Source organism: Pinus tabuliformis, chromosome Q (assembly GCF_031772625.1).
Source record: "Pinus tabuliformis cultivar Carrire ecotype Pingquan chromosome Q, CPIR1, whole genome shotgun sequence".
NCBI classification, from domain to species: Eukaryota; Viridiplantae; Streptophyta; class Pinopsida; order Pinales; family Pinaceae; genus Pinus; species Pinus tabuliformis.
The window spans coordinates 1265630666-1265702754 of NC_142296.1; the positions used below are offsets into that span (position 1 = coordinate 1265630666).

The 72089-nt window shown below is 38.4% G+C and overlaps 2 protein-coding genes across 5 annotated transcripts; one reads left to right on the forward strand and one right to left on the reverse strand.

The window, feature by feature from the left end:
- The first annotated feature begins 27769 nt into the window (after positions 1 to 27769).
- Positions 27770 to 31820, forward strand: LOC149224430 (receptor-like cytosolic serine/threonine-protein kinase RBK1). Its single transcript, XM_089383558.1, has 6 exons — positions 27770 to 27935; positions 28077 to 28330; positions 30105 to 30262; positions 30564 to 30636; positions 30750 to 30841; positions 31393 to 31820. The coding sequence occupies exons 3-6, from the start codon at positions 30127 to 30129 to the stop codon at positions 31458 to 31460; spliced, it is 369 nt and encodes a 122-aa protein (XP_089239684.1). The 5' UTR covers positions 27770 to 27935; positions 28077 to 28330; positions 30105 to 30126; the 3' UTR covers positions 31461 to 31820.
- A 12733-nt stretch (positions 31821 to 44553) lies between these two features.
- LOC149224431 (eukaryotic translation initiation factor 6-2-like) lies at positions 44554 to 51379 on the reverse strand. Of its 4 annotated transcripts, none has more exons than XM_089386114.1 (10): positions 51194 to 51378; positions 49887 to 49991; positions 47403 to 47474; positions 47160 to 47256; positions 46927 to 47012; positions 46777 to 46821; positions 46439 to 46569; positions 45191 to 45301; positions 45001 to 45070; positions 44554 to 44956 (listed from the first exon to the last, which is right to left on the reverse strand). In XM_089386114.1, the coding sequence occupies exons 3-10, from the start codon at positions 47410 to 47412 to the stop codon at positions 44769 to 44771; spliced, it is 738 nt and encodes a 245-aa protein (XP_089242240.1). In that variant the 5' UTR covers positions 47413 to 47474; positions 49887 to 49991; positions 51194 to 51378; the 3' UTR covers positions 44554 to 44768. The 4 variants fall into 4 exon arrangements, with proteins under 4 accessions (XP_089242240.1, XP_089242241.1, XP_089242242.1 ...); XM_089386115.1 differs by having other exon boundaries at positions 49863 to 49991; XM_089386116.1 differs by lacking the exon at positions 49887 to 49991 and having other exon boundaries at positions 47403 to 47440; positions 51194 to 51379.
- Between the last annotated feature and the right edge of the window lie 20710 nt (positions 51380 to 72089).

Genomic DNA, 72089 nt, shown 5'->3' on the forward strand with positions numbered 1-72089 from the left:
AATCATCACTACCATAACTCAATCACCAAATCACTAGCATAACACTAACACCAACACTCTCTTTTGCACTAGCTTGTCTAATGCATAACGACAAGCTTATATAGATGGAGAAGGGAGGAGGATGCGATGAACCGGGACACCTTTCGTGGAATTAGCAAAAGCCATAAAGATGGATAAAGCTCGACAAAAAACTGATTTTCTATCCTCAGAAAAGCTCCATGTAATGAAGGAAACAACAGTCGGACGTGCATTAAGGCAAAAAGCATGACTAAATTTGGTTGGCGCGATTGTTGCTCTAAGATAGAGCGCCAATGGTCGCGCCCTCTTTTGAGGATCTCCATCATTGGTGCGGGTAGGATACTGTGGACTTGCGCCAATGGAAAAAGAGCACTTTTTAGGGATGATCTGCAGAAGGTGTCTTCAGGGAACATGGAGTACATACTCAGGGGAACATAATGCAAGTGTTTTTAGCCCTTGTCACTTCTTATAACTTCCGGAATGAGTCCTCCAAGGTATGACAAGAGGAGTAACAGGGATGGTGACAAATTACTGTGTAACACCATCAGTTGGAGGGAGAATAAATTCATATTCATATCTTGCCATGTTCATATCATATTCAGAAGCCCATGTACTTCCAAAATATATTAACTATTACATTATTATTATAAGCATACAATGGCTTTTCAAAAGTGCTTAAAGGATAATTGGATACAAATACAAACATGGTTGTCACACAAGAACCAACCATGATGCAATCCAATAAAGATATACTTTGCAACAATAATCAAATTATCATTATGAAAAGTTCAAAGATCAAAATTGAATGCAACAACAAAATATGGTTGTAACACAAGAACCAACCATGTTGCAATTCAAGTAAAACACTTTGCAAAAGTATGAAGTTATCAAATGATATCATGCAAAGTTAAGCCAAAGCTCAAGGATCAAAAGAATTAATGTAATATATATTGCATGAGGACATGCAATAGCTTCAGTTGGGGGGTATGTTGGGTCTTGAAATTGTCATTCACTTCCATTACACTTTCACTATCATGTCCATTATATCACCTTCATTTCACTACCATGTCACTACATTCATCTCACTTTCATTATCATTGGGTCACATTTATGTTTTTCCAAACTTTATTAATTCTTAGCATTTTTAAGTGAATTTGTGGTTAAAAATTAGAAAATAATGTGCATATGCTTATACCTAACAAGTGGGATGAGATTGTTGACATGTGTAGGTCAAAAGGAAGCTTCTAGAAGACCTTTATGTGGCATCTTTAGGCAAAATTCGAATTTGAGTGGAGAGGATCATGAAATCATGCTAATATGTGTCACATTTCTTATTTGTATTGAAACTTTAAGAAGACATGTGTCTTATCATTTCCTATTTTGATTATAACTCTAGAGGTATAGGGAGAGATTCATGGAATCTCATCAATGAGATGACTTCTCATCTTTTTGTATAAATAGGAGATCTCTCTCCTTTATTTAGAAGCTTTGTAAACTTTTGTTAGCTCAACTTGTTGTACTTTGTAAATTTGAAGAATTTGAATAAAGATTTGAAGTTCCCAACATGGAAGGAGATTTGAAGTAGAAGATGTCATGAGCATACTATAATGTAAGGTAGAGTAGATTTTATTTTGTAGTTTTGTTTTGATTTCATTCAAGTATGTTATTTTATTTTTATGATTATTTTCAAGTTTAATAGTTTAGATTTTCCATTCTTGCAAGTGTGTTTAACCGGTTGATTGTAGATTTATCTAACTGTGTATTTTATGCTTAGCAAAATATTCCAAGAAAGTATTTTCCAATTGGTGCTTGGAGAATTAGAGCATACAATAGATTAGTTTTCCTTTACATGTTTTGTATTTAATTTTGTTGCAATTTTATTTTCAGTTTTAGAACAATAAAGTATTGAATCCCTCCAAACGCTATCACAAGGAGGTAGTTCTCCCAATTTGTATAGCGGAGTAATAAAACACTTCATTTAGTTGTTATAGTAGATTAGTTGCAATTTCACTTACAGTCTTAGTCTTTCATTTAAATTTCATTTTCAGTTTTAGAACAATGAAGTATGGAGTCCCTCAAAATGCTATCACAAGGAGGTAGTTCTCCCAAAATTATATAGAAAAGTGATAAAACACTTCATTTAGTTGTTATCATTTTTGCAACATTTTGCCGGCTTAGATTAATCTAACTATTCAAAGTTTTGATTTGTTCATTTCTTTTTTTTCCTTCTTTAGAAATTAGATTTTAACATTAAAAGTCATTAGATTTAGTTGTCCATCGACATTTAGAGATTTTCATCTACAAACATAACTTTTCTTTCTTAGATTAATTTCCTTAAGCATAAGAAACAAAACCCCCAAAAACAACATAAACTATAAAACAACGAGTAAGAGAAAGGTTAACTAAACACATATAGTGCACCACACTTCATCAGTTTACGACACTTAGTTTGATAATTTATGTAGAGAAATTTAGGACACTAAATTGACTAGACATTTTGGCACCGTTGCCGGGGAAGTGTATTAGGAGACCTTATTTCTTATATCTAAAAAAAATTAATAATTTCTCGAGTATGCTCTTACACTTTGTGTGATCTGGAGGATCAGAAAAAATAATTTTTATGTTAACAAAAAAAAATCATCATTTCATTTGATTCAATGAAAAAAACAATAAAAAATCCAACTGCTTTGATAGGTTCATTTGTCCAAATTTACAGGTTATGGTTTGTAGTTAACCTCAAAACGTTGTGTCCTGTTTAATAAGATTTTGAAAATTAGCTACGGAACACAGTCATGTTCCGCAGCTAACTGTGTGTTCCATAACTACTTCCAAGGTTTAGCAGGTTACGAACGTCAAATGAAGAAATTGATCACATGGGCATCTCTGGAATCATCTCGACATGGATTCTATCCTAGTCACCCAGCCCAGATCGATAAAAAAACCAGCTTAAGACCATAGTCAAAGTCCTATTTTTAGGGTCTAGAACATTCTTTTTGAAGCCTTATTTCCGTGAAATTGAGAACCATTAATCATTTCTATAAAAATTCACAATTTCAAAAGAAAAAATAAATAAATAAAAATAAGGCTATCTCCAATCCTAGTTTCCACTACGGCCTCAATAGAAAACCTGCATTCCTTTTTGCACTTTGGCCTTGAAACAAACTTGCAAGAACATTTAAAAAAAATCAAATGTGCAAATTCAACAGATTGAGTTCAGAACCGAAGGGTTCTATGCATTTCTATATGAGGATTATAATTGTTCAGTGGAATTTGTGAGGGCTCATTTTCTGAATGGGAGGTTACTCGTGCAATTTGTGTAATGAACCACTCCATCCCAAACACAAATGACTCCCAATTAATACAAGTAATTCTGCCTTAGAAGCAACTTGGACACAAGTCTGACATGTATGTATTTTGTTGTTCTTATTCACATAATGTTGCCCCCAAAGGGAAGTACATTGCTTTTGTTTCGGCTGAGGCAGAAACAAATCAACCAGAGGTAAAATTGCAACCGAGAATAGCTCTTCTTGGACCTGTTGATGAGATGTTCTTTGAAACATATGATGAAATAATACACCAGGGAGGCTATACCACTGAGAACACACCACTGGCTGGTTCATCTGTTGGTGCTATTGTCTGTGCTATGATTGCATCTGAAAAAATTTGAAATTGATTTTACAGAAGATGTAATTGACAAAAAACCGCAAAACTGTAAAAAAACGTTAAACTTTAAATGCACATTCTAGCCAAATGAAAACGAATTAGGAACAAAAAAACATGGGGTTTTTCGGGGATGGTATCAATTAGACAAGCCAGAAACGGTTTGGAGAATTTCGCAACGGTTTTGGAGAATTTTTTGGTTCTCTAAAGCCCCATTTGGCATGCTGTGTGAGGAAAAATAAATTTTATTAAATGTACAGAACATTGTTTGAACATGGCACGCCTGATGAAGGGAAATTCGATTTGAAAACAAATTCATGATGTGGCATTCAATCCATATGGCGTCTAAGAATCCAACTCGGTTCATGTAATCTCTGTTTTAAATTCAATGACTCGTACTTAACTGGACTTCTCCAACACACCTGTTAAACGACATAACCCAATTAAATACAACTCTTCCAAACCCTGATCTTTCATTTATTGCACCTAGTTCTTCTCTTATACTTCCGCAGCCTTCTTGTGTATACAAACACTTTGATACATTAAGCACACAATCATTCATTCTGTTTTCAATTCTTTGTGTATAGCGGTCACTTTGTTTTCCACACAGTTTACGTATGCAGCCACTCCATTTCATATATTTTCTACACACTTTGTTTTCATGTATTTCATGCATATAGCTTCTTTGTTTTCATATATGTACAAATGTTTTATTTTATGCTCATAGTCTCTGTCATTTCATCCCTATATCCATAGCTATCGTTGCTTCCATATACCAGTTGTTCCACCATCATATACATAGTTTTCTTCACGCAGTCACTTCATTTCTTAAACAGTGAAGGGAAATTTGAAGAATAGCACAGAACATAGGCTCATGAATGATTGGTCTTGTGCACCATCTGCGGTCTTGGACTTTCTTCCTGGTACTTGGCTGCATAAAATTTCTTTTCCAATAACTTAAATCAGAAAACTGATGTCTTGGTTGTCTTTTAGCTATGGAACGCAGCCACATTCCGCAGCTAATCGGTTGTTCCGCAGCTACATCCACACTTTTTCAAGTTCCATATGTCAAGAGAGGAAAAGGACTACATGGGTAGCTTGGAAAACATCAGGGCATGGATCGTATCTTATTCATCTAGCCTAAATTGACGAAGAAGACCCTGGTCAAAGGAAAGTCAAACAAAGAAACCTATGGCAAACAGGACTCTATTCTACACACGTTTCTCAGAGATAGGGATCCGAAGCGGTTTCTTGAGGCCATGGACTTCATCTGCCACTTGCACAAACAGAATCCAACAGCCACTACTATAAGATTTATGTTTCCAAGCAATCGAGGAGAATGAAATAAGTAGATTATTTGCTCATTTTTCTAAAAGGCATTGATTAATTTTGAACTGACGCTGAAAAATGAATAGCGAACTTTATGTTCAAGATTTTTAGCTACAGAAATTGTGCACGTTCTACAGCTAGAAAGCCATTCCGCAGCTAAACATCAATTATGCAACTTAAAAACCTCATTATTCAAATCGGCCTAACTTTCTCATACGAAATCAGATTTCGATGATTCAAGTGTCGTTGGAAATATATCAGCAAGATCTACACAATGAAAAATCCATCATCAGGGTTTGAAACAATCAAGAATGAAGAAATTGCTGAAAAGAAACAATAATTAATTTAAGGCACTAATTCCGAAGTAGGTATAAATTCTTTTGGTTTTCCTTCGTGAAATTTTTTCATTAGTATGAATTCTTAGTTTTGTGTGTAAATATCATAACTAGAGAGATTGATCACCTCTCTCTTTTGATAGTCTTACATTCCATTGCAGAAGAAATATTAGTTTTTTTGCAAGTTCTAGGAGGAAGGACATATGACTACAAGTGAATAGTGTCTCTTTTAAGAGACCAATTTGTTTCATAAGAGGATGATCAGAAACAAAGAAGAAACATCAATGCATGAGCACATCCTAATGCAAAATCAGATCCAAGCACTTGCAAAATTTTCAGATACTATTGTCTTTATTACATCCATACTTTATAATAAACCATTCACCTCATTTCCCTTCATATTTTCCATCCACATTCACATACACTTTTCATTACTTTTTGTCCACTCCTAACCCAAAAATAAAAGCAAGAGCCTTAGTTACATGCTTATTGCCCATTTTCATTACTACTTTCCATTGCCATGTACTATTTTCATTTTCCCTTTCCTATCATTTTCATTTCACAAATAAACCCTGTTTCAATGCAAATTATTGAGTCCATAGTCCTTTGAGTCTAAATTCCTTGCAAAAACACCTTGAGGCTTGCATGCCTTAATGGCAAGTCCTGATGTCGATGAACAATTGGAATACATTAATTTCCCTTGTTCATCATATCTTCTCGGTGACTCGACATCGGCAAATTTATTCGTACCTAGCAAGATGTGTTTGGGCATCTTGACTCTCATTGTCATCAATGGTTATAGTTCTCGTGTTGACTAGTGGCATCCATTAATGGCCACTAAGTCAACAATTTCCTGCTATGTTCGACATCAGAGTATCTATTCACATAGTAGGAATTGTGCCAATGAGTTTTGAAGACATGAAGACTATTATTTTCAGCATTTTGGAGCAGATTCAGCAAGGCTTAATAGAAGCAATAAAAAGTTATCTTGACTCTTTTATCCATGACCATTTTTGTCCAGCCACTTGAAGAAGATTATAATCAAAATTTTGTAGCCACCACACATATAAATCATCCATTTCCAAAGGGTAAGTTAAGGTACGTCATTTTCTAACTTTTTACCATAGAATTCCATAAAAATCTAGAATGATAATGGTTGAAAAAAATTTATCTTCCTCATTTCATAAAATTGCCAATACCATCAATTAGGGGGGGAATACATTCATATTCATATCTTGCCATGTTCATATCATATTCATAAGCCCACATACTTCCAAAATATATTAACTATTACATTATTATTATGAGCATAAAATGGCTTTTCAAAAGTGCTTAAAGGATAATTGGATACAAACACAAACATAATTGTCACACAAAAACCACCCATGATACAATCCAATAAAGATATACTTTGCAACAATAATCAAATTATCATTATGAAAAGTTCAAAGATCAAAATTGAATGCAACAACACAATATGGTTGTAACACAAGAACCAACCATGTTGCAATTCAAGTAAAACACTTTGTAGAAGTATGAAGTTATCAAATGATATCATGCAAAGTTAAGCCAAAGCTCAAGGATCAAAAGAATTAATGTAATATATATTGCATGAGGACATGCAATAGTTCTAGTTGGGGGTATGTTGGGTCTTTAAATTGCCATTCACTTCCATTACACTTTCACTATCATGTCCATTATATCACCTTCATTTCACTACCATGTCACTACATTCATCTCGCTTTCATTATCATTGAGTCACATTTATGTTTTTCCAAACTTTATTAATTCTTAGCATTTTTAAGTGAATTTGTGGCTAAAAATTAGAAAATAATGTGCATTTGCTTATACCTAACAAATGGGATGAGATTGTTGACATGTTTAGGTCAAAAGGAAGCTTCTAGAAGACCTTTATGCGACATCCTAAGGTCAAATTCGAATTTGAGTGGAGAGGATCATGGGATCATGAGGATATGTGTCACATTTCCTATTTGTATTGAAACTCTAAGAAGACATGTGTCTTATCATTTCCTATTTTTATTATAACTCCGGAGGTATAGGGAGAGATTCATCAACTCTCATCAAAAATATGACTTCTCATCTTTTTGTATAAATTGGAGATCTCTCTCCTTTATTTAGAAGCTTTGTAAACTTTTGTTAGCTCAACTTGTTGTACTTTGTAATTTTGAAGAATTTGAATAAAGCTTTGAAGTTCCCAACATGGAAGGAGATGTGAAGTAGGAAATGTCATGAGCATATTAGAATGTAATGTAGAGTATATTTTATTTTGTAGTTTTGCTTTGATTTCATTCAAGTATGTCATTTTATTTTTATGATTGTTTTCAATTTTAATAGTTTAGATTTTCCTTTCATGCAAGTTTAATTCATGCAAGTGTGTTCAATCGGTTGATTGTAGATTTATCTAACTGTGTAATCTAAGCTTAGCAAAATAGTCCAAGAAAGTATTTTCCAATTGGTGCTTGGAGAATTAAAGCACGCAGTAGATTTGTTTTCTTTTACATGTTTTATATTTAATTTTGTTGCAATTTCATTTTCAGTTTTAGAACAATGAAGTATTGAATCCCTCCAAATGTTATCACAAGGAGATAGTTCTTCCAAAATTGTATAGCGAAGTGATAAAACACCTCATTTAGCTGTTATAGTAGATTATTTGCAATTTCACTTACAGTCTTAGTCTTTCATTTAAATTTCATTTTCAATTTTAGAACAATAAAGTATGGAGTCCCTCAAAATGTTATCACAAAGAGGTAGTTCTCCCAAAATTGTATAGCGAAGTGATAAAACACTTCATTTAGCTGTTATCATTTTTGCTTTCATTTCATAGACATTTTGTCGGCTTAGATTAATCTAACTATTCAAAGTTTTGATTTATTCATTTATTTTTTTTCCTTCTTTAGAAATTAGATTTTAACATTAAAAGTCATTAGATTTAGTTGTCTATTAACATTTAATGATTTTTATCTACAATCATAACTTTTCTTTCTTAGATTAATTTCCTTAAGCATAAGAAACAAAACCCCCAAAAACAACATAAACTATAAAACAACAAAGTAAGAGAAAGGTTAACTAAGCACATATAGTGCACCACACTTCATCAGTTTACGATACCCAGATTGATAATTTATGTAGAGCAATTTAGGACACTAAATTGACTAGACAGCGATTAACGCAAAGAAAAAAGGGAAAACTTCCCATTCCAAATCAGATTCATATCATGGAGGTAAGAATAAAGACATGACGATAGTTAAGTGCTTTCATTGTCATGAGTTGGGCCATTTTGCTACAAATTTTCCACTCAAGAAGTCCAAGAAGAAATCCTTAATAGGAGGGGCAGGTGAGGCTTCGGCCTCTCAATTCGAATTGGACTTTTCCCTCATTTCACGCATGGTGTCATCAATGATGGGAAGTATACGGTACTTAGACAGTCAAGCTTCATTCCACATGACTAACGACAAAGAGTTATTTAGTGACCTAGAGGAGAAAGATATCCAGATGCATATCAAGATGGGTGACAACGGGAAGTATAGTGTTACTAGTTTGGGCATGATTACTTTTCAAAGGGAGCATGGGGCTCCACTCACCTTGAAGAATGCTATGTATGTGCCCAGGATGAAAAATAATTTGGTATGAGTTGCCATGCTTAAGGATAGAGGCTATGATGTGATCTTCTCGAAAGGAAAGGTGTTCTTTCGACACATAGCCACTGATAAAGTAAAGAATATTGGGATTTAGGTGAAGAATCTCTATAAGTTGGAGGTAGAGGAGTGTGTTTCTTTGAGAACAAAAACATAAAGGGTGCAGAGCCGAGACATTGGCAAGTTGTGGCATAGGCGATTGGGCCACTTGCATCATGGGGCTTTGAAGATATTGTAGCAGATCTCTGTCAGTCTTCCCAAAGGTACTTTTGAGCAAGTTGATGCATGCAAGTGGTGTACTTTGGGAAAATACACCAAGTCTTCCTTTCATAATAGAGACAGTCTAGTAGAGGCTATTCTAGAGCGAGTCCATTCAGATGTGTGTGGACCATTCTCAACGGCATCCAAGGCCAAACATAGGTATTATGTTATATTTTCTAATGACTTTTCTTGAAAATGCTAGATATTTTTCATGTAGAAAAAGGATCAAACCTTCACAAAGTTTTGTAAGTTTAAAGCATTGGTCGAGAAAGAGTCAAGCAAGAAGGTTAAGTCTCTACGGAGTGATAACGGTGGTGAGTATGTCTCAAACGATTTTAAGAACTTCTATGCAATGGAAGGGATTAAACGGGAGTTGACGGCACCCCATAACCCTCAACATAATGGGGTGGCCTAGAGGAAGAACAAAATCATAGTAGGGAAGCGAGTGCGATGTTGCATGATCAGGTCCAACCACAACACTTGTGGTTTGAGGCATGAAACATAGTAGTTTATGTTCAAAACCATAGCCCACATCAGATACTTGAGATGAAGACACCAGAGGAGGCTTATTCCGGTAAGAGGCCAGATGTTGGTCACTTCAGGATTTTTGGGTCATCGGTATATTTCCATGTGACCAAAGATGAACGAAAGAATCTTGAGCCGACAGCGGAGTTGGGGATATTTGTGGGGTACACTGATACACCTCACAACTATCGGGTGTACTTGTCAACCAGCAGGATGAGAGTGGTTCCCAGGGATGTTAGATTCGATGAGGCGAAGGCCATGCGAGCTTCCCTTAAGATGGAGATTGAGATACATGCAGATGAGGAGCTTTTAGCTCTTAAGTTTGAGGAGCATCAGATTGATGTGGAGCAATCACATGCAGAGGATCCGGGAGTGGAGACATCCACTCCGGTAGAGTCTTCCAAAGATGGAAGAAAGTGCACCAGAGAGGCTGACATATTGTTGGATGATGCATGGGAGAATGTGGGAGAACCCATTTCTCAGTGCAGGAATGGGAGATCACCTGAGAGGTACACTGGGTACATGCCTCTTATGGGTGATTGTGTTGTGAAAGAGCCATATTCCTTTAAGGAAGTAGTGTAGAAGCCGTTTTGGGTTGATGCCATGGTGGAGGAGTATGGCTCCATACTTCATAACAGTTTTTGGGATGTGGTCCTGAGACTGGAGGACAAGTCAATGGTGAGCTCCTGTTGGCTTGAAAAGGTAAAAAAAGCTACAGATGGTAGTGTGGAGAAGCATAAGGCTAGATTTTTTTCCCGTTACTTTTCACAGGTAGAGGAGATTGACTTTGATGAGACCTTTGCTCCTATTGCAAGGTACTCGTCGATCATATCTATATTGGCACTATCAGCACATATGGGTTGGAAGATGTATCAGATGGATGTGAATACAACCTTCCTTAATGGCATATTTGAGGAAGAGGTGTACATGGAGCAGCATGAAGGTTTTGAAACCTTTGACCGTGATTCTAATGTGTGTCGCCTTAAGAGAGTGTTGTATGGGCTAAAGAAAGAACCATGTGCTTGGCACACCGGGATAGATAATTACTTCACCGGGTTGGGATTCACAAAGAGTGAAGCAGGTGTGAACCTATACCACATAGTGGTGGAAGGTAAACTATTGATCATTGTACTTTATGTTGATGATCTCATACTCACAAGTGATGATCAGTTGATCAAATCTTGTAAGAATGATCTTGCAAGAGAGTTTGAGATGAAGGACATGGGGCTCATGCATTAATTTCTTGGCATGGAGGTATGGTGGGGAGATGGGGAGTTCTTTATGTCTCAGGTAAAGTATGCTAATGAGATACTCAAGAGATTTTGCATGGAGAGTAGAAAACCCATGGAGACTCTAACAGGTAACTAGAGGAAGGAGGATGCTCCCTCGGGAGAAGTAGTGGAAGCTACTATTTATAGGAATATTGTGGGTTCATTCATGTACTTAGTGAACACATGACCGAATATGTGATATGCAGTTAACCAGCTGATTCAAGCGATGGTTAGGCCTAGAAAGTTGTATTGGAAGGTGGCAAAGCTTGTGTCAAGATACCTCAACAGCACTTCTCAATATGGATTATGGTACAGAAGGACAGAGGGAGTGAAGATTCAAGGATTCACTGATGCAGATTGGGAAGGGAGTCCATCCGACAAGAAGAGCACATCAGGAGGGATCATCAGTATTGGGTCAGCAACAGTTTCTTGGTATAGCAGGAAACAAATATCAGTTGCACTCAGTTTGACAAAGGCATAGTACATGGTTGTGGGTCAGGTAGCATGTGAGGCCATCTGGATTAGGAAAATCCTGGTTGGTTTGTTTGGTCAGTAGATGGATCCAACTGTGATTTACTGCGATAATCAAATTTGTATCAAACTCTCTAAAAATCCAGTTTTTCCTGATCGGTCCAAGCATATTGATATCTGGTATTATCATCTCAGAGATTTTGTATTGAGGTGGAATATGTTGTTAGAGTACATTCCTATGGAATAGCAAGATGCTAACATTTTGACATAGGCATTGTCAAGATATAAATTCAAGTTTCATAGAGACAGGATCGGGTTAGTTATTAATCCCTTTCTTATTGAGAGGGAGTGTTGAGAAATGGCAACAAGAAATTCCAGTTTAATTTGTCCTTGAATTAAACTGAGAAATAAAATCGAATTTTTTTCTCATAACAACTTGTAAATAGTTAATTAAGTTTAATTAAATTAATTATCTTTGGAATTTCGATTTAAAAGTATTTCTATAGTCATGTATATGCTCTCCCTAAGTTTTAGGGGTCCAGTATGAGTTTAAATTGAGTTGGAAATTAGATCACTCAGTTTGTTGAGTTAAGTTCAGTTAAATTAGTTCAAATTGTTTGAGGAACTAATAGAGGACTAATAGTCAATTGGTGCACTAGTGCATCCACTAGTGCTACTCCAGTTAACTAAAGATTCCCTCATGAGAAACTAATGCATGTTAGTTCAGACAAAGACCCAATTGAGACTAGAGTGTATGGTCGGTGTACTATCAGTGGTATTATTTACTGGAGTGTAAATATCATGCATGCATTAGAGATTGATCCTATATTTGGATTGTGTAGCTTTAGAAGCATGGATTCCCTTTAAATAAGGTTATTCATCCTAGGAATTACGCAAGAGATTAGGGGCTTGGAGAGATGCTGAATAGGCTAAGGATTTGGCTTGAGCTAGCTTGTGAGCTTAGAGAGTTGAGCATACTTGTGCGGAATTGTTCTAGTGAGAACAAGATTTGTATCTTCACTCATATTTTTGATATATGCAATACATATAGCGAGGTTTTGAGCAGTGGCTTTCCCCAAATACATATGGTGTTATGTGTCATTTATTTGTCTTCTTCTTGTTCATATTGTTTTCATCGATCTATTGGCTTCCGCTGGTTAAAAGTAGAAGTAGATTCTTGTCTTTTGCTTTAGTACATTGCATGAGCTTGTAAATCTATAGGAAATTCTACATTTTTTAGGCTTTTTCTTATGATTTTCCCTCACTTACTCTATTGATCCCACACTTAGCCATTTTGGAGCTCTTATTGGTCCTACTACCAGTGCAAGTTATGAAAGTTATAATCCTTCACTAGGTGATGAGAATTGACTATTAATGATCCTTATTGATGAGACCTCTCCCTCCCGTACTTGTGCACTAAGTCCCCTTCAAAGTTAGAAGCTTCAATGTATAGTCACCTCACCCTTGTTGCATACACTAACTCACTGCGCTGAGTTTTGAGCAATTATGCATTGTATAGTGCATGGAGAATTTCTAGTGACCCTCTACAAAAGAAAATTGTGCCAAACAAGGTTTCTCCCCTCTCAAATGGAATTAAGATTCTCCTTAGGAAAAGTAACTTGACTTTTTTTTCTTTCCTTAGCCAAATGCGCAATTTCCTCTTCCAATGAGCCTTCTGAGCGCAGGGCGCACTTCTAATGAATATTCATCCATTGTTGAAGAAAATTGCGCTAGCATAGGGGGTAGGCCACATTTTTAGTGAACAGATAGTCATTGTTGAAGAAAATTGTCCCTTCCCTTGGGCCTTCATGTCTCCCTAGTGCATGGCACAGTTTTAGTTGATAGTGTTACCCTCCTTAGATCACTGTTGAAGAAAATCATGCTTTCCATTGAGCCTGCCTCTCAGTCATAGTGTATGGCGCAGTTTTAGTCCTAAAAACCTCAACCCTTGTCCACTAAACTTCCTTACTGTACCAAGACTTGTCTTTCCTTTCCTCCTCATTGCATGGCACAGTTTTAGTGAGCGGTGGGGTCATCCATTTCTCACTATCAAGTACAATTACATTATCATTGTCTCCTACTCCCCTGAGCCTAGCATGTGGCGTGATATTAGTCAATAAGCTCATCACAATGTCTCTTTCACTTGCCCACTATGCTGGACCATGACGATCCCCTCCTCATAGCACATGGCGTAGTTCTAGTGAGCAGTGGTGCTCTCCTCAACGATTGTTGAGCATAACCATGTCATCCTCATCAAGCCCTTCCTTTCCAGTCCTTTCATAGGTCTATCACAAGAAGCTTCTTCCATGAGCAATGTAAGGATAGAATAGATGGTTTTTTAGATTGATATTTCCTTTTCATGAATGAACTTCATTGGCAGGTGTACGAGCTCAACATGGAAAGGTGATGCTCAAGGATGATGTTAAGAAAAATACACAAAGAAACACTTGAAGACAAGGAGCATAAAGAAGAACCATCATGAAGACATGGAGAGATCCTAAACTAAGACAGATTTAAGACATTTCATGATGACTCAGAAAGTCTTGATGTTGATCCATGGCCCTTTGGAGGGTGAAGCTGAAGAACAAATCAGATATTTAATGAAGATTGAAGAAAAAGTAGCAAGAGAGAAGCTTGGCATTATCACATTATCATGAAGTTCCATATCATCATTGTCAAGTTGTGGTTTGTACAAGTTTCATCACAATTTCATATGTGTTCATGCGTCTTGCCACATGGTGTGGAATGTAATTATGTATTTTCAAGGAAAATGACAAAATGTAAATGTGTGGAAGTCCAAAAGTCATATGTGGAATATGTAAAGTCACATGTGGAAAAAAGAGTCTTATATGAGTTAAAAGGCCATTTATGAGTCCAAGAGTCATAATGGGGGATGAAAGGTCATTCCTCTTGTTATAAAAGGAACCTCATAACTCAAGAAAAGGGATTTTGGAGACTTAGGCTTTGTAGAGCTAGCTTTGGATTCTCTAACTTGGCATAGGAGAGAAGATCATTCCTTGGAGAAGCAAGAAGTGATTTAATGTTCCACTGTTGGAGCTTGTGGCTCACCATTGTAACCATGTACTTGGATATTTCACTTAATAATAAGAATCCCATTGAGCCAGCACACTTTCATGTGTGTATCGTGAATGTTGTAATATTATTGTTTAAATTTTTGTGGTATATTTTATGTTCATATGTACCAAAAAAACTAAACTACTTCATTTGCTTTGGTGCTTCTATTGTTGAATGTCTGTTGTATTTTCTTTAATAATCGATGTGTATATGTGAACTACTTCTCTAGATAACTAACTAATATTTTCCTTCTCTTGTGTGCCTCTATCAGGATAGTAGTATTACTTTCCTTCCAAATATTCACTTTTGTCTCCTCTCTTGTGAATGTGTCCTTTTACACATTGCAATTGGTGTTTAACAATGTCAACTTACTTGTTTGTTCAAAGGTTATGTGTATAGTCTCTTATGTTAACCATTGAAACCAAGGAAAACCTGAGTTATGGTGGTCAGGCCGATACTTTGGAAGGGGCTCTTACTCTAAACAGTGTGAGGTTTAATTGGTTCTTCACATCGAAGAGACCCCATATATGTTGGCGGTATCCAACACTATCAACAAGAAGGTACAATGTTTCTCCCTTTAGCTCCTACGACCTTATTGAGTGATGAATATAAAGAGGGACAGAATTTTGAGAATAGAAATTTGAGTTTGTGAATCTGCAGGATTTTCTACATGGTCTTGAAGCTGAGAACAATATACTAAAGGATATTTTGAAGTTTTGAGTTTTGGGTTACAAGTGAAATTCGAATTTGCAATACATACTTCAGGATAGGCAGATGGTGTTCTACAGTTTGTGGCTCGAGTATGCCTTAGAAGGTAGCTCGAATTTTATAGCCTAGAGGGACAGAATGGAGGTTGTGATAGAGGATAATGGCTTGAAGGAATTCGTTGATCAAGAAATTCCTAAGCCGGTAGCATCAGATGCAAAGAATTTGGCCTAATGGAAGAAGTGTGTTGTGAAGGCGAGGCGCATAATCCTTGAGAGATTTTGAGACCGCATTGTCTTGAGTCTCCATGGCAAGGAAACTTTGTATGCTATGTGGAAAAAATTGATGGACTTGTATCAGAATAGCAGTGACCAAAGGAAATTGGCACTGAAGGACAAACTTCAAAAAATCAAAATGGAGAAAGGTGAGATGATTCCAAAATACTTGACCAAGTTCACTCAGTGTCGTGATAAACTTGGAAGTGTTGGAATCACGGTTGTCGAGGATGATATGGTAAGTCTTGCTCTCCTAGGACTTCTAAAGAGTTGGCATAGTTATGAGGACTCTGCCAATGGTCGAGAGAAGTTTTTAGATTAGGAATGACTATGCTCATATTTGATGCAAGAGTAGATCAGGAGGAACACCACATCAAAGATTGATTATGAAGAGAATTATGCCTTAGCGACTAAGGCAAAGAAAGAAAGGGAAAGATTCCCGTTCCAAATTGGATTCATATCATGGAGGTAAGAATAAAGACATGACGAAAGTTAAGTGCTTTCATTATCATGAGTTGGGCCATGTTTCTACAAATTTTCCACTCAAGAAGTTCAAGAAGAAGTCCTTAAGAGGAGGGGAAGGTGCGGCTTTGGCCTCTCAATTCGAATTGGACTTTTCCCTCATTGCATGCATGGTGTCATCAATGATGGGAAGTATATGGTACTTAGACAATCAAGCTTCATTCCACATGACTTACGACAAAGAGTTATTCAGTGACCTGGAGGAGAAAGATATCCAGATGCATATCGAGATGGGTGACAATGGGAAGTATGGTGTTACTAGTTTGGGCATGATTACTTTTCAGAGGGAGCATGGGGCTCCACTCGCCTTGAAAAAATTTATGTATGTGCCCAGGATGAAAAATAATTTGGTATATGTTGCCATGCTTGAGGATAGAGGCTATGATGTGATCTTCTCGAAGGGAAAGACGTTCCTTCGACACATAGCCACTAATAAAGTAAAGAAGATTAGGATTCGGGTGAAGAATCTCTATAAGTTGGAGGTAGAGGAGTGGCTGAGCACAAAAACATAAAGGGTGCAGAGCTGAGACATTGACGAGTTGTGGCATAGACGATTGGGCCACTTGCATCGTGGGGCTTTGAAGATATTGCAGTAGAACTCTGTCGGTCTTCCCAAAGGTACGCTTGAGCAAGTTGATGCATGCAAGGGATGTACTTTGGGAAAATACACCAAGTCTTCCTTGCATAATAGAGATAGTCTAGTCAAGGTTATTCTAGAGCGATTCCATTCATATGTGTGTGGACCATTCTCAACAGCATCCACGGCCAAACACAGGTATTATGTTATATTTGTTGATGACTTTTCTTTTAAATGCTAGATATTTTCATGTAGAAAAAGGATCAAACCTTCACAATTTTTTGTGATTTTAAAGCATTGGTGGAGAAAGAGTCAGGCAAGAAGGTTAAAGCTCTATGGAGTGATAATGGTGGTGAGTATGTCTCAAACGATTTTAAGAACTTCTGTGCAGTGGAAGGGATTAAACGGGAGTTGACAGCACCCCATAACCCTCAACAGAATGGGGTGGCCGAGAGGAAGAACAAAATCATAGTAGGGAAGCGAGTGCGATGTTGCATGATCAGGGCCTACCACTACACTTGTGTTTTGAGGCATGCAACATAGTATTTTATGTTCAGAACCGTAGCCCACATCAAATACTTGAGATGAAGACACCAGAGAAGGCTTATTCCGATAAGAGGCCAGATGTTGGTCACTTCAGAATTTTTGGGTCATCGATATATTTCCATGTGACCAAAGATGTACGGAAGAAGCTTGAGCCAACAGTAGAGTTGGGGATATTTGTGGGGTACATTGATACACCTCACAACTATCGGGTGTACTTGTTGACCAACAGGATGAGAGTGGTTCGCAGGGATGTCAGCTTCAATGAGGAGAAGGCCATGCAAGTTTCCCTTGAGAGGGAGATTGAGCTACATGCAGATGAGGAGATTTCAGCTCCTAAGTTTGAGGAGCATCAGATTGATGTGGAGTAGTCACATGTAGAGGATCCAGGAGTGGAGACATCCACTGAAGTAGAGTCTTCTAGAGGGAATAAAGTGCACCAGGGAGGCTGACAAATTGTTGGATGATTCATGGGAGAATGTGGGAGCACCCACTTCTCAGCGCAGACAGAGGAGGTCACCTAAGATATACATTACATACATGGCTCTTATGAGTGAATGTGTTGTGACAGAGCCATCTTCCTTTAAGGAAGCATTGTAGTAACCGGTTTGGGTTGATTCCATGGTGGAAGAGTATGACTCCATACTTTGTAACAGTGTTTGGGATGTGGTCCCGAGACCGAAGGACAAATCAGTGTTGAACTCCCGTTGGATTTACAAGGTAAAGCAAGCTTCATATGGAAATGTGGAGAAGCATAAGGCTAGATTTGTGTCCTGTGTCTTTTCACAGGTAGAGGGGATTGACTATGATGAGACCTTTCCTCATGTTGCAAGGTACTCTTCAATCAGATCTATATTGGCACTATCAACACAAATGGGTTGGAAGATACATCAGATGGATGTAAAGATAGCCTTCCTTAATGGCATGATTGAGGAATACGTGTACATAGAGTAGCTTGAAGTTTTTGAGACCTTCGACCATGAGTCGCATGTGTGCCGGCTCAAGAGAGCGTTGTATGGGTTGAAGCAAGCACCCCGTGCTTGGTACACCAAGATAGATAGCTACTTCACCGAGTTGGGGTTCACGACAAGTGAAGCGGATGCGAACCTGTACCACATAGTGGTGGAAGGTAATTTGTTGATCATTGTACTTTATGTTGATGATCTCATAATGATAGTTGATGATCAGCTAATCAAGTCTTGCAAGGAGGACCTCGCAAGAGATTTTGAGATGAAGGACATGGGTCTCATGCATTACTTTCTTTGCATGGAGGTATGGCAGGGATATGGGGAGTTGTTTGTGTCTCAGGGAAAGTATGCCAATGAGATACTTAGGAGATTTCACATTGAGAGCACCAAACCCATGGAGACTCCTCTAGCAGGTAACTAGAGGAAGGAGGATGTTACTTCAGCGGAAGTAGTGGAAGCTACTATTTATAAACATCTTTTGGATTCACTCATGTACTTAGTGAACACACAACCGGATATGTGCTATGCAGTTAACCAACTTAGTCAAGTGATGATTAGGCCTACCAAGCTGTATTGGAAGGCGGAAAATCATGTGTTGAGATACCTTAGGGGAACTTCTTAGTATGGATTATGGTATAGGAAGACAAAGGGAGTGAAGCTTCAAGGATTCACCGATGCAGATTGGGCAAGCAGTCCATCTAACCAGAAGAGCATATCAGGAGGGATCTTCAGTATTGGGTCAACGATAGTTTCTTGGTATAGTAGGAAACAGAGATCGATTGCACTTAATTCGATAGAGGCATAGTACATGGCTGCGAGTCAGGCAACATGTGAGGCCATCTAGATGAGGAAGATCCTGGTTGGTTTCTTTGTTCAGCAGATGGATCCAACTATGATTAACTGTCATCATCAAATTTGTATCAAACTCTCTGAAAATACCTTTTTTCATGATCGGTCCAAGCATATTGATATCTGATATCATCATCTCATAGATTGTGTATTGAGGTGGATTATGTTGTTAAAGTACATTCCCATGGAGGAGAAAGATGTTGACATTTTGACAAAGGCATTGTCAAGATGTATATTCGAGTTTCACAGAGACGAGATCAGGGTAGATGATAATCCATTTCTTGTTGAGAGGGAGTGTTGAGAAATGGAAACAAGAAATTCAAGTTTAAATTTGTCCTTGAATTTAAATTGTGAATTAAAATCGAATTCTATTCTCATAGCAACTTGTAAATAGTTAATTAAGTTTAATCAATGTTGTCATTGATGTCAATATGGCATTAGCCGAGACGGAAAATCTTCTTGATATGCCTAATGAATATCATGAAACCCTAGAATGAGATGATAAGGTTGAAGACAATAGATGCTTGGTTCCCTATGATGATGTAGTAACTCTTGTTTGATAAGAATGTCATCAATTAATATGTCAAGTCACTAATGAACAAGTCTTAAGAAGTGCCAAGTGCCAAGTATTTAGAAGCCCTTGATGACATATGGAGGACTACATTTGATGATGTCATATTCTTGATGAATGACCACAATTGATGATGGCACTTGATGAGGTCTTGATAACATGGTTGGAGATCATTTGATGGTTGGAAGATTATTTTGGAGTTCTCCTAATGATGTTGCACTATGACTGCACTAGTATATGATGGCATTGTTCATGCGTCATGCTACATGGATGTTTCACTCCTACATAATGACTCTATGATCCTATGACTACATTGATAACAATGAAGAAGCCAAAAAATGAAGAATCCACGTTGTCCCAACCATTCCTCATGTTGTCCCAAACTTTTTATGCATAAAATTTAAGGACAGTCACAAACAAAAATTATTTTGGACACTTTGGAGGCGTCCTTTCAAAATGGATCTTATACCATATTAAAGAGTATTTTTTCCTCTTTCTAACGAACCTTTATTTTCCCCGAAACTCCCAATAGTTTGTGAGATATTAAATTTTTAAGGAAATTATTCCTAGCAGTGAGCTGACCTACACTCAGTCATATAAGTCGACCTCACTTCAAATAGATGTGTCCCTTTATTTATAAAAAAAACTCTATAAATAGACGTCTAAACACTTCATTTTGATCACCGATTGAGGTAAGAATTTAGAGATACGAAGTACAGAAGAAGACATAAGGCCGAGGAAAACAAGGAGACTATTGTTTAAGATGAAAAAAAAAAGGATAATTTTGTTTAGGCATAAAATCTTTGGTCGAAGTTGCCGTAGTTGCTGTGGTCGAAGTTGTCGTAGTTGTTGTGGTCGAAGTTGCCGTAGTTGTTGTGGTCGAAGTTGACGTAGTTGTTTTGGTCGAAGCTTTCGTAGTTTCCATGGTCGAAGATGTCATCGTTTCCGTGGTTGAAGTTGTCCTAGTTGTTGTGGTTGAAGCTATCATAGTTGTCGTGGTCGAAGTTGTCATAGTTGTCGTAGTCGAAGCTGTCGTAGTTGTCGTGGTCGAAGTTGTCATAGTTGTCGTGGTCGAATTTGTCGCAGTTGTCGTGGTTGAAGTTGTCATGGTCAAAGTTGTCATAGTTGTCATGGTCGAAGTGTTGCTTTATTGGGATTGGACAAATAGAGCTTGTTGAAGCCTTCTCTTGAGAACAGAATAGGGCAGAGTTGGAGAACTTTGTGAAGCAGCATATTGAAGATTTTTGGAGATCATTGAATACCATGATGCATTGAAGCCATCATGAGGTGACCTTGAAGAAGTTTTGTTTGGGTAACATGAAGAGCAATGGTGACACCTTCATGCGAAGAAGAAGTTTGTCATTAATGATGTGACGTGGAGACTAAGTGAAGGCGTAGCTGAAGATTGATAGGGCTTGTTGAAGAAGACATTGGGAGTCGTGAAGTATAACCAAACATATCTTGATGACAAACTTCCTATTTATGCTCTTGTCACTCATCTTGTTGTTGATTTAGAAGCTCTAGAAGTTATATCTATTTTTCCTGTTTTTTATCTACCTCTAGAGTAATTTTGACATAATTCAGCAATTTCATCAAATGGTAAGTACAAAATATCTCTTTTACCCATTACATTGAGAATATCAAGATACTCATCTCTTATTCCTTTAAGAAAAAATGACTAATGGTATCGGGATTTAGAGAATGTTGTTTGGATTTTTGCAAATTGTAAAGAAAATGTTCAAAATATTCTTCCAAACTTTCATCTTTTTCTTGAGACATTCTAAAAATATCTTCTTTTGAATCTCTAGGCCTACAATAGGCTTGATATTTCTTAAGAAAAATTTTCTTCATTTCTTCCCAATAAGTAATAGAGTGTTCTCGTAATCCCATAAACCATTTTAAGGTAGCTTCTTTAAAAGTAGCAAGAAAAAGACGAAGCTTATGTGTATCATCAGTATAACGACAAGTTCTACATAAGATATCAAATTCAAACATGAATGAATCAGGATCTTCAAAAGACATTCCATAGAAATTTGGTAAAACTGAAGGTGGAATATTCTTCATTTTTACCTTTTCTCCTAGAATTGCTCTAGTATCTACAATTGGAAATCCAAAAGTAGTTTCTTCATCATTTTCTATTTTTACATCATGTCTTCTCTTATGATCATATTCTCTTTTGACATCTTCTTCTATTTTCCTTTCTGCTTCTCTCTTCTTGCCTCTTCTTCTTTGCCATTCCTTTTGTTGTTTTTCATATTGTAACATTTGTTATGGAGTAAGGATATTCTTCTGCCATATCTTTTTCAATAGTTTCAAATGTTTCAATAACAACTTGAGATGCAACTTGTTTTATTTGTTCAAAGATAGGTTGATCTATTTGTTCAAGAATAAGCTGATCGATTGGTTTTCTTGTCTCTCTTTGTTTTCCTATGGAAGATGTTCCTATATGTTTATTTTTTCTCTTCACTTCATAAGCTAACAAAGTGTGTCTTTCAACAAGAGTTAACCTTGGTCCTGAACATTGTTTTTTCTCTAACTCTTCCAAAGTTAGTTTTCCAGCAATTGGTGTAGTTAATTCAAATGGAGGTAGTTGTGTTGATGCTAGTGGCTTAATAATTGGGGGGTCTTGTTTTATGTATCTACCTTTTCCATCTCTTTGTCTAGGCATAAATGACCATAATGAAAAATCCTATTTACTTTTTATGTTTTTGTTTTATTTTTTTAATGTTTTTATTTAAAGCTTCCTATTTTAATTAACTTTGAATAAGCTTCCCCGGCAACGGCGCCAAAATTTTAAGGTCAATTTACTAAGTAAACTAACATATGTGTTTTACTTATCAATCCAGGTTTGTAGACTTGGAAACATGTCTAAAATATATTGATTTCAGGTGAAATCAAATTAGGAAGGCAAGACTATAAAATTAAAGGAAGTGCATATTACAAAAATAATCTATGATTTAAAAGACTAACAAGTTTCTTGTTCAATATGCAGGAAGAAAAAGAAGAGGTTCCTAACTTAGAAGATCCTGGTTGTTATTCCTCACAGATCTACTCCAATATCATTACCATTGCATCAAATAAAATTGAAATTCAAGAAATAATACAAGAAATGCAAAAATGATGATTTTAGCTATGATTCATAACTTGTTAGAAAGAGAATTTAACTTAAATTCTTGTTTGTCCTTTCATATGCAAATTTGATTTTAAACTATCACCATCCCAAAATCACACAAGAAACATCACACATCTAAATAACTGAAGCATAAATCTGAAACAAGAAATATTGAAATTAAAATTATACTAATGTAATCAAAGTGTACTTAGCTTGGTATGGGGGCTCTCCAACCTTACCTTGTACACCTAAGGAATTCTCATCTACAACTAAGTTATGAAAATATCCACAGCATGAACAACAACTTAGAACAGTAGAAAGTATTTTTCAAATTATCAAAAGTTCTCCAATAGTCTGAATACAAATTACATACATGAATGATTCATAAACTCAGTTTAAATAAGAAAATTATCAACAAACTTAACTACAATAGCTCTAACAGCGTTTATCTATCCTAATCAAACTTAACTACAATAGCTCTAACAGTCTTTATCTATCCTAATCCATCCATCCAGGTTGAACTCATTAAGTCTGGTTCACAAAATTAGGCAAAATCCCAAAAAATAATATTCTGCCCCTTTTTAATAGGGATTTCTGAATGACAGGTCAAGTTTGACCACGTTGGCGGGGCTTGTGTTTGCTCAATTTGACTGAACCAATAGGTGTTCATCCATTCGTGGTTCCCAAGATTTCCAAATATGCATTCATCTCTCGCTCAAGTGTCCTGCACATATGACTTTAACGGAGTTATTATAGGATTTTTTAGTGCAGTCCAAATTTACTCTTAAAACCCAATTTTTACAAAAATCTTTAAAAATTGAAAAACTTAATTTAATTACTTGAATATGCAAAATAAGAGTGAAATGAAGCATATGTAAGTGAAATATGATGGAATATGGTGGCAAATGGATGGGTTTAAGATAGGCAAAAATGACCAAAATTGAGGACCAACACTATGCGCTACTTTGTGTGGGCCTTGTTTGAGCCCTTCCTGGCTCTGCGTCACCCTCTCTAGCCTCTGCAATGTCTTCTCTATGTGTGTCTCTGCCTCTCTGCTGAGTATTCTTGGCTCCGGAGAAGATCCTCCAGCCAAAAATCTCTCTGCCCCTCTCCGTGTGATCACTATGAAATCATTGCATTGCCTCTAGCTTTAGTTATTTGATCTGACTGATCAACTCTCTGTGTGTTTTCCAAATGACCCTCAAGTCTCATTAAATAATCTTCTCGTTGACATTCAACGACCCAAATTAGAAGCTAATTAATGGCTAAGATCATTTATGCTTGAACCTCGTTTTTTTCTAGAAGTTACACCCACAGTTAGATTAATACCCATTAATTATTTTAATTTCTTAAGTTTAGACTTAGGGACCCATTTAAAATAATTAATTATTTAATAATGGGTTCTTTGGAATACATGTGCCCAAACCTCTCTGCAAAATTTGAGATTTAGAGCACCTCTGATGCTACCAGAAATCAACACTCCCTCTTAGCGAGTAATGTGCTCTAGTAATGCCTCCCACTGAAGCATCACCCTGACTTCATAACATCGTCCTATGTGCTACTGATGTCTAATACGTTTTCCACCAACTATTGCACTGTTGTTGCACCTGTACCGCTGACATTGCCACTGTCAACACTGCATCTGTACTACAACTCCTTCTGAATTTCTACATTCGTGCTGCTGCTGGCACTACCACTGTTAATTACCCCTGCACTGCAAATTGTCGCTGCTACTGCATCAACAAAAGAAAAACATCCCAAATTATTGAACAAGTGTTCAGCACAAATGCATCTCGATGTTGATGATCTGACTATTGCTAGTCCTACGTTATCCCTTTGAAGCCACTGCATTGCTGCTGCTACTGCACTGTTGCAACTCTGCACTGGACTGCTCAGACTTGGCATTCTAGCCATTGCATCTGTCGCTCCAACACTCCTCGGCACCATCTGACACTTATTTCATCTTGCTACTATTGATCTAGGCTCCTGTAGCAAAGAATTGATTTGAGAGGTGGGCTCCTCAAGGATCTTGCTCATCCGTAGCTCTTTCAAACTACAGCTCTAAATCAACTCACCTTCCTCCTGGAGGTATCTCGGCTTTCATGGCGAACTCCTTCTCCTCGATCTTCGTGGGTGCAGCCTTCGAATCATGTTTCTCATATTTGTCTTTCTTCCTTAGAGGACACTGTGTTATGTAGTGACCCAGCTCACCACACCTTAAGCATTCGATCTTCGAGACATCCTTATTTCGCCTCCGCTATTCTTGCTGCCCTTTGGATGCAAGAGTTGCATTCTCTTCTTCCTCCTTGGGCTTCGACCCACTATTGTTACTTTTGTCAAGCTTACACTTGACTAAATCTCTCCTCAACTCCTCTTGCTTAAGATTTTCCCATATCTCATCCCAATTTGGCAAAGCCTCCTTGCCCAAGATACTCTCGACAAAGACTTGTCACTCCTCTGAGACAAAATTGAGGGCTTGTCTAACCAATTTGAACCCTTGAAGTGTAGACACCATAGCTGCTAACTCATCACGAGTCTCCTAAAGCTTCGTGAGGAACGAATATATGTGCTTCTCCTTTTGCATTTGCGCAAATCTCGGTTTCTGCTCTAAGTACATTTTCCATTGCTTGGAAGATCCTTGATACAGCGTTGCCAAGGCATCTCACATCTCCTTAGCAGTCTCTCTACCAATGACATGACAAACCATGTAATCCTTTACTCCATCCAGGATCATCCTCTTGGACTTCGCCATTTCTATTTGGTACTTCTTCAACGGATTTGGATCTGCGGGTACAACCACCACACTGTCGACATAGGTCTTGAGAGAATTCTCAACTAGAAGGATTGTCATCCTTGTCTTCCAGATGACATAGTTGGATGCCCCATCCAACCTGTCCTGATCTCTCAACCCATTGGTTACCATTTCTGCCACGAAAATGTTGAACTGTTCCTCTTTGCTTCTTACTGTTGTTGCTCATCCAATAAGAAAATGGACTCCTTGACGGGAAGTCTACAGAGGAAAAATTCTCTCACTGTGCTTCTTCTCTCTTCTCTCTGACATCTTTTATGCCTAGTAACTGCCTGCAAAAAAACTGCGTCCCACCATCTTTTCCTCACATTGAGGCTCGGTGCTGCTCCTTCTGCCACGATAAGATTTCAATTTGGAAGCCCTTCCTCTCTGTCGATTCACTCAGAGAAACTTTCCTCAAAAATTCAGCCCTCCTAGCTTAGACTGCGCAAACCCTCTGAGGATTCGAACTGTTGCCTTCTGCAGCTTATTCGATCTCCTTCTCTACTCAGCATTGGGTTTTTTGGAACTTTTCTTCTTGCTTCACCTGCACTCCTCTAATACCATGTGAAAATTCCTTAAATTGGAATCCTTACTGCAGCAATTGGTGATATTTTTCCTACTTGTTAGATTTACATGAAAAGTTATTTGTAGTGTTCTACGGAAAACATAGAAATACATACACTGCAGCCTACACCATTTAAAATAATATGCCGAAACAAGAGACTGAACAATAGAGAAAAATACAACACAAAGGACAGTTGTTTTTGGACAAACGTCCCCGAAAAAACTTGCACCATTTAAAATAATATGCCGAAACAAGAAACTGAACAATAGAGAAAAATACAACACAAAGGACAGTGGTTTTTTGACAAACTTCCCCGAAAAAACCCAATGCGGAAAAGCCGATGCAACAGATCTGAGGGTTTTTATTATTAAGCAGAAGTTATTTTTGAATACAACCTCTGGATATCTTGATGGCAATCCAGTACAGAGAATATCACTCGGGAGAAGAAATTAGTGAGATTACCTCACTCTACACTACAAGTCTCGGCTAATTTGGCAGCTGAACCAATGAGTTCACGACTACTTCTGTGCTGCCCCTGCGTGAGCCTACATCAACCTCTAAGGCACTATGTCACCTCTATTGGGAATCGATTTTCTCTCGGGAGCTGATTCAAACCCTCCCGGCTCAGAAACGTCAACCTCCTCAACAAATTTGGACTTCTGTGTGAAGGCTCTATGCTGCTCTGCGTGGGCCTTCTTGGCTCTACATCACCCTCTTTTGCCTCCGTGTTACCTTCTTTGTGTGTCTCTCTGCCTCTCTATTGAGTATTCTTAGCTCCGGATAAGATCTTTCAATCAAAACTCTCTCTGCCCCTGTCGCATGATCATTATAAAATCATTGCGCTGCCTCTAGCTTCAGCAATTCAATCTAACTGATCAACTCTCTGTGTGTTTTCCAAATGACCCTCAAGTGTCCTTAAATAATCTTCTCGTTGACATTCAATGGCGCAGATTAGAAGTTAATCAATAACTAAGATCATTTCTACTTGATCCTCTTCTTCTTCAAGAAGTTACACCCACACTTAGATTAATACCCATTAATTATTGTAATTCCCTAAATTTAGACCTAGAGACCAATTAAAAATAATTAACTATTTTAATAACACTATCTCCGGATAGAATTTCCCAAAACACTTTTTGGGTTCTTTGGAATACATATGCCCAAACCTCACTACAGAATTTGAGACTTAGAGCACATCTGTTGCTACTAGAAATCAACAAAATCACCATCTCAACCACTCAACCCAAAAACCATTAACCCAGTGACTTTCCCCTTATTAATCTGAGTAACCAAGTATGCTCCAAAAACGTGTATTGAACGGAGGAGAAGTGAGTTACATGCCTCCTCAAATCTTTATTCAATTTTTTTATGTTTTTCATTAATTACTTATTTCCCCATATATTTATTGTTTTATTTTCAAAACAAATAATAGCCCATATGAATTCTCAATGTCTTTCTTGATATTGAATATGAATTCTGACGCTGCATATGAATTCTAAGATGTCTTTATTGATCTGTATGATGATTATCAATTTGTCAACGCTGATGCAGTTTTGTCATGCAATTGGGCACTTTTTCTTCTCTAACATTCTAATTGGAATACAGTGCTATTCTAAAGAATGAAAACACCATTTGAATTGTTATGGGGAACATCTGGAAAAATGTTAATTTGGTATTTCCACCGTAATTCTCTTCATCTTTGGACGGCTGATCAATACAACGCGAAGTATAACAAGGAAATCCGTGAGCCAGATATAACGACGACTGAAATTGCGCTTCACCTTCTCTATCGAAACCATCATGAAAATGCTTTACATATGAAGAGATTTCTAAATCCACCAACAAGTTTCATCCAGGTATAGGCTGACCTACCGAATTTGCTTCCATGATTAGAATCAAAACATTTTCAATAAATGTTTTTACATCAAGTAACATTACAGTATTAGACAAATGTTGCTTGTCTCAGATTCATTGTTCTGAATCTGTTTGCATGGCAGACAACATTGTTGGCAGAGTTGGTTTTGTAAAGGCCTGCAGAGGAGAGCTCCAAGATGGGAAAATAATAGCAGTGAAGAGATTGGCTGGTGGAAATACAGATTAGCAAAGGGAAAAAGAATTTCCCATGGAATTGGGTATAATTGGCCATGTCTGCCATTCAATACAGACTCATTAATTAGTTGCGGCATTGAGAATGGTCTACATCTCATCTTTGACTTCTCACCATATGGTAGCTTGGCTTCTGTTTTACACGGTAAGCTACAATTATTGTAAAATTATCCCATCTAAGGCTTGGTTTTGGGCCTTTTCAATTTGAAAAACTGTAAAATGGTATGAAATGAAATACCAAGCAAACAGAACACCAAAGAAAAATAGTACAGAGAAGTTCTGTATTTAGGTTGAAGACAATGGCTTAGAACAGTCCTGAAGCATTAACAAACTGGGATAAATTACGGAATAATATTTATCAACATGGTCAATAGGTGCTTAACGGGGTTGGTGAAAGAGGGGTGGTGTTACCACCCTACTAAGGTCCAAGTCGTCCAGTGACATGCTTGTGTTCATACTGGTCTGTCCAACTAGGTCCAATTACCTTCTCTCAATCTCCAATGGCTTTAAAATATTACTTTCATTCACCAATGGAAAAGAGACATCAGATCAATCTTCTTGCTGATTAGGCAAGAAAGTCATCCTTAAGCTGATTTAGGGCTCAGCCAATCCACTACTAAAGTTTGCCTCTTTGGGAAGAGGACTTAAAAGAATGTAGAAATTAATCTAAATGCAAACTTATTCTAAAATGCAAGTAAAAAAAACTATCTTAATTCTATCTCAATTAGGCAGATGTACTTGTAAAAATGGGTGGGGCCAAGTGCAAATTTTGAAAATGGAATAGATATCCCCCACTGATGGCTTCTTAGCCAAAAGGGACTTCCCTAGCATTGAAAAGCATTTCTGACCTAGTATTAAATCTATAATAGAGCAGTTGCTGCTTGCTTGTGTTGACCGGAAGCTTTTAATTTTTTTTTTTCAATGAATGTCAAGTAATGTTTTTTAGAAATTAAAGTGTGGTCTTTGCAAAAATCCATACTTGATGGTTTTGATCTGAGCTAGCAAGGTTCATTCTCAGGTGTAATTTCATTCTTATTAGGCATCCATGTTCTCACTGTGTCTTGGGAAGTTTGCAGCGACCTGTTGCAAGTTTCTAATAATCTTCATCTATTCGGTTGACAATTACTTGGGGGTACTCTTCAAAGTACCATCCCCAAGAGTATTTGAAAAATGGCAAACACATCGTAGGAGGATGGTGATACAAGGCTACAAGTCCACTGTTGCTTGGCCTAAGGACAGTGCAGGCCCTACCCATATGGGTGTCTGTTCATCTGTCATTAATGGAATACTAGGTGTTTCTGCATATATGACAGATATGTTTATCCAATCTTGTTGTGGTATGGCCCTATTAGGTCGTCTCTTTTTCTCTATAGAAACATTGCTTGAAATTACTCCAAACTACAGCCTTTCCAAAGAGCATAAACTTCAAATCTCACAGGTTGCATAGGAGGATATTCTTCCATTTTGTGGGGCAATTTCTTCCAAAATATCTATTATTGGATGTACTTTCCCTCTTTAGTGGCAGTTTGGACAATTGTTCCTCTTGATAACCTTTCTGAATTTGCTCCAGTTTCTAGCAAAGAGCAATTTCTTTAATGAGGCTGTCAATAGCTCAGATCTTATGTGCTACATACTAATTGAAGGAAGAGTGCAACAATAATATTGACAAGGCCATGGATAAGAATAATTTGGAAAAGAACAAATTAAAGCTTTTGACAATTGCGATGAGGGCTGAGACAGAGTAAGAGGTTCGACAAGATGCGACATTCTATTGAAAAAGAATGTTCTGCCTTGACTGGTATAGGCATCAAGCAACACAAGATGCCATTTGAAGAATGGGGCCTTCACTTTCTATCTAGCTGGAATATTAAATCAAATATATGTGAGAAGGAATAATTCTAACTCAAAGTTTTGATTAGGCACAAATACTCAGCTGCTGGAATGACCAATCAGATACAAGGTGGCAGTGGGAACAGCAAGAGGGCTGCATTATCTCCACAAATGCTGCAAACGGCAAATCATCCACAGGGATATCAAAGCCTTGAATGTTCTGCTTGGCCCAGACTTTCAGCCACAGGTAAGCAATTTAACCCTTTAAAATATTGATAATGTGCTACTCTCAGGAGCTCTAAAACATTAGCAAGGGTCTAGCTTTTCCCTCAGTTTTAAACTTCATTGCTAATGGGATTCAGGATATTCTATTTCTTATATTGTATCTTATATTTTATAGAGTGATTGCATTCATCTTTAATAAGCTAAACAGCAACATTCCTAAACACAGAACACACCGAGTGCTGCATTTCTGCCAAATCGTTTTGAATGGTGATATCTAGTTTCTAGTCTCATAAATATTCTGACTTGCCTATCACATATTTCAGACTTTGCATTGGCAAAGTGGCTTCCAAGGCAATGGAGTCATCACTCTATAGCAACCATTGAAGGAACTTTTGGGTAAACATTTTCATCATCTTCTTCATTGTATTCTCTTGGCATCTATAGTTATACCGAATAGGTAATATAGCTGATTATTTGCAAGCTCATCATTCTCGAAACATCTTGAGCAGGTATTTGGCACCTGAGTATTTTCTGCATGGAATTGTTGATGAGAAAACAGATGTTGATGCCTTTGGAGTGCTCTTGTTGGAGATCATTTCTGGTAGGATGCCTTCTGATGTCACTGAGCAGAACTTCCTACTCTGTGTGAGTAAACATAAACTATAACCAACAAAAACTGATGGTGCTAGGATAATGTAAACCAAAGTAAATCTGGATCCTAAAATGATCCAACCCAATCTAAGATGCAACATCATAACTGATTTGCCATGCCCATCTGGGAGACTTGTGTTCAAAATGACAAAAAACAGAATCAAAGTTTCTGAGGCCCACATTTTATATTTCTCGATCTAACCATTTCAAATATTCTGTGGTTCTTTTATGTCCAATACTTTCCACCTTGTTGAAATAACTGAAGAGTGGAGTGAAAGATTCCAATAGATAATAAAGGAATCATATCAGTTCTGTATGACATGTTGGCAAATTGCCTACATATTTATAATAGATTTTTTGCTGAGAATGCAGTCTCTGCTTTCATCTTTTGCTTTAATTAGTCCTTTCATCCATTGCAATATTGCATGTGCATATCTTGAAAATACAAAATAGGCATTAAAGACCTTACATAGCAAATGTGATCAGATATATTTTGTGCAGGCCAAACCGCTGTTGGAGTCTGGAACCATTACAGAATTAGCAGATCCTCGACTGGGTGGTCAATATGATGTTCACCAAATGTAGAGAATGGTTCTCACAGCTTCTCTATGCGTACAGCAGTCTGCAATCTGGCCATCCATGAATGAGGTGAGCTCGTTCTCTGATTCCTCTCTGAAACCTCCTATAGTTTATCAACTTTTCCACATACTCGAAGATAATACGAGGCCTTCAATAACCAGTACAGAGTGTTGACTATGTGTTCTGAATTTGCATTGAATAATTGTCACAGTTGGATACCTTGGAATGTTGTATTCCTTTGCTTTCAGGCTTGCATGTTGACAGATGGACTTAGCCCCAAAATAATGGAATCCTGTAGAATGCCATCATCTGAGACAGATGAAGTGGATGGCTACTTGAAATTTGATGAGTACAGCCAAAGATTCAAGTTTACTGGAGCTTCTCCCTAATACTAATTCACCCTTCCTTAAAACTAACCTGCAATAGAGACAGCCCTCAGCTGTATTGGCTATTTATTTTTGGCTTGACTGACCTCTTAATGGGAATGTGAACAGACTGATATATTTTGACAGAGACTAGCAAAATAACCATTGTTAGTATATGTTCATCATTTAACTTTTTTTCAGACCTACCTTCGTTTAAATTGGCTTATAGGAACGATTCTCCCCATCAAATTTGAATTTAATCAAACTTTGATTAAAATGTTTCAAGCCAATGCCCAAATTTATTCCATAAACCTGTTGTTTATGTGCAGCCTGGCAAAGCATAAGTTGATATTCAAGTGTAACCCATCAATTATTATAACCATCTCATAGCATGTATAGACTGTTAGGAATGTTTCACTGTATGTGTAATCTGAGCCAAAACACCAGGTCTATTATGCAAACAATTAAGATTCAAAATCTATTATTCACCAGCAAATCACACTGGAGAATATGGAAATTGCATTTGTTTTAGGACCATCACAATCATAGTGTAATATCCTTAAATCTTAGAACAAATTTTTAATGCTGTAACATCCAAAATCAGGGCTTGATTAAACTAATGGTGGTTACCAGAGATTAACATCATGAATAGTATTCTGAATAGCCGGTGTATCTATGCACAATGAGTGATGGGCCTTTGAAATCAATTAAGCTGTTGTCCCTGTGCCCAATAAGTGAATTAAATGACAGTACTGTAGTGGATAACCATTAACAGTTTAAAATTTGGGAGCAATATCATAAACCAAAAATTAAATATGGTTCATTAAACAGGAATTTAACTTTGGTATTATATGGAGGCATGTTATTTGTGGGTTCAATGACCTGGAGCATGTTATGCATCCTTTCTCAAGTCTCTTGCTTAGAATCCCTTCCTCTAGCTTGTTGGCTATCTTGGGTTACTTAATTGCAACCTTCATTTCCTTTATAATTAGTATTACAGATTCTTATTGTTTATTATGTCCTACTCAATTTTTTTGTTGTAATAGCTTGTTGGTTTGTTACATTACAGTTTTTCAAGTTATCATAACCTACTCATTCTTTTTGTTGTAATAGCTTGCTAGGTTGTTACAAGAAAGCCTTTATTTTCTTCATCATTCCCATTGCCAAGTCCCGTTTTGAATTATCTTGCTCAATTTTCAGTTGTAATAGTTGGCTCAAAATCTTGTTTGACCAAGGGTACCATTTCTTACCTCCTGCCTTCAATACAATGTCTTAGTTCACTTCTATATCTATGTTTATATCATTGAGAAATCTTGGTTGGCTGAAATCATAAAGGAATTTTCATACTCAACATACTCAATAAGATATATCCACATTTATTGTTCTTCCTTCAATTATGAATATCGATGTGCTCTTGGGCAGATTGACAGAGGGCTAACTAGAAGACCGACAAGCAGCAACTGAAGGTGCCAGCAAACTCTGACATCTATTGACAGACATCCTAAATTATAGGCACACACTACAGCAAAATTAATACCAGGCCTTTCAATTAGTTCTGATTTACCTTTTTCATCTGATTTGATTTTTGCAGAGAGAAAGCCCATGAAGGCTCTGGACTTCACTTTATACAGGGAGCAGCTTATTGTGCAATGTGCCCAACCTATTTTACATACTTAATACCATTGTTCTGTAGGAGAAATCATATTTAAAAAGCTAGTGTTTCCTGAGTTGCAAATATTTTAAATGGTTTATATTTTTAGTAAGATATTGCTTATGCATTCCTAATTTGGTTGCTTTTGTATTGTCAGTGAGAATAAATTACTCAATGAATATAGTCATTTATAGAGATATATTTATGGTTAAATTTTACCATGAGATGCTTTATAGAGTTATATTTATGGTATAATTGTTTCTATATTGATTACTGTATTTAGGTAAAGTTATGGTGTGATTGTCCATTCAGGCCTGATAATGGGATGTACCATCTCAAAGATTGTAGTGTCTGTAAGTGTCCAAAACATGAGTTCCCTGAGAATTTTAAAGGACCAAGAGGACAACTTCCTGTTGATGACTTCAAATTCCAAGAGGGAAACCCCAAGCTATGGTTGACCGAATGCTAGATAAAATGGCTTTCAGGCTAAGTTGCACGAAACGGGGAAACGGAAACGAGTTTCCGAAACGGGAAGCGAAACGAAACGCGACCTCCCCAAATTTTGGAAACGGGGAAACGCGAATATATATATATATATATATATATATATATATATATATATATTAAAAATATTTAAAAAATATTATTATATATATGTGCAATGCCAGAAAAGAGAAGAGAAATATGGTTGTAGCTGAGCCAAATCTGCTGCTACTGAAATCTCCTGCTGAAATCTCTTTCTCTTGCTGCTGAAATCTCTTTCTCCTGCTGCTGAAATCTACTTTGCTCACTGCTCAAAACACCCTCGCTGAAACAACTGCCAGTCTCCAAGAGAAACGACTTGCTGAATAGTGTGATGAGAGAATGAGACAAACTGCTCTTTTATAACTTTAGAATAGGTTTCTAGAACATCCTGGAAACCTAAAAAAAATTTAAAAACTAATTAAAAAAAAATAAAATTAAAAAACACAACATAAATTTGGGGAAACGTGGCTCGTACGGCCTGGAAACGCGTTTCCGGCCGTACGGCCACGTTTCCGTTTTGGGAAACGTGGCCGTACGGCCGGAAAAGCGTTTCCAGGCCGTACGGTACGCGGAAACGCGTTTCCAGGCCGTACGGTACGCGGAAACACGTTTCGTTTCGTTTCCCTGGGTGAAACGACCCCTAGGGCCACGTTTCCTGCAACTTAGCTTTCAGGGGCTGGATGGAAATAGACAATCCCTGGACATATGATGATGACACGGACAACTGTGAGTTTTCTTTTTTTTAGGAGTCTGGGGGTGATGATATATGTGTGAGTGCTGAATTTCTCCATGTGGTGATAGTGGTCACTGTTGCAAAACTTTCCCTACAATAAATCTCACCAGCTCACCTCAAATTGCCCTCATCTAATGCTACTCTTATGACAGTATCAAATGAGGCGTGTGCAACGAATATATGAGGCTTCAACAGCATATCTTTATTGAAACAACAGCAAAAGATTATGCATCTAGGAAGCTTATTTGGCTTTGAAAGCCAAGGATAACTTGTATGCCATACGTACAAGATGTGGCAGTGAAATATAGAATATACCTTTCCCTGTAATCTTTAAACTGTTCAAATATATTTTTCACTTCCATGTTATGGTGAAACTTGTATAGTTCACTTCCAACATAATTACAAAAAAATCATAATCCTTGGCAAGCACTCCGAGCAGTGAGACGAGTATACGTCATTGATGAACTGTTATAAATTTCTTACATAAAACAAAACCTGGAAAGAGAATGCCAATTGGAAATAAGTAGAATAGTTTACTTTCAAATATGGCCGAGATTTCCTAAACATAATATTATATTAGATGGAATCAGTAGGCTTACATTATTTCATGTTTTAATCACGGAGGTATATAAAATAGAATGTTGAACCTGGACTCTTGTCAAACATTGTTATCTAGTTATTTACAATACATTAGAATCTTGAACTATCATTGTTGCCAGTGTCAGTACCATTGCCACTGGTACTTAAACCCCACAGTAATCTTTGATATGATATTTGATTGGAATTTGACTTCTGGGTAGCTTCGTGGCATGAGTGTTGGAACTGGGCTGGAATTAGAACGTTGAACCCCCTACAGGAAGTTATCATGCCATGGAAAGAACCGAACTTATCGAATTCCATTCTCATTTTACTTATGGCAATATGTCATTATATGCAACAGATTAGATCTACAGTGACCAGTCCACTAAGTCCATAATAATGTATATAGATAGAAAGAATTATGTATGTAAAAAGAGAGTAGCCCATTGAACATAAATATTACCTATTATATTGGCAGAATTACTAACAAGAGGAATTACATCGCAGGGAAGAGCCCTATTTTAGTAGTAGAAGCCTTCTTCTTCATATCTTAACCGGTGGCAACCATAGATACATAGAAACTTGAATACGCTACAGAGAAGTATCAAACAAATAGCGATATAATCCAAACTACTTCTAGGTGGCAAACAATCGACAGAAATCACTAGATAGTAGACAATCGTCGGGTCGTCCTTGCCGGTGGGCTATTTTGATGGGGCTTCATCTAATGGGGAATGTGGATGTGGGGCATATGTTGTCCTGCAGCCTGCACAGGCCTATCAATTTTGTTGGTTCGGGGAAGAAGGCACTAACAGCATAGGTGTTAGTGCAGAACTAATAGCTCTATGTGGTGTGCTGCTGTGTGCTAGATGGTTTCCCATAGAGGAATTGGTTGTTGTTGGCAATTCAAAAACAATAATTGAGTGGGCTTAGGAACAATTATCATTTGGGCCGTCCTCTCTACATTACTGGATGCACTGTATTAGATCTCTGACCACGGCTTTCAAGAACATCTCTTTCTCCCACATATACAGAGAGCAGAACCAGGTGGCCAGCCTCCTTTCCAAACACAGAAGAAGGGTTTTGCTGGGTGAGATCAATTTCAAAACTTTTGTCAATGGATCCTTTCGTAGTTCTGGGAGCTTCAAAATATAAAGGGCAGCATCACATATCATGTTTTCCATTTGATGCTCTCTCTTTCGTATAACATTCGGCTTGAACATGGAAGGATGGTATTTTTTTTGTTGTTTTTTGCTGTTATGGACAATGTTAAATATAAAAAGCAGTACAATATGTACATAGACAATTAGCATATTACAGCAAGGAAAAAAGATAAGAGAAGAAAGCAAGAGTAGTCGTTTCTATTTAGCAAACATAAATACACAGCAAAGAAGTTCTCCACATCTGTAGAACCATAAGTTTCTCTTTAGAAAGCTTTTTGATGTACTCAGAACTTTGGGAGACAAAGAAGGATGAAACTGTAACTAACTTTCATTTTTTAATTAAAGATAGTAGTTTTTTTCTTGTGAAAACAAAAAATAACACAATGTAATTAGAGAAAGTATAGCTGTAAAGTGTTTCATTAAATTGCATGACTGCACAAAGAAAAGTTTCATGTACTAAGTGCTAGAGGCAATAGACTAAATTCCATATACTAGTGATTTAGGAATTTTTTTTCTTAACATCGAAGAAGAATTACAATTGCTATGAAACCAGGGGTAAATTACACACTCCATTGGTTTACGAGTATGATTCAGAATAAAACTAAGCCATATCATCATATTACATTCATATGTGACAATTAAATGCTTGATGCTCAATGGATACTTAAAACTGATTTCAAAAATTTTCTCAGGGTTAAGGTTCTAAGGAAGAGTTTTCTCTTTTGTTTTATTACATTATCCTCTCAAACTAGATAGGTTCAAGTGTCTTCCTATGGAGGCATGGAGCAAGAATGAACAGTGGGTGTCTGTGATCTGAAATGTAGCAGGAGAGTCAAAATCTACCAATGTCACTTACCATGTTTTCTGATATAATAGTTTTAACACTGTGTCATGTGTGTGCAAATTCTAGTGGAATAGGCTATGAAACCGGATTTGTTCAAAAGGGCCGACGTGTCGCGAATCCGTCGAATCCATCCAACATGATTCGTGTCAAGTCGTGTCCATAAATCGGGACACATCGTGTCCAATTGGGAATCTGGAAAAAGTCACCCGCGCGGCATTAAAAAGGTGATTTTGCTGTTGTTTTGTTTCACTTTCACTTCTCTATTTTGTTGTGGGTTTGTTGTGGATTTCTCTCAGAGTGTTTTGGAGCAAGGAGCAAAGGGTGTGGGAGTGTTTTCAAGGAGATTCAAGCAACAGATAAGTGCATTTCCTCTCTATTTTTTTTGCATTTTTATTACAGCAGTTTGCATGCGCATTTCTTTTACAAATTTGTGCATTTTTGGTTTATTTTTTTACAGTATTCATGGCTCAATCAAGGGAAGCAGGGAAGGGGCAAAGGAAGAGAAAGCATGTCCCCATTGGAGATGCCCCTCCTCTCCCAATTCATCAGAGTCTGCTGCAAGTATTCCCTCTATTGCAAGTAATGTTGAGGGAAGACTTCCTCCTCAATGTAACATTGAGAAATATCCCTTGTGGAAATATGTCACAAGAGAGCAAGGGCCAAGCAGCAAGGTGAAGGGAAGAGGCAATGTGAATTGGAGATGTAACTTTTGTCACAATACTTTCACGAGCACATATTTTTGTGTGAAAGGTCATTTGTTGGCTTTACCAGGTTGTGGAGTTGGAGCTTGTACAAAAGTGGCTTTACAAAAGAGAAAAGAAATGGAAAGAGAGTCCAATGTTAGTATGGCAAATGTCGCTGCAAAATTTTAAAAAAAAAACAAGAACGATGACCCCTTTCCATTTTTGAGGAAAGGCAGCAACAAATTCGCATTTGAGAGTTCTAGTGGGGGACAAGTAGCAAAAAGAAAGACAATTTCATTTGGTCCAATGGACAAGATTTTTCAAAAGGAGAAACGGGAAGAGTTTGATCTCACCATTGCCTTTTTTTCTATCAAAACTTCACATCCTTTAATGTTGCACGCTCACCTCTATTTATTGAAATGTGACGAGCTCTAACTCAAGGGGCTCCATCAGGGTATGTGCCTCCTAGTTCAGAGAAGCTTAGAACCACATTGTTGACGAAGGCAAAAAAAGAGGTGCAAAAATTGCTTGAGCCTATTAAAGCATCATGGCCAACATTTGGAGTTAGCATTATTTCTGATGGATGGACAGATATAGCATGGCACCCACTCATCAACTTCATGGAGTCTCCCTTGAATGGTCTAATTTTCTTGAAAGCAATGGATTCATTTGGAGAATACAAGGACGCACAATATATGGGTGAGTTGTTTATTAAAGTTATTAAAGATGTAGGTGTTGATTCTTGTGTGCAAAGCATTACAGATAATGCACTTGTTTGCAAGGTTGCTGACATGATTGTGGAAGTTAAATATCCACAAGTGTTTTGGACACCTTGCATTGCCCATTCATTGAACTTAGCACTGAAATCCATTGCTTCTGATGTGCTTTGGATTGGTAACATTATTGAGGATGCACGGCATATCCGTAATTTTGTGCAAAATCATACAAATGCCCTCACTATCTACAAAGTGTACAACAATCTATCATTCTTGAAAATTATGGATACACGGTTTGCCTCCTCATTCATCATGTTGAAAAGGTTGAGGGAGGTCAAGACCACTCTTGGGACCATGGTTATTTCAAAGTTTTGGTCTTTTTGGAGAAATATAGATCAAGTAGCCTCTAAAAGAGTGAAGGACACAATGCTATATGATGCTAGGTGGAAGAGGGTAGATCTACTTATTCAGATCACGAACGCTATCATTTCTTTGCTTTGATTTGCAGATACAGACCAACCCATCATAGGAGAGGTTTATGAGGGATGGGATTCCATGATTGAGTTTGTGAGGAGCATTATTTTACAGAGTGAGTGCCTCAAGTATGAGACATCTTCAGAGGCCTTCTTCACCACTATACAGGATATTCTTGTCAGTAGATGGGACAAGAATTGCACACCTTTACATTGTTTGACTCACTCATTGAGTGGTTGAATGGTGGACCTTCCTGTAGATTCCCTCCTCACATGGATGGTGAAATCTCACAGGGGAGGAAAGATGCATTCAGGCAGGTTTTTCAAGATAAAACATTGCTTGATGAGGTGGAGGATGCCTTTGCAGAGTTTTCCACTAGCACTGGTTGATTTGCAGTATATGATCTGAATAGAGACAAGGGGCTAAGAAGCCCTATTCTTGGTGGGCAAATCATGGGGCAACAAGCCCTCCTCTACATCAGTTAGCCATGAGGCTCCTCTCTCAGGTGACTCCATCCTCTTGTTGCGAGAGGAATTGGAGTACATATGGGAATTTGTAATGTTAAGAAGAGCAGGCTTGAGCAGCCCAAGGCAGAGACAATGGTGTATGTGCACACCAACTTTCGTCTTATTTAAACGCAGAGGGATGAGTAGTTGAAGGGAAAGACAAAGATGTGGGATGTCTTTCCTAATGATATGGGTTTGGACAACAACGTTGAGTTGGCATTGACCAACATGGACCTCAATGATCCAATCCTAGAGCCTGTCGCATTTGATGATGGCGATATTGTAGATGGGTCATCTTCCACACCAGCAGATGCAGAGATGACTTTGGATACAGGGGAGGAGGATGCAATAGAGGAGAGCAATGGTGACCATGATGATGAGAACAATGATGCTGATTTTGATGATGACTGAGGATTGATGACTCATGAGCTACCTACTGCTTTGAGGCTTGTATACTTGTAGTTGTTTTGTATTTTCTATTTCTACTTTCCATTGGCATTGCACTACCTATGTAACACATTTTGATTTTGATGACTTAATGAGAAAACTACAGCTGTCTTTATCTTTATCTTACTATCTTTGTCTTTCTCCTACTGGATCATTGATGAATTGAATATGTATTATGAATTCAGAATTTATGATTTATCATTTATGTGACATGTCACAAATTACAATTGTATTTGAATTTTGTATGTACTATGCATAATGTTACTTTGTAAACAGTAAAACTTACATCTAGATGAAGATCTATGTTTGAAATCAATGAATTTGTATCATGAATGAGAATTTGTGTGAGAAATATCTAATTTTTAACACACACACACAGATATATATAACGTATTTGAACGTGTCTTGTTTCGGTGGGTCAATGTGTCCGTATCCGACACTCGAATCCCCGTATCCGTCGAATCCCGAATCCACGTGTCAAGTGACTTAGGAAATAGGTGTTCAATATTGTCAAATACAGATATCATAAATCATAAAATCACACCATCACACTGCATGAAAGGAGGCAGGCTTGTACTAAAGAAATCCCAAAGGGAATAAAACTCCAGGCATGTATTAGAAAATCTGCAAATAAAAGATTAATGTTAAAATCTCCGAGCGTTACAGATCTCCTATGCTTAATCTTACTTACAGAGTCCTTGTTTGTGGTTGTTCTTCACTCCAATCTTTGCCTCTGCCTATGCTGGCTTATGAACAGCTTGCCTGGATTACAACTAATCCAATATTTACGTTCAACCAATAATGCTCACACTCCAATACCCAGTAGCTCTTATGATGATGCAAGAGATATTAGGTGAGATTCTTTTTATTTTTTTCTTGTTGAAATTATTGTACACAGTCCAACCATGTACGCATCAATGTTTTTTTGGAAACTGTGCATTTAAAATTTTCCCCTTTTCAGATTTATTTACTCAGTTTCGATTTATATAGCTTCTTCCTTTTATGATCCATGTAGGTATGTGCTAAGGTCTATCATGCCAGTATCGCAATGGGAGTTTTGCCAGTTTAAGCTACAACTAGGAATTATGTGTTGTTTGGCTGGTAGAATTTTATTCATGTGATTTATGGAATTCTTGCATAGCTTAAAGGATGTCTGTTGCTGCAGGGTTGGATAATCTGGTAGCTACCACCTATCAAAACTTTTAGAAATTCATGCCAATGATTTAAAATTTAAATTTGTTTTATATTTTACCTTTTGCCTCGAGAAAGGAAGAAAAAAACTTAGCTACATTTTATGATCAAGTATGGGGCATTAGCCACCAAAAAAACAGTGTTTACAAGAAAAATTTGACAAAAGCCTTTGGATTCTTTGCAGGATTCGAACACAAAGAAAAAGTAAAAAGAATATGCAATCATTCCATAGAATCTAGTAATTCTACTCCAGTTCAATGTGCACTGCCACTCCCAGGACTCCTTTGTTGAGATTGAGGTACAAGAGTAGTAAGATGCCATCAAAATCAGATCAATGCAAATGCTCTCCTCTCAAACTGGATAGGTTCAAGTGTCTTCCTATGGAGGCATGGAGCAAGAATGAACCTTATGAGCAGTCGGTGTCTGTGATCTGAAATCTAGCGGGAGAGTCAAAATCTACCAATGTCACTCACTATGTTTTCTGATATAATAGTTTTAACGCTGCTGTCATGTGTGTGCAAACTTAAATTTTATTTTAATAGGTATTCAATATTGTCAAATACAGAAATCATAAATCACAAAATCACACATCAGTCTATAACACTACATGAAAGGAGGCTTATACTGGAGAAATCCCAAAGAGAATAAAACTCCAGGCATGTATTAGAAAATATGCAAATAAAATATCAATCTTAAAATCTTTGAGCTTTACTCTTGCAAGAATCCCTGGCCTACAAAATTCTGTTACACAGTTTGACAATCCTGTGCTTACATCTAAACCTCACTTCAGTTTGACAATCCTGTGCTTACATCTAAACCTCACTTTTGCTATGGAATTAGATTTGACAGTTCTTCATACAGTTTTTAAATTGCAACAGTCACAGATCTCCTATGCTTAATCTCACTTACAGAGTCATTGTTTGTGGCTGTTATTCGCTCCACCAATCTTTGGCTCTGCCTATGCTGGCATTATGAACAGCTTGCCTGGATTACGACTATCCAATATTGATCTTCAACTGATAATGCCCACACTCCAATACCCAGTAGAGAGCTCAAAAAGGCTTTGAAGGTAAAAAAGCTTTAGAAAAAGGTGATGCAGCTAAGACAATTTTACTCATACTGGCCCTTCTTGGTAACTCTGGTTATTGGAGATGGTGCTCTCACTCCTTGCATCTCAAGTCTTAGTCATCCCCCAAATCCAATTCCTAAAAATAGTTATCTGCCTATTGAATATTTAGAAAAATTATTTTGAAGACTACTCTTATTATATTTACAGCTGTTGATACTTTAAATTTAAGATTCTTGGTGTATGGTTTTCAGTAGTTTCTGCAACCATGAGAAAGAATATTGACCAAGGGCTTTCACATCCTGTCAAGAGGTTCCAATCCAATTGTACATCTCTCCCATTCTGTGCAAAATACGATCTTAGGTACTGTCCTCTTCAATTTTGGTGTGGCATACAGAATTTTATAACCAGATCTCCTATGCTTAATCTTGATCTTAGGTACTGTCCTCTTCAACTTTGGTGTGACATACAGAATTTTGTAGCCAGATCTCCTATGCTTAATCTCACTTGCAGATTCCTTGTTTATGGCTGTTTTTCGCTCCAATAATCTTTGGCCCTGCCTGTGCTGACTTTATGAACAGCTTCCCTGGATTACAACTATCCAATACTGGCTTATGAACAGCTTGACTGGATTACAACTATCCAATACTGGCTTATCAACAGCTTGACTGGATTATGACTATCCAAGGACCAATATTGATCTTCAACCAATAATGCTCACACTCCAATACCCAGTAGAGAGCTCAAAAAGTCTTTGAAGGTAAAAGAAGCTTTAGAAAAAGGTAATGCAGCTAAGACAATTTTAGTCATACTGGCCCTTCTTGGTAACTCTATGGTTTACTAGAGATGTTGCCCTCGCTCCTTGTATCTCAGGTCTTAGTCCTCCCCCTAATCCAATTCCTAAAACTAGTTCTAACTATTAAATATTTAGAAAACTAATATTGATTGAAAACTAATCTTGTTATATTTACAGCTGTTGATATTTTGAATTTAAGATTCTAAGTGCAGTTTTCAGTAATTCCTGCAACCTTGAGAATATTGACTAAGGGCTTTCACATTCTGTCAAGAGGCTCCAATCCAATGGTACCTCTCTCCCCGTATATGTACATCTCTCCCAGTATATGCAAAGTACGAGTGAAAATATTTTCCAACAAAAATATTTTCCGATAAAAGCAATTGGCAGGGACTTGCTGCCTCTGCAGCCACTCTAAGCAATTGGCAGGACGTGCTGCCTATGCAGCCACTCTTGTTAATTCCAAGCAGGACGAGACTACAATGATAAGTACAAAGGAACAAAACTAGATTAATGGACATCCTGATTACAATTAGGAATTTCCAAGAAATCATTTCAAAATTCAATCCTAGAAATCTAATGCAATGCTTCCGTGTTAAAGTGGGTTAACTATATTAATGTGTACTTAGAATTCAATGCTCCCACACATAGCAAACAATAATGATTATTTATTTTTTAAAATGAAAAACCTCTGAATAAAATTATTTTTGTGAAAGATGGTTTCGAACATTTATATCCCATTTGAACAGATACAATACATTGCATTGAATCAACCGTCCAAACATATGGTCCATATGAGATAATGTTGAACATTTATATCCCATTTGTACAGACACATCACATTGTAATGTGCATTGAATAAACCATCCATACATATGGTCCACATGAGATCCAATGAAACATTCATGCGCCCACTCACCATCACGCCACTCTTAATTAGCACTCAAATAAAAATAATCAACTCCCAAGAGATATCTTTTTGAGCAAACTTTTTATTCATAATCACATGTATTGAACTCAAACCACCTCATTTTAAGTCAGTGATTTTATGGCTAAAAGGAATAATATGAACAATGCACGATGTGATTGATTACGTAGTTGAAGAATCGGGATTTTGGTGTATCTGCAGCAAGACATACATTTACAATATTCCCAAGCGTTTACAACAAACGTAAGTCACTCTTAGACAAATACAGATTTAAAAGACATAACTGCTACACACATGTTAGCCATGGAGTGTAGTTACAGAACTCGTTCAACATAATAACTCCATATTCTCAAGGTTTAACAGACATAACAGCTACCCACATGTTAGCCATGGAGTTTAGTTACAGAACTCGTTCAACATAATAATAAGAATTCAATATTCACTCAAGTATAGAAATGGTACACAACCAAATGAAACTTAGAATAATTGTAACAATGATGTGTCATAACTTTGTAAAGCATGAACTTTTACATCAATTTCGCAAAATGACAAAAGATTATCGCTTGAAATTTTAGACAGGACTGATAGTAAGTTTAACTAAAAAGCGATGAGACAAAAGAAATGGCATTGATACTCAGACAAAAGTATCTATCAATGACTTTCTCATCTCATCGACAATAGCACTAGGCTGTGATTCTCTCAACTTGAAAACACTTTCGATAACAGACAATTCAGTTGCAGTTGTGTCCAGACCACAAAAAGCTGTCCAATCATTTACAATCATTCCAGCGCCTATTACTTCACTTCCACGAATGACAGTGCCTGCCACAAGAGGCACTTGGAGAAGAGTTGATGATTGACAGTGCCTGCCACAAGAGGCACTTGGAGAAGAGTTGATAATTCATCCAGATCTTCTATTGAAGTGTGTGGATGGACCTATTTAACATCAACAAATTCCCCATTAAATTGCATGAAAGAAAATATACAGAAATACATATTAGTAAAATGCCAAAAGAAGGATTCAATGCGAGCTTGGCATGTCAAAAATTTACTTACCAGGCCACCTCTATTAGAAAAAACACTGTAACTCCCAACAAGAATATTTCCAGCAATAGTTTGCCTGAAAACCTCAACTCCCAGAACGTCTGCTATTAATTCTTCTGTCTCCTGGACAAACAAAACGGAATGACTCAGAATAAATGAGACATTGTAAAGATCCGACTGAGAAATCTGACAAACTTGAAGCAATATATCCAACTGAAGAAATAAACCACTGCTTAATCAGAATTCCTCTTACATTACAAATTAAAAAAATTTATCATCACGCATTCTGTATTAGGAAAACTTTACACCCTACCAGACCCCACCAACACAGAAGCTCTTTAAAGTGTGTTTAATTGAAAAGAAAAAAATGGGAAATATTTTTTTTCTGTTTGCCCATCTACTGTCAATTAAAGTTCATTCTAATTCACTTCTTCGTCCCTTAAAAGCTCTGAAAAATATCTTACCGTCCAAAATGTAAGACTTTTTTCAAATTTTGTTTTATTTTTTGATTAACTTCACATCTAAGATTGGTATATACCAAATTCAGCATGAAAAGAAAAGAGTATTCCACAAACAAATGCCAGTCCCAGCCACGACTCTAGGAACAATTGTGGGAGGCAATAAATATCCATTAACAAGGCCAATTCATAAAGAGTGCCTTAGATATCTTATTTATTTCTGGACTAAAAAAAAAGAAATAAAGACAAATAAAATACCCTACTAATGTCCAAACAACCAAAAGCAAGACCTTGACTGCTCAAGGAATCAAGAAATCAAGTATGATATAGTACCCATGGGATTGCCCAAGGAATCAGCTAATAGAAAAGTACAAGGGATACAATCAAATTAAAGGAGTGTTTAAGAAAGTACACCTACCACACCTGCAGAGGCTCGTATGCAAATCATATCACACACATTGAACCCCAAATAACAAGGAAGAAAAACTACCTAGTTATTCTAGTGGGAAACCAAAACTAGAATGACAAAAAGGCAGGAGGGTGAGCCAAGTAATTATTGACATGATCAAGGAAGTGTTATTCAAATACCCAGAACTGAGAAAGGGCCATCTTTGAGTTTCAAATTTGGTTCAAAATTGAATTGACCATTAGGTTCTCCGATATAAATATTCTCAAAATATAAATTATATCTTAAAACATATTATATCATATATACTTATAAAGCACAAGTGAGAAGACAATTAGGGAATCCTACAAAAGAGACCTATTTTTATCAAAGAACAATGTAGAGATAAGCACAAACCCTGTCCAGGTCAGTATGAATGAGAGCAACATGATCATTGCACACCACACAATTGCCAAGCGCAGATAGTCGTTCTTCAACTCGTTGCACCACAACTTCATCCGGCAAACTATTCCTCAAGTGCTGAAGTTCTGTGAACCAGTGAACAAAAAGCAATGATGAGATTCAAGTGTTGAAATAAGACAAGCATGTGAGAAGCGACAAAACAATGAATAGAATAATAGCTAAAACAACGCATGCAAACAATAAAATCTAAAGGCAACATTGTTCACAACAAAAACTGAAAATTCAGATACCACATGGATTAAACAGATAGGAATATTGTCTTTGGGGCTTACCTTGGTCGGTAGTTGTGTTTGGGAGCAAAAGACCATTTTTGTTCCCTGTCAGTGGTAAAGACATAAAGTCAGGACTCAGTATGTATAAAGCGAAGTTGCTCACGTTTCTATATTGTCAAAACCACATTTATATATCAACTGAAAATGTACCAGCACAAAGACGCCCAACAATCCTGGTCCCTCCAATAGTGGTCTTCACAACAGGAATAGCATCTGCCAGTTCTGCCTCAAATGTGCTGAAACAAAGAATGCAAAACAATTAAGAAACGATGTCCCAGAAACCTATCTAAGTTCCTTTCAAAATCTATATTTAACAAGTACATCAAATAATCTTCATAACCATGCACATTAAATGAACAATAGAGGATTTCCTTAAACCAAACCTGTAAAAGTTTTCTGATCCTCCAATGGCCACCAGGCAATATCCATTAGTAAGTTTTGAAAAGACGCCAACCTCACTGGAATTTTCAAACTGAGTTCCTGCAGCATCCCAAACTCAGGACTTCATCATTCTTGGAAAGAAACAATATATTGTTACCTTTGGGTAAATAAACAACCGTCCAATAAATTCAATTCCGAATTAACATTTCTTTTCAGTCAGTCCAATGACGGATATAAGGACTTACTGGTAGCCATGATGCACAGGCAAAGAAATGATTTACTTCTGCACAACAAAAGTATTTAATCTCCGTAAAGTCCTGTTTAAATGTTAAACAACATCGTTAAAAAATTAGCTTACTCAACACAACAAAGAGGACCAGCTCAGCAAACTCAAAAGTAATAACACTTAATAAGTTATATAAAATATGTCCTCAACATGGAAACATAGAATAAGATGTAGAGATTAATCAAAGAATCCATGCTTCAAGTTCAAAATATCTATAAATATAAAGATTTATTTCCAGGCATATCGGACATACTGTTGTAACCTACAACTCATTTTTGTTTCGTTTTGTTGTGTATATTAGTTTTGGGTTAAAGCGTATCATTTCTTTGTGGAAGCAATAAGGAAAGAAAAGGTTTAATTCCAGACAAGAACAACCTTCCTGAGTTTTCGGCTGATAAGGATGACCAGGTAGATTGTAAACTGGAACCAAGATATTACAGCGTTGATCTTGAAGTGATGCGGAGCTAGGTGAACATTTTATAGATGCAATTAGTCAGGCTAAGAGAGCAACTGATAGTGAGAACAATTTTTCCTCACCTGAACAAAATGAAAGTCCTGAAATTTGTTGAGAATGAGTCACATTTCTTTGGTGTTAGAAAGACGCCTTCTGGCAGGTTTGAAGCAAATCTTTATGACAGGAATAAGCAGAAGAAGGTGTATGTTGGATGTATAAAAATAATGAAGAACCAAGGAGAATGGTTCGGAAGTTTTGGCTTGAGAGCATTATTTTTGCATAAGGAAATCTATGAAGTCTGTAAGACATTTTCTTTAACCAAAAAGATTCTTGATATATTTGCAGTCTGTTTCTCTCTTCTGTTGTTATGTTTTCCTTGGATCACTCCGTGCATTTTTAACAGTATTTTAAAATCTGAATGATTTTTGTGCCCAGAAATACGTAAAGTCGTCTCTGGACAGAGTTAGATTTGTGCAAGTACTTAGATTTGTACAAGCAATCACACCTGCTGTCTTATACCAGTAACCTCAAGTACTGTTACATCCCTTTAAACATAATTGTTTAAAGCGGTTCTATTCATGTTCTGACTTCCTCAATTCAAACATGCCCAGAAAGTTGGTTCTCCTTCTACTTTCACTTATCGACTCCCAGCAGAATCCAATGTCTGTCAATGCTCTTGTAGCAGCCAGGTAAGCACCCCTCCGTTTACCTTCACTTTTGCATGATATGCCTCAGGGGTATCTTAAACACCTGCCCAGATTCAATGGAGAAGGAGAAATTACTGCAGAGCAACATCTTGCAGCTTTCTTAGACTTTGCTGATAATATAAATGTGGATGAGGAAGATGTTTACACGAGGCGGAGAGGTTAGCAAGTGGTTCAGGCAGCTTACTGCTGATTCAATTCATTCATGGGCCTTTTGGAGGATGGAGAAGAAAGGCCATTTTTATTACTGGTCAGAATTTAATGCAATAAAGAAAAAAAGCAGTGAAGCGATTGATGATTTTATTAAATGATTTAACAGAGAATACAATGAAATGCCAACTGAGATAATACCTTCACAGACTGCAGCCAAGGTTGCTTTGCAGCAGCATGTGAGCCTGATTTTGCACTAACGCTCAGAGAAAGGAAGTCTGATACTTTAGCAAGGATGCAGGTAGATGTTATTGAAGTTGAAACAAATTTGGCAGCAGCAGGTAAGTTGAAGACTGAAACAGAATCAGCAGAGAAAAAGAAAATTAAAAAGGAGGCCAGCACTTCAGGAGTAGTGAAGGATTCTCAGGAACAGAAAATGGACGAGAAAGAAGAAATGCAAATGAACAAGTTCGGCCCCCTCTTATGATTGATGATGAAGATGAAGAAAATATAGAAGAAACTCGGAATTTTATAGAAGATTTTGATTCATGTGAAGAAAATAACGCAGATGAGGTTGGAGAGTTACAAGCTCAGGAGTTCAACGTAAATTTGCAAAATATGAAGGATGATCTGGCTTCATTCTGCCAGAGATTTTCTGTTTTTATGGAGGCTCAATTACAGACTAATTATTACATCAGACCCAATCACAAGCCAAATAAATCGAATAATCAGCCTAAAAGATCTGATCATGGTGAAAATAAAAAGGATCGTACTAAAGGTAAGGAGCCAGAAAGAGTAGTTGCTCCCACTCCACAAAAGGCGAGTCCCATGCAACAAAATTAGTCCAGCCAGCAGAATAAGGAACAGCAAGAGCAATTAAAGGATCAGAGGGCATCCAGCGTTTTTATTTAATTTGGAGAAAGAGTTATAAAAGGTGAAGATTCCTGTTCCACTGAGTGAATTGGCTAAAAACCCAGTTTACCAGAAACAAATAGCTAAAGTGCTGCACCTTTACACGTAAATATGCAACAAGATACTTTAAATGTGAATGATGAAAAACATGTGGTGATGTTTGGACCACATATTGAAGAGAGAAGTGATGAGGTCCCACCTTTCTATGTAACTCTAAACATACATGAATTTATGCTGCATAACTGTATGCTGGATTATGGATTCATAACTGTGCTATCCCCCAGGGTTCCATTTTCACCGAGGTCTGTCCAACCTGAATGGCGAGTCCCTTCAAAAAAGGGGCATATTTCATATTAAAGTTATAAAATGTTTGAAGAAATTTAATAAAATATGAAACAGATCACTGATGAGAGTAGAAAATCCACCCACAAGGATTTTATTATCATTGTTATTTACAAGGACAAATCCTGACTCGATTGTCATTTTATTATCATTGTTATTTACAAAGATTTAATTGTCATTGTTGAAAGGTTTATTTTATTATCATTGTTATTTACAAAGATTTTATTGCCTAGTTTAGTATGAAGTTTGTGTGTATTTTTTTAAAATTAAAAATTAAGTTTTAAATAGAAAAATAATATTCATAAATTAATTATATATAAAAATAAAAAATATATTTTTATAGTTAAAATATTTATTTAATATCCAAAAATATAATTTAAACAATAATAAAAATAACACATTATATTTTTCACTAAAAAATCACTACATAAACAATTTGATTGCTATATCCTGTTAAATCCATACAGAGTTAGATCCTATTAAGATCCATACATAGTGGTATGCCAAAACACAATGGCATCTCGAAAAGCGATGGGTCCATGAGCTACACTGAAAATTTTGGTAAAATAGATACCCTCGGTCCTTGGCACATGAGCTGAAAGAAGAAACTGTTATGCAGTGCAACCCTTGACCTCGGGCCACGGTTTTCCAAGCGTGTGCACACAGAGAGGCTCCATTGATACAAAAATCTTTGACCAGACTCTCACAAAACAATAAATTTGCCTAAGCCAAAGAAAGAACATATTGGGCACATTTTTCGAAGCGCGGGCACATACAGGATTTTTCTCTTGATTGAGAAGCTCCACTGATACAGGAATCTTTGACCAGTCTTTCACAGCAATGTTTTCAGGCTGAGTAATTGAAAGACAAAACAGAAATATTTTGGAAATCACACAGCAATCGACGCACATACGTTCATTTTGGAAGGAAATGACGATGCAAAGATACATACAGCAAGCACTCGAAATAATATAAAAAAACACATAGTTAACACATTTATAATAAATTATGAACAATTCAGGATTAAACCAACTATTATCTGTAGTGTTTGCTCTTCGATTCTTATCAAAGTACCGCCTCATTCACACAAAGAGTGCTGGGGTGTCGAGAAATTCTTCAAAACCCCTGTTATACAAAGCCTAGACTACGCGTATTAAAAAACGGGGAAGATTCGAAAGGAAAAACTACCTAACTGACGAGCTTCATGGCGACAGCGGCATCGGCTTGTTTTCAAAAAGATGTATATGGGCGAAGGCTTCCGCTTCTCCGAGCAGGAATCAACCGATGCTATAGTTTAACCCGCGTTATAAAAAAAATGATTCGAGTCTCAAAAACCCTAGTTTAACCCGCGTTATAAAAAAAATGATTCGAGTCTCAAAAACCCTTTCAATAGTCTCCTCCTATTTCAATAGTCTCCCTTTTATATTCCGTTCGCTTTACCAAGCTTCACTTGGAAAACCGTTCACGTGGTTTTGTGACGATGAGAGTTATGAAGAGCAGTTGGTGCTAAATGGAAGAGTGCTATGGCTTTTTGTTTTTTTATAAAACATCGTAATGTTCTCGTTCCAGTATCGTTGTGATGAAACAATTATTAATTTAATTTTTTAATTTATTATTATTTTTTAATTTGATTAAGTCAAAATGTCTATAAGACGAGACATCATAATAAATTTTTGTAGATTATTAAATTTTTGTAGATTATTAAGTTGTTATATTGCTAGGTTAGAGAAGGTTGGAGAGACTCTCAACTCAAAAAGTACATGTGGTTCTCTTGAAGTATTATTTGAATGGACAAATAGGATTTGGCGTCCTAGCTTATGGTCTAGTGGAAAGTTTGGGGTGCTTTATGTGAAAATGGTTTTTTTCAAAATTTATATAAGCACACTTAAATTAGTAAATGCTTGGATGAATAGATGTTTTGGTTTTTTAGGTTCAAATTAAGGGTATAATAATTTCAAGTGAGATTGTGATTTTTTTAATGCATAAATAGATTCAGCTCTCTTAAAATTTTGTAGATTATATAATTCAAAATTACAATTCTAAAAAGATTATATTAAAATTTAGGCAAAATTGACTGAAAAAACTGCTCAAAAATAACTGGAAACATCTCTTAGTTAAACTATACTTTTATGATGATATAATAAATCAAAATTCAGTGAGATATGGGTCCATATTGGTGTTAAAAGGTGATTCTCTTGCTACTACGATGAGTCTAGAAAGTTTATAAATGGATTAATGGTTTGACTCATGGGGATTTGAACATTGAATTTCATAGTTTACATAATACATCATAACATAGCAATCACCAATTGAGTTGTTGGCTATAATAATTAAATAACCATCCTAGATCCATCTTGACCCCGGATATCTCATGCGTAGAGAGGGATCAAATTTCTTGAGATACAAACCTATTTTAAAGTGAAAAGATATTTGATCCCTCTCAGCGCTTGATAGATCCGGAGTCAAGATAGATCTCGACTAGTTTTTACATACACACATTCCATATCTAGGTTGGATCCATCTCTCCCTCTCTCTCTCTCTTCCCTCCTGCTCTACTCTCTCTCTTCCTCTGTCCTCTCTCTCAAGTCCTCTCTCTCCCTTTCTCTTCCACCTCCCTCTATCTCTCCCCCCATCTCTCTCTCTCTCTACACTCCAACTCTGTCACTATCTCCCTCCCTCTCCTTCTCTCTCTCCCCCTCTCTCCCCCCTCCATCTCTGTCTCCTCCTCTCTCTTCCCTTTCTCTCCCTCGCTCTCCCCTCCTCTCTCCCCCCTCCATCTCTATCTCATTCTCTCTCTTCCATTTCTCTCCCTCTCTTTCCTCTCCTCTTTGTCTTCCCTCCTCTCCTCTCTCCATCTTTTTTACACTTCCCTCTCTCTCTCCTCCCACCATTATTTAAGCAAGTCTTTGCATAAAAAATGGATAGATATAAGATGTACAAATTATACTTACTGGAGTTACTTCCCACCATTATTTCAACACTTATGTAAGAGTAAAATTGTAAATGTGTAGACTTATTAACGGTTACTACCCACTCACTTGTCCACTTCACATCTCAATTTATGCCAAAGCAAGTAAATTGGATGATTCGTCTATCAACCATTATTAATTTAGCATTGACAATTGTAACTTATAATCATCTATGCAATTTTTCCCATGGTATAATTTCTAACTTTAGTTGGAGGGGCTAAGCTACCCTAGGAAACAAAATTACAATATAACAAATTGAATTTTATTATTTTTATTATTTTTAATATTTTATTATTAATTGAGCCAAGATTTAAATGTTTACACTACAACATATTCATCATACTTTTCTTTATATTATATTTTAACTTTTTATTATTTTTTAATTGAGATGTGTTGGGATGGGATCACCTGGGTCAGTTTTGGGGTTAAAAACCCAAGTTTTGGTAAAAAGATGTAAAGTCTCCACGGATGTGGAGCGCATAGATAGTTAGAATTCAAAGAGGATTTTAGCCTCTTGGTTATGTAGAGTCAAGTCGATTTTGAGATCCACCCATGGTCCGCGGACCATGGGATTGTATGTAAAAAGCTATAAATAGGTGTGTCTAAGATATAGATAGAAATGGATGCTTGTGTTTATGTCTAAGGAAAAAGGGCAAGTAACAGCAGATAGATAGAAGGAAAAAGGCTCCGCAACTGAGTGCATGGAGGCCTACAGTAGAGTCTGCAGCTAAGTGCACGGACCCTTGCAACTAAGTGCGCAGGGTAGTTTTGAGTTTGTAACCTCATATTGAAGATTAATAAAAAAGACTGTTGAAGAAATTCATGTGTTTATCTGTTTACTACTGCTATTTATGTTTGTGATATATGTTTTGATGGAATAATGAATTTATGAAATAATGATGTATTGATACGCGACTCTATTGGATAAGTCTTGCTAACTATACACAATGCATGTTAAGTATTTACGCGAAGATTATAATACATTATGTTATGTTTATTGAATACTTAATTAGATCTGTGCGAACTCAGATCTAGGGTTGATTTATGTTGCGCATAAGTGGACGATTCATCTGTTAAGGGTCTGAAAAAACCTATCATAGACCTTTGCAAAGGTCTAAAGGCCGTTTAAGTGAAGTTGTAGTACCAAGCCTTAGGGGGTTATAGGTCTGCGTGAAGGCATATCTAGGGCAATAAAATACATCACACTAATCCCTGGATGTGGAAACTTAGTTTCGGCATCCCCCCATACTGCTTCGGGTGAGACTTCAGCCTGAGCTATGCGAGTTGATGTCGAAAGGGCCAGAAGTGTAGGGTTTTGTTTGGCATAATTAACCCTGAACCTGGGTCGAAATGGTTCCATTGCCGGGGCCAGGATCTGCATAAGGAGATGTGTGATGTCACATCATTGGAATTCGACCAAGAAGGAAATTAAGAAGTGGTTGGATAGGAAGATTCACGAATTCGCGGCGCAAGAGAACAGGAATCTGCGCCTGTCAAAGGAGCAGTGGTTGGATAGATATTTGTACACAGAAATACACGAAATTTTCTTTTACACCTTCCCGATCGAACTATACGAGTGGATAGCTAAGTTGGCAGACAACCAAGGAAGGTGGAGGCTTGACAGTCCAATAGTGTGGACTCTGGAGCTAGTGCGAAGGTTGGAAGCTTCTGAAGACAAGATCATGCACATTGTTGACCACTGGCTCAATTGAATTATAGGAGGATTTGTTACAGAGTTCACAGTTGATACCTCAATCAGCGACAACGAAGTAGAGCGACGCTTCTTCAACATACACCTTCGCCCACACTGCCGCCACCACCACCACCACGGTTCAACATGTTGAACTCAATAAAGATGTTGATTTTCAAGGGTATAGGGAGCGAAGATACAAATCAGTTCTTGTTTTTTATGAATGTTGTATGGACCGTGCAGCAGATCACTAATGACAACATAAAGAAGATGCACTTAGTTACTTCTTTGCAGGATAGCGCGCTGACATGGTATATTAAGTATTGTGTTAATCATCCTTTAGCAATGCTAGCAAATATTAAGGATGCTTTAAACAAGGAATTTAGTAAACCTAAGTCTGACTCACAGTCAGTCGTTGGATTTAAGGAAATCACGATGAGGGATGGTGAGACGCCTTAGGAGTTAGATCAAAGGTTGAAATGTGTGATCCGCAAAGCTAATATGTAGCTCACAGATGGTCAGCACTACGAATGGTTTATAGCCTCGCTTCTGCCCCACCTAAGGATTGCTTTGTCACAACAGAAGATAGGAACTCAGGCAGAAGCCTTGGAAATCACAATGAGATTGCATAGACACCTATTCAGGACGTGACTTTGGGAGTCCAGTAGATTCACTCGCAATTGTAGAACCTCTGCTTGGAATTGCAGAGCTTGAAAAAAGAGAAAGAGGCTAGGCCAGAGGTGCGCGAGGAAGTCTGGTGCCTCAAGTGTAAGAGTCAAGGGCATGATAAAGACCACTGCCCTGTCTTCGAAAATTATATTACAGGAGGGGAACTGATTCCCCTAAGGCAGGAAGCTCTAGCAGGACCGAGTGCGGGGCCCGTGCTATGGTGCACTATTTGTCAAGTGGCTGGAAAACACGTAACGGATAATTGTCATTTGCTGCAAAAGTTTGTTCAGACACCACAACAATTATTCTGCGATTTCTGCAAATCGGTGGGCCATGATGAGCACCATTGTCATAACTACGAGTTGACGATGGAAAGAACGCCTACTTACTGAATGCAAGCAGAGACTCGGCCTACAGATCAGGGCATCGGAGGAGCACAAGGAGGTTATCAAGGAAGAGGATGGGGTTGAGGAGGAGGAGGACCTGGTAGAGGTTGTGGTCAATTTATTTTCTATAACTGTGGGACGCCAGGCACTACACGTGGGAGTGTCAGAATCAGACATGTTCGTCTTGCCAATACTGTAGCTAGTTTGACCACACTATAGAAGGATTCCATGTGTTGATCACTAAGATGCAGGAGAAGAAGGCACAGCCTCAAAAACCTACGCAAAACTTACAAATGATGAGAGTCGAGCCCCGCGAGGAAGATTTAAATGTGAATGTCGTGTTAAGACGCAGAGTAACAACTGGGGATGATACGAGAAAATAGCCTGAAGAATATGGATGGGTTCGCAAGGCCCCAGAGAAGGAAGTTGGTTTTGATTTGGTGCACACAAAGGAAACATTTATGGAAGCCATGAAAAGCTTCGTTGAGGCATCTACTTCAGGAAGTCATAACAATGTACCAGAAACTAGTGCACCTACAAAGTTGACCCCTCTGTACTTACCATGTTCCTGGAAACCTGCATGAAACTTCTGTGCGATAGCAAGGCTGTGAAAGGTCTGTAGGAGTTGATAAACAAGTGTGTTGGTAAAGAAAATTCTCTTGATGGACACCACGTAGTACGAAAAATTGGCAAACATAAGGCAAGAACAGGGCGCAAGATGAGGCTCACCGCGCAAATAGGAGATTATGAGATGGACCAGGTTATTCTGGATCTGGGGTCTGACGCAAACGTTTTGCCTAAACAGACATGGGAGAGAATGGGGAGACATGTGTTGCAATGGTCTCTGATCCAGCTGAGGATGGCGAACCAGCAGAAGATCATCCCTATGGGATGACTACATGGAGTCACCGTAGATATAGAAGGCGTGAGCACACTGGCTGATTTTGAAGTAATAGAAATTGTGGACGACAACAATCCATACCCCGTGCTCCTTGGAATTGACTGGGCCATTGATATGAATGGAGTCATCAACTTGAAGAAAAGAACAATGTCATTCGAGAGGAAATTGCTTCGGGTTGTAGTACCGTTGGACCCTGCAGAAGGACCGCGCTATACTGAACCGGTTCATGACTATGAAGAAAGTGATGATGACTTGGATCAGATTTACAAAATAACTGCGCGAGATCAAGACTGGATTAATCCAACAGTTGATGGATGGATTGCATGGGACTGAGAAAGTTCCTGTACCTCGGATTCAGATGAAGAACTAGAGCATTGGCAGAATAGGTTGCATGAAGTATCTACGTTGCACTGCAACATGATGACTAAATCGCTACACTGTGTCATCGGAGGTAAGAAATTTACCCTATTATGATGGTTTAACTAACGTAGATAAGTTTTTGGATTCCTTTGAACAAGAAGTCCTTGAGGATCATCGCTTCCAAGTACTGGATTTGGCGTTGTACGCTGCGCTTGCACGATGGTGGGGTACACACAAGGACAACTTCGATGAATGGCGAGATTACAGAAGGATGATGAGGTTACAATTTGGTCGTCCTAAAATTCAACTACTGAGAAGTACGATGGCAGAAATGATCTGCGTGATCATTTAGCGAACTGGACTAAAGTTTATGGAATGGAGTCACAGCCGGAGTGGGTGCACTTATTCTGTCATACTTTGGATACAATCCTTATGATTTGGTACCCAGAAATGGAGCTCCGCCATGGCACCGCGGAGTGGGATATATTAAGGGAAAGATTCTTAATGACCTTTAGTTTTGAAGATGGGTTTGAATGCATTTATGAAGCTCTGCAGGCAGTTAAGGCAACAATCTTCAGAATTCCACAAGATCCTTTGGAGTTAGTTCAACCAGATTAGTGCACCCAGTTGCGCCATGTGCTGGAGTGCTATAATGTGACCGCTGAGGGGGAGGATGAAGATCTAAGAAATATCAATATTCCAGAGGTGGAAGGTCATCGTGAAGTTGAAGATCCACAGATAGAGAACCTGGACATCACTGTGTCATTGAAAACCAAGCAAGTAAACTTTGGTACTGAAGCATAGCCAAAATTTGTGAAGACCAGGGACTACTAGGATGATGCCACAGTGGATAAAGTTGTTGAGTTACTCTCCGAGTACCAGGATCTTTTTCCTATCAAGTTTTTGGACCTAAAAGGCATCATAGGTGACTTGGGTGTGAAAATTACTTTGAAACCGGACGCGAAGCCTATAAAGCAGAGGTTGTATTGCCTTAATCCCAAGTACAAGGAAAAGGTCTATTTGGAATTGGATAAGATGCTTGAGGCAGGTATTATCGAACTTGTGGAGGAATCTGATTAGGTGAGCCCGATGGTGGTTCAAGAAAAGAAACAGAAGGGAGAAATAAGGACTTGTGTAGATCTAAGAAAACTTAATGATGTTTGTATCCATGATCCTTTTCTGACACCATTTACTGATGAGGTATTGGATAACGTTGGAGGGTAGGAGGCCTAATCATTCACTGATGGATTTTCGGGGTACCATTTGATTAAGATCACGCCAAAGGATAGGAGCAAAACAACTTTCACGACTGAATGGGGTTGTTTTCAGTACACTGTCATGCCGTTTGGACTCAAGAATGTGCCCACGATATTCTCTCGCGTAGTTATAGAAACGTTTAAGGAGTTCATCCATAAGTTCTTGGAGGTGTATTTCGATGACTGGATGGTGTTCAGCTTAGTGAAGCGCCATGTAGCAAGTCTGCACCTAATGTTGGATACGTGCCGCAGATACCAGATCGCGCTGAACTTGAAGAAGTGTCTATTCTATGTCCCCTTTGGGATCCTGCTAGGTCATGTGGTGTGCAAGCAAGGGTTGATGGTGGACCTTGCCAAGATCGTGGTGATCGTAAATTTGGAGGCCCCGAGAAGTGTCAAACAACTGTGCTCAATGCTTGGGCATAAGGGATATTACAAAAAGTTCATCAAGGCTTATGCTCAAGTTACTGTGCCTATGGAGAAATTGCTGAAGGAGGACGCTACATTCTGTTGGGATGAAGAATGTCAGAGAAATTTGGATGTATTGAAGGAGAAGATGGTCACCGCGCCGATTTTGGTCTTCCCATATTGGAAAAAGGAATTTCATGTACATGTCGATTCCTCATGCATTGCATTGGGAGTAGTGCTAACACATGTTGTGAAGGAGAGATGGACCACCCTATAGCCTTCGCGAGCAGGAAATTATCAAAGGCCAAGAAGAACTACTCAATGACAGAGCATGAAGGATTGGCTATGGTGTACGCACTTCAAAAGTTCAGGCACTACTTGTTGGGCAGACATTTCAAAATGTACACAGATCATTCTGCCTTGAAATACCTGGTCAATAAGCCTGTGTTGGGGGGAAGATCTGCCGATGGTTGTTATTCCAGGAGTATGACTTCGAGGTGATTGTGAAGCCAGGTAGGTTGAATGCAGGACCTAACCATCTGTCGTGGATTGAGACAGGAGAGGAGCCTACTAATTTGGAGGAAGGGTTGCCTGATGTGCAGCTCTTTGCGGTGCGCATAGCAAATAACCACTTTGCCGATATTATTCACTTTTTGACTACAGGAACAACACCAGAGGGGTATACGAGTCAACAGAAGAAGGAACTAGTAGTGCGTGTGACAGATTTCTCAGTGATTGCAGGCCATTTGTATAAGATGGGTGCATACGAGATATTGCGATGGTATGTGCCAAATTTTGAACGAAATAACATCCTCGCTGAATCTCATGGAGAGGTTGTGGGAGGACAATATGCAGGAAAAGCGACAACTTAGAAGATTATGCACACGGGGTTGTGGTGGCCTACGCTGCATGAAGATTCTAAAGCATATTGTAGGTCATGCAATGCATGTCAACAAACAGGCAGACCATCGCAGAGGGACGAGTTGCCACTGAATCCTCAAGTATCGTTGCAGCCATTTGAAAAATGGGCAATTGATTTCGTTGGACCAATTCAGCCCCCAGGAAAGAAGACAGGTGCGCGTTATATCATCACCGCGATGGAGTATCTAACCAGATGGGTGGAGGCGCAGCCGGTAAAGGATTGTACAGGGGCTACAATAGTAAAGTTCTTGTTTGAGTATGTGTTGACCAAATTTGGCTGCCCAAAAGTGTTGATGAGTGATCAGGGTATGCACTTCCTAAACGAAACGATCAGCGCATTGACTGAAGAGTTCCAGGTTTATCATCAGAAGAGCACATTGTATCATCCTCAAGCTAATGGAATAGTTGAGGCCTTTAATAAGATCTTGGAGAACGTGCTGATGAAGATTTGCAACGCACAGCGAAATGATTGGGATGTGCATGTACCTGCAGTGCTATGGGCATATAGGACTACTTGCAAAAAGCTGACAGGTCAGACACCTTTTAGAGTGGTCCGTGGCGTAGAAGCTATGATGCCTATGGAATATATCATGCCTAGTCTACGCATAACAGCTCTCATAGGTATGGAAAATCGTTAAGCCTTGGAAGAACGACTCGTGCAACTAATGGAGCTTGAAGAAGACAGATTCTTAGTTGTATTCCATCAGCAAGTACAGAAGGAGTGCAAAAAAGCATGGCACGATCAACACATCAAGCTGCACACGTTCAAGGTAAATGATTTGGTCTTATTGTATGATAGCAAGTTCACTAAGTTTCCGAGGAAATTTCAAATGCACTGGCTTGGGCCCTATGTTATCAAAGAGATTACAAATGGAGGCACAATTCATCTCGCAAAGCTGAATGGAGAACCTTTTCCGGCTCAATGACTATATGACGGCAGGACAATCTTAGTGCTCCAGGCAATTGCAAGGGAGCGCGAGACTATAAACTACATTTCCCGGGTTGGAGGACTATGCGGTGGGCGAGTTGTGCAGAAAATGGTGAAGTCACAGGCTAAGACTGTATGCGAAGGAAGTTGTGCTCCGAAGGAAGGTACCGCGTAGCACAACAGGAAAGTGACCGTTGGAGTCACTATTCATGATTTGAAAGCCAGGAGATGGTTAAAAGGTGCGAGCTGGCGGCATTTGAGGCCAAACTCTTTGAAGATCTGCTACCAAAACAACATTAATGATCACATGGGGAAAAGTCAGATTTGAATTCAAAAACCACTATAAATTACACATGCCGGTCCAACAGAGAACACTTTGTGAACTTAGAGTTTTTGAGTTATTTTGTCTGTTTCTTATGAATTGCTTGATCTATGAGGACTTGGTCGCGAGCCCGACATTTCCCAAGTTACCATAATTGAACCAGAGGTTTATCCTTGACACCATGTTAGGTCCAAGCCCTACTGAGATTATAAGAACTAGGGGAGATGTTGCGTCGGAAGGAGCTGCTCCAGAGGTTGTGAGTATGGAAGCTCGGACGCATGTGCCTATAGCGCCGAGGTCCCCGAGGCCAAAACCTACACCTGTTAGAGAAATCCAGAAGTCGAAGAAGGATAAGCAGAAGAAGTCAGTGTCAGTGCGCGAATCACCCAGAAAACACTCTGCCACTGAAAAGCAGAAGAAGGACAAGTAGCCCGAGAGGGTTATCGATTTGGAGGTTGAGGAGGGACAAGGAACCGAGGACATAGATGCTAAGGGATTGGGGCCCTTTACCAAGTTACCTTACTACATCCCTCCACATAAATCAAAGACAAAGGTCATCGAGGACCCAAATTCTGATAAGTTCGTCATCTCTACGCCCCTGTTGTAGGAGCAGGCTCCCTGTGCCTCACGCGGATCCCCCTGCTGAAGATGGACGATTGGGACCTAGCAGACCATGAGAGGTTCCCAAACCTAGCAACCACAAATTATATGAAGCATGTTTACTACCTGGATTCAGGTGTCACAGAGTTGAAGACGATGGAATGCATCCGCAAAGTGGAGAATTTCAGGTTGTTGAACCTGTTGTGAGTGCCCTACTATCACTGCACTATTATTAATACCACTTGTGTGTGACAATTACTTACTCTCATGCATGATGGGTGCTTATGGCTAGGAGGGCCTATACCCATCACGAACATGCTCATCCACAGGATCATGCACCTGTCGCATGAGGGCTTGAATCCGTCCAAGGAGTTTGGCAAAAAGGCAGGAGAAAAAAACTTGGTAGAAAAAATGAAAATGGAGTTTGCACTTGTGAAAAATCCATGCGGATATTCAATCATGTCTATCAATGATTCCACAGTGCAGATTGCCACCCAAATCCTGGCAAGAAAAGTAATGAGAAAGTGTCGCACCGACAAAGTTCTGACGCCTGTGGTATCGTTAGCTACATAATGCGCGAAGGGTGTGTAGTTTAACTGGTCACAATACCTATGCAGTGAATTCCTTGTGAATTGTCGCGAGGTCTAGGATGAGACCAAACCATTCCACTATGTGTGGTTGTTGCTCTCAATCTTATTGGTCGCATGGGAGCTGCCAGACGACAACCAGTTTCCTTTGTTGAAGGAAGGGCTACCAGAGGCCGTGCAGTTCACTTACTTATGGGCCACGACAGACCCCGTGTGGGTCACCGAAACAAAGATTTTATGGGTATTGATGGAGTCTAGCCTCTGCATGGCCATCAACCAACACCCAAGGTTGTCCCCAACCTTGTATGAGCAGTTGTCAACATATGCTGCATTTAAAGCTGACTTCCACCACATCTACATTCAGGCGTGCAAGGACCCGCAACAGAAATGGTATGATTTACCATACTTGGTCATAGATCATGACATTCAAGAGGTGATCAAGCGCTAGCCGGCAGAGTGGTGCGCCCCGTCAGATTTGGATGCAGGAACTAGTAAGGGCACAGGAAGCTCAATTGAGAAGAAAATGAAGGATTCAGCAAAGTAGGCAACGCAAAAGTTGTTCGCGCAGTGGAAGAAGGAAGCTGTCGAGAAGGCTTGGATGGAAAAGGAGTGTGCTGCTAAGGAGAAGGTTGAGCAGGAGCAACACAACTCACAGGGAAGCGGTAAGTCCCCTTCGCCTGCGACAGAGGAGGAAGAACAATTTGAACAGGGCGACAGAGGAGGAAGAACAATTTGAATAGGGCGGCAGAGGAGATGAGGGGTAGAGCACCCCCTTTCGGCTAAGAAAGCATGAACAGGGGCAGTGGGAGGGTTCCCGCAAGAAGCAAAAGTAAAAAAAACACATGTTGATCCCATGATCTTCACAAAGGACGATCTCGATGAGATCGGCGACAAAGTCCGAGATACTACAACCGAAATGTTGCAATAGTTCGAGAAACAATACATGCAGACGCTGGGGAGCATCCCGAAGGTTCTGCACGAGTTGCAAATCCAGCCTAGTAGGATACAGGTGGGCGCAGGTCAAGCGAGCGCCGCACAAGTGAGCCTATCACTGGGGAAAAGTGAGGCTTCAGAATTGGTTAGGACATTGGACCTTCGTATGGTTTCTCTACCAGAAGGGTCCCTATGCGCAGGGTCGGTTGATGACCGAATCATATTAATTACCCTTAATGACATCGCATTAAACATTGCAGTGCTCCCCAACAAATTTCTTCATGCGCTGCAGGCAGGAGTAAAGAAGGAATTGAGAGCTCAGGAGCAATGCGCTCTCAATTTGATCAACGAGTACAGGGTGAAAAATGAACAAATGTTCATTGAGAAAACGTAGGCATTGAAGGAAAAAGAAACAATCTAGGCATAAAGTTCTAGGCTGGAGGTCGCAGTGGCAAAGGCGTGCAGAACAGTGCCGGAGTTTCACATACCAGAGGATGCACAACCGGAAGCTAGGATACGGAAATTAGCTGCCAAAGTACGAGAGGTGAAGGCAGAAGTGGGTGAGTTCAATTCGAACTCAATATGAAGATCATAGAGTTGCAGCTTAAGTTACAGCCTACAACTCTGCCCGAAATCAGAGAGCAGTGCAGAGCCACCATCAAGGAAGGGATGGCCACTTTAGATGGCGCAGTCGTTGACTACACGACCTTATTTGAATAGGTGATGGAGTTGGTCATGACTCTGTAAAAAGACCCAAACCTGCATATCTTGAATACAGAGATTCATGAACTCCAAAAGCAGTACAACAAGTTTAGGGTGACGACACGCTCAATTGCTATAGCGCAACACCTCACCAAGTTGCAGAAGGGGAAGAAGCCCCTCACACAGGTGGAAGCAGCTCAGAAAAAGGAGGTAGTGCTTAAGGCCAGGTTGGGACCTTGGTTAGAAGAAGCTTACCAAGTCTCAACCAACATTCAGGAGAAGCTGACAAGCTTGCAGCAAACAAAGCAAAAGATCAAGCTGGTCACAGAAGGACTAGCTACAGAATAGCTCATAGAAGAGGTTAAGCAGGCAGCTACGCAGAGCATTGTTGAGGTTGTAGTTGTGCAGGTGGAGTTGGGGGATCTTCGCAGCAAGATCATCACGCCAGTTGAGTGACTCGTGGGCGACATGACCTTTGTGTTGGGGGCCTGTAGGGATGGGGTCCCCTGGGTCAGTTTTGGGTTTAAAAACCCAAGTTTTGGTAAAAAGACTTGAAGTCTTCACAAATTGTGGATGCAGAGCGCGTAGATAGTTAGAAGTCAAAAAGGGTTTTAGCCCCTTGGTTATGTAGAGCTGAGTCAGTTTTGAGATCCACCCATGGTCCGCGGACCATGGGATTGTATGTAAAAAGCTATAAATAGGCGTGTCTTAGAGAGTCTAAGATATAGATAGAGATTGATACTTATGTTTACGTCTGAGGAAAAAGGGCAAGTAACAACGAATAGATAGAAGGAAAAAGGCTCCGCAGCTGAACCAAGGTTGAAGATTCCTCCAGAAGTGCTCTTCCGGTCTTATGAACTCCCTGCCCAATCCGCATTTGTGAAGCCCTGAAGCTTCACTCCCTTTGTCTGTTTGTACCACAAACCGAACTAAGATGTGCCTTTGAGGTATCTCAGCACATGCTTCGTTGCCTTCCAAAATAGCTTGGTAGGTCGAACCATAGCTTGACTCAGCTGGTTCACCGCAAAGCATAATTCGAGTCGTGTGTTCACTAGATACATAAGTGAACCCACCAGCTGTCAATAAACAGTAGCAACCACTACCTCACCTGAAGTAGCATCCTCCTTCCTCCAGTTCCCAGCTAGAGGAGTTTGCATGGGCTTGCACTCCTCCATGTGAAAGCGCTTGAGTATCTCATTGGCATACTTGCCTTGAGACACAAATACTTCACCATCTTTTTTCCACACCTCCATGCCTAGAAATTAGTGCATAAGACCCATGTCTTTCATTTCGAACTCTCTTGCAAGGTCCTCCTTGCAAGACTGTATCAGCTGATCATCACCTGTCAAAATCAGATCATCGACATAAAGAACAATGATCAATGGTTTACCTTCTACCATGACGTGGTAAAGGTTCACATCTGCTTCACTCTTGGTGAAGCCCAACCCGATGAAATAGCTGTCGATCCTGGTGTACCAAGCATGGGGTGTTTGCTTCAGCCCGTACAGAGCCCTCTTGAGTCTGTACACATGCAACTCATGATTGAAGGTCTTGAAACCTTCTGGTTGCTCAATGTACACCTCCTCCCCAATCTTCCCATTGAGGAATGTTGTCTTCACGTCCATCTGGTGGATCTTCCACCCCATCTGAGCTGATAGTGCCAACATCGATCTAATCGATGAGTATCTTGCTATGGGAACAAAAGTATCATCATAGTCAATCCCCTCGACCTATGAGAAACCACGGGCAACAAACCTTGCCTTATGTTTCTCAACACTACCATCAGCTGCCTGCTTTTCCTTGTAAAGCCATCTAGAACTCACCACTGACTTGCCCTGAGGTCTTGAGACAACATCCCACACACTGTTCCAGATGATAGAGTCATACTCCTCTACCATTGCATCAACCCAGACTGGTTGCTGCACTACCTCCTCGAATGAAGAAGGTTCGGTTTCTACACACTCCCCAACCAGAGCCATGTACCCAATGTACTACTTAGGCAACCTCCTTTGTTTGCACTGAGAAGATGGCTGTTCCACTTTCTCTCGCGCATCCAGCATCAACCTGTCAACTTCCCTTGAGCATTTCCGCCCATCTCTGGAAGTCTCAACATGAGTGGATGTCTTCACTCCCGGATCCTCTGCAAGCGGCTGCTCCGCATCAATCTGAGGCTCCTCCTCCTTAGGAACTGAAAGTTCCTCCTCTACATGCAACTTGAGCTCCCTCTCAAGTGAAAATCGCATGGCTTTCTGATCATCGAACTTCAAATCCCTACATACCACTGTCCTTTGAGTGGAAGGCAAGTACACCCGATAGTTGTGGGGTGTATCTGTGTACCCCACAAGTATTCCCAAATCAGTTGTTGGGTCTAGCTCCTTCTTGGCATTTTTGGTCACATGATAGTAAACTGATGATCCAAAGATTTGGAAGTGACTTACATCAGGTCGCTTCCTGGAAAAGGCCTCCATAGGTGTCTTCATCCCTAGTATACAGTGCGAGCTTTTTTCTGCAAGTATACTGCTATATTGCATGCCTCAACCAACAAATGCAGTGGTAGGCTTTGGTCATGCAACATCGCTCGAGCTGCTCCCACAATCGATTTGTTCTTCCTTTCGGCCACCCCATTCTGGTGTGGGTTATGGGGTGTCGTCAATTCCCATTTAATTCCTTCTGCAACATAGAAGTCTTTAAACTGTTGGGAGACATACTCTCCACCATTTTCGCTACGTAAGGCTTTTATTTTCTTTCTAGATTCTTTCTCTGCCAACGCTTTAAACTCACAAAACCTCAAGAAGGTCTGATCCTTATTTTGTATAAAGTAGATCCCTATGAGAAAAATCATTAATAATAATAACATAGTACCTTTGTTTAGCGGTGGACGCTGTAGAGAAAGGTCCACAAGCATCTAAGTGAACTCGCTCCAAGATTGCTCCAGCTCTACTGTATCGATCCGGAAAGAAAGATTCAACATACTTACCCAAGGTACAACATTTGCATGTATTCACCTTCTCAAGTTTTCCCTTGGGTAATCCGGTAGAAATTTGCTGCACAATCTTCAAGGCTCCATGGTGTAAGTGGCCCAGTCTTCTATGCCATAGCTCGCCAACATCTTGGCTCTACACCATCTCAGCTTTGGAACTCAATATAGCACAGTCGTCTACCTCCAGCTTGTAGAGATTCTTTACTTGAATCCCAATTTGCTTTATCTGTACAGTACTGATATGCCTCAGGAATACCTTTCCTTTACTAAAGACTACATCATAACCTTTATTTTCTAGCACAGCGACAAACACAAGATTCTTCTTCAGACCTGGTACATACTTTACGTCAATCAGGGTGAGGATAGCTCCATGCTCCTTCTGAAACACAACCGTACCTTCACCTGAAACACAATACTTTCCATCATTGCCCATCGCGATCCGCATCTAGAGATCCTTCTCCTCCAAGGTACTGAAAAGATTCTTGTCACCTGACATGTGGAATGAAGCTCCATTGTCCAGGTACCACACACATCTCACCATGGATGAAACCATGCATGCGATAAGATAGAAATCCAACTCAAACTGTAAGGCCAATGCCTCACCATCAGATCCCTTCGAGGAACCCTTCTTGGATTTCTTTTGTGGACAATTCGTAGCATAATGGACCACTTCATGACAATGAAAGCATCGCACTTTCGATTTGTCAATCTTCTTCCCACCATGGGAAGAAATGGATTTGGGATGGGATGCCTTCCCTTTCCCTTTCCTTGCCTTACTTACTAAGGCTATATTTTCCTCATCATCTTGCTTTGATGAGGATCCATCTCTGGTGCTTCTTCTTATTTCATCCTGCATTAGATCCGACCAAAGTCGTTCCCAATCTGGCAGTTTTCCTCTTCCATTAACCGAGTCTTAGTAGCTATGCCAGCTGTTAGGAAGACCGAGGATTGCAAGACTCACCATGTCATCATCAACAGTCGTGATCCCTACACTTCCAAGATCATCCCTGTAGGTGGTGAGATTGTTTAGATATGTAGAGATCGTGTCGCCCTTTTCACACTTGATTTTTCGAAGCTTATCTTTCAGCCCCAGCTTCCTTTGATCGCCACTGTGCTGATATAGATCTTTCAATGTTTTCCACATTGAAAATGGTGTCTCCTTCCCATGGAGACTCGGGACTATGTGGTCTCGAACTACCTCCAAAAGGATTCTCCTTGCTCTAGCCACACATTCCTTCCATTCCACCAATTGAGTAGCATCAGTCAGCTTGGGGACTTCTTGATCAATGAAGTCCTTTAGACCGTTATCCTCTAATACTGCTTCCATGTGATCCTTCCAAGCTATATAATTTGAGCTGCCACCAAGGGCATACTTGATTCTTAAACAGCTGAACGCCATTGATGAAATTGAGATGTGATAAGAACTCGATTTCTATATTCAGGAACCTCAAACTTCGAACTTTGAACTTCTTGTATAATGTTCTACACCTTGATCACATTTGCTCTGATACCATGTAGAAATTCCCACTGTAGATCAACAGATTATGCAATAGATGAAAGCAAAATACAGGATCTACTTCTACAACAAACTTTGCGGAAGCTTAATCAAATTGAGCAAGATCAATGAGAACACATACAACTGAGAATGAGAAATCAAGCACACATAACACAAAAGAAATAACCCGGGGAAAGCCTCAGCCTAAAACCCCAATCTCTGTATTATCATACGAGTGGAAATCTTGTTCAAGTTACAAAAAGAATCAACTCTCAAGCTATCCTGCTCTCTTTACAATCAAACAATACAACTCATAGACTGAATAGACACTGTATATGTCCTCCTCAATCCCTCCAAGCCTCTTATTTCCTTGCGCAATTTTTCTTTTGGTCCAGTGAAGCCACATGTGTGAATTGGCCTCATCACACACACAAAACATGAAGAAGTAACTACGCAATCCTCAAAGAAAGAATTCCTTCTGCATGCAAGATATATTCACAATGGAATATTCTTGCAATTGATAGTATATTGTCCCTCCATTTGATCTCAACTGGGTCTCTGTTTGAACTGACATGCATGAGTTATTTATGAGAAAATATTCAGTTATCTGAAGTGCATCAGTTACATGCACGCATGCATTAACTAACTGAACTCACAATTAATTCAACAAACTGTTTGAATTAATCTAATTGGACTTGACTCAGTTAACTGAGCCAACTAATCACAACTCATCCTTATCTCTTTAACTGATGGATAAATTCCTCAATTAATGGAGAAACTGTTGCATGTCCCCACATAGACTTCATGTTTGGTTTTATACAACTAATTAACTCATGGTGAATTAATTAATTATTTTACAAACAGTTGCTAAGATCAAATTCGAATTTATACTTCTCTATTTTAGTTCAGGGACTAACTAAAATATGAAGGTCTCACGAAATGCTATTTATAGCATTACTAAATTTAGCACTTCTATATTTAGCATTTCTTGTTGCTATTTTCAACAAGAATGACATTGATGTAGGGAACAAGCCTAATATACTACCATGCTGAAGTGTTTTATTGGGCGGTTCTCAAACATACTATGTACGATAAAGAACTCTATGTCCTAGTACAAGCTGTCAAGAAGTGGAAGTGCTATCTAATGGGAAAGGACACAATCATCAACATAGATCACCAGCTGATACAATAATTACAAGCCCGAAGTGAGATGATTAGGTATTACAAGTGGATGGGGCTTTTATAATAATTTCATTTAATGATGAAGTACAAATAGGAACCACAAAAACAAACAAACAATATTTTCTTGAAAAGATAAGTTGGCATGAATTATTGTAAGTGCCCCAAATCTAAGAATAACACATAAATTTTGAGAGACCAGAGGAGATGGTCGTCCCGTGTGCACTCAAATAGGAATCAATTTTGAATGGGATTTTGCAAATACATTGGCAATAGATTGGATTGCACATCTCTATTTCGATAAAGACCATCACAATTCACTTTCTAATATTATACATCTACTTTAATGATTTTTTTCTATTGCTCAAAATTAAACCTAGGAATATGGTTTTGGTTACATTTTTATATTTTTAAAATGGCATCCACGATTGATAAAAATATCACAATTTGATAAAAATTAATTAAAAAGAATAGTAACGAGCTTCTGACAAAATTACTTCCTGCCCCCAACTGTAATTATTATACACTAAAAAAGTAATGCATGATCTAGTCGAAGTGAGGGGCATAAAACACTAAAAAGCATTAGAGTACAATGAGTTCATGTTTCACCCAAAACATTTACATAATGTAGTGACAAAAAATAATTCTATTATTAATGTGGCAAAATCTTATTATAATGGATGTTATTTTTGAATCACGATAAAAATGTGACTTAATTAACCATGCTCGGTAAGTATAGTACATGAATGTTGTTGCTTAACGGTTATCCTAAAGATTATTTCTAAACTTAGTGGATATAACTGGACCATTTCATTAAGAAAGTAAGTGAAATTATCTACAATATTAGATTTCTCCATATGAAATCATTGGTGAAATTTGATTTTTAATCCTAATTATATTCTCAATAAATTTTTCAGGATAGAGTTACTCGGTTATACACAAAATCTTTTTCTTTTTCTTTTTTTAGACTTAAGTTTTAAAATTAAATAACATTTTTTTTTAACAAAGTTAGTTATCTTATATTCATTCCAAAAAGGGGGCTAGTAGCCTTGATACAGGGCTTCTCATTGATTAAGAAAGGAAACCAAAACTATTTTCCTTTATCTATAGTTTCCTTCTTTCATATAAGATGGGCTGACTCATGTATATCCTACAACACTTATGATGTAGACTCTAATAAATTGTTGCAGCAAAAAATTGCATTTACATTTCATTGGTTATTATAATGACAAACAAACTATAGAGTTACAATCCTTTCTTGCATGTGAGCTGATGAAATTCAGGGAATGTGCTTGAGGAGGATCTCCTCATTGATTTTGGATTCTCCTTAGGGTCTACGACACACATTATTTTCCAAATCATCAACCTTGCCATTATTTCCTTTGAGAACGTGCTAGAACATGGCCTCTCCCAAGTGCTTCATCAATTGCTGAATACGAGTCACTATTTTCCCAATATCTGCATTGATGGGTCTTGAACTTGTGACCATCTGTTGAATGAGGATGGTTGAGTCCCCAATTACTATTCAAATTTTTTAATTGAGATCACATAGGATCTATGCACCTAGAAGGAGATCGTAAGGCTATTCCTTGTTATTCGTTTTAGTTCCCAATCCCCATTCGAAGGCCACTATTACTATTCCTCTGTGATCAAGGATTAGTCCTCCTACTCTAGCTCTACCAGGATTAAATTTGCATGCCCCATCAAAGACGAGGCATGGTTGTTGATGTGATTTAATCTAGTCCTTGAATTTCTTATCTTTTAATCGCACCTTCCAATTGACTATACAAGGTCAATTTCTAAAGGGGATACAAAGGTTATGGAGAATTCTGTCCAAAAGGAAGCTAAACCAAATCCTTTCTTCCATTTGAAAAGATATATTGTCAGTTTTGTAGTTTCCTTTTGAAAGGATGGCTTCTGTGGAGAGGCTCCAAGTCTTAGCCATAACTTTTCTACTTTCTGCCTTTTTATTTTGGAAGACATGTTTGTTCGTGGCTAACCAAAGTTGTTAACATAAGAACGCTAAAAGATTGGACCAAAATCGCTGAAGCAATTCTTTGTTTTTGAGGGGGTATGGATAACTCGAATTCCATTTGGAAACGATTTCGGAAATGTTGAGGTCGTAGTTTACCTGAACTTGTAGAGGTTTAACCAGCGTTTGCTAACATTTTTTTGAAAATTCATAAGAGAAAAATAGGTGTTGAATGGTTTCCTCAGCCCTCAAACACAAAGGGAAGATTGATGGACCTTGAATTCCTAATTTTTTTAGGTTATTAGCAGTAAGGATCTTCCCCTTAAGCGTTGTTCATGTAAATACTTTGATTTTGGGGAGGCTTTCAGATTTCCATACAATTTTCCATAGAGGCTAGTTGAACTGCTCCTGTTCTCCGTGGAGTATATCATACCCAGATTTGACTGTGTATTCCCTTCTCGTTGGGTTCCATTTAAAATTATCTTGTTGCCTGTATCATATTGGTGTTGCTCCCTTGAGACGATGGAGGAGAAAATTCCATTGTTGAAGGAGGTCTAGAGGAATTGCAGGTGTTTTTCATCCTTCCCAAAAGTTATCTTGTTGATTCCAACTGACATTTATTCAAAGTTTACAATACCTTTGCCTTGGAGCTAGTTGTTTAGATTTTGGATCTCTGGCATGGATGTAAGTTTGGGATTTCCCATTATTTTGTCATCCCAAAGGTTGATTTCTTGCCCTCCCCAAAGAATTTAGGAAGTCGAGTGAGCTTGAATGAGAGGCAAGGTTTTTTTACACAACTTGCAGATTTGCGAACCGAGCCTGTTAG

Excerpts from the sequence above, each read along its gene's own strand:
- LOC149224430 (XM_089383558.1), top strand. The coding sequence starts at position 30,127 with ATGACCAATCAGATACAAGGTGGCAGTGGGAACAGCAAGAGGGCTGCA. Across the intron at positions 30,637-30,749 it reads ACCATTGAAGGAACTTTTGG|GTATTTGGCACCTGAGTATT; the intron begins GTAAACATTTTC and ends CATCTTGAGCAG. Across the intron at positions 30,842-31,392 it reads CTTGTTGGAGATCATTTCTG|GCCAAACCGCTGTTGGAGTC; the intron begins GTAGGATGCCTT and ends TATTTTGTGCAG.
- LOC149224431 (XM_089386116.1), bottom strand. Across the intron at positions 47,013-47,159 it reads GGATCAGAAAACTTTTACAG|CACATTTGAGGCAGAACTGG; the intron begins GTTTGGTTTAAG and ends TCTTTGTTTCAG. Across the intron at positions 46,822-46,926 it reads TGTTGGGCGTCTTTGTGCTG|GGAACAAAAATGGTCTTTTG; the intron begins GTACATTTTCAG and ends TACCACTGACAG.